This window comes from Anticarsia gemmatalis, chromosome 6, assembly GCF_050436995.1.
Source record: "Anticarsia gemmatalis isolate Benzon Research Colony breed Stoneville strain chromosome 6, ilAntGemm2 primary, whole genome shotgun sequence".
Classification (NCBI taxonomy): domain Eukaryota; kingdom Metazoa; phylum Arthropoda; class Insecta; order Lepidoptera; family Erebidae; genus Anticarsia; species Anticarsia gemmatalis.
The window spans coordinates 701,802-773,890 of record NC_134750.1 but is presented as its reverse complement, the minus strand read 5'-3'; the positions used below and the strand labels follow the sequence as shown (position 1 = coordinate 773,890).

The 72,089-nt window shown below is 35.0% G+C and overlaps 4 protein-coding genes and 1 long non-coding RNA gene across 5 annotated transcripts; 2 read left to right on the top strand and 3 right to left on the bottom strand.

Annotated features, from left to right (window-relative positions):
* Positions 1–5,880: 5,880 nt before the first annotated feature.
* LOC142973843 (uncharacterized) lies at positions 5,881–7,491 on the bottom strand. Its single transcript, XM_076115863.1, has 3 exons — positions 7,113–7,491; positions 6,341–6,460; positions 5,881–6,089 (listed from the first exon to the last, which is right to left on the bottom strand). The coding sequence occupies exons 1-3, from the start codon at positions 7,302–7,304 to the stop codon at positions 5,913–5,915; spliced, it is 489 nt and encodes a 162-aa protein (XP_075971978.1). The 5' UTR covers positions 7,305–7,491; the 3' UTR covers positions 5,881–5,912.
* An 8,205-nt stretch (positions 7,492–15,696) lies between these two features.
* Positions 15,697–21,778, top strand: LOC142973813 (sodium channel protein Nach-like). Its single transcript, XM_076115837.1, has 10 exons — positions 15,697–15,918; positions 16,273–16,476; positions 17,439–17,705; positions 18,092–18,206; positions 18,483–18,607; positions 18,978–19,129; positions 20,569–20,622; positions 20,695–20,789; positions 21,216–21,321; positions 21,657–21,778. Exons 1-10 carry the CDS (start codon positions 15,716–15,718, stop codon positions 21,776–21,778), a joined length of 1,443 nt encoding a protein of 480 aa, XP_075971952.1. The 5' UTR covers positions 15,697–15,715.
* On the bottom strand, positions 19,461–20,010 carry LOC142973625 (uncharacterized). The gene has a single exon (XM_076115528.1). The coding sequence runs from the start codon at positions 20,008–20,010 to the stop codon at positions 19,468–19,470; it is 543 nt and encodes a 180-aa protein (XP_075971643.1). The 3' UTR covers positions 19,461–19,467.
* Positions 21,779–37,439: 15,661 nt separating the features above from the next.
* LOC142973841 (uncharacterized) lies at positions 37,440–39,103 on the top strand. The gene is made up of 2 exons (XR_012959527.1): positions 37,440–37,877; positions 38,996–39,103. It is a non-coding gene; the product is annotated as an uncharacterized LOC142973841 (long non-coding RNA).
* Positions 39,104–61,101: 21,998 nt separating this feature from the next.
* LOC142973840 (flexible cuticle protein 12-like) lies at positions 61,102–62,090 on the bottom strand. Its single transcript, XM_076115862.1, has 3 exons — positions 61,963–62,090; positions 61,650–61,768; positions 61,102–61,497 (listed from the first exon to the last, which is right to left on the bottom strand). Exons 1-3 carry the CDS (start codon positions 61,969–61,971, stop codon positions 61,305–61,307), a joined length of 321 nt encoding a protein of 106 aa, XP_075971977.1. The 5' UTR covers positions 61,972–62,090; the 3' UTR covers positions 61,102–61,304.
* Between the last annotated feature and the right edge of the window lie 9,999 nt (positions 62,091–72,089).

Genomic DNA, 72,089 nt, shown 5'->3' with positions numbered 1-72,089 from the left:
ATATTGGTTATGACTGCCATCAAATTCAATAACAAACGTTTTAAAAAAATGACGTTCGGCTCAAAGACACAATATTGCTGCTGAAAAAAAACAAAATTACCACAATTTTTTTTTCAAGCCAATCAACTTGCTTCCAAATATTTTTATCCAAACGTTGGTTCTAGTGTTGGCTCAACGTTGGCTCCAACGTTGGTTGTCGTAATAACTTTTATGCCGTAACATAACGGGATGCGAAGGGGCGAAGACGCAGGTAACTTGACGGAAAATCTAATTTACCAAATTGAATTACATTGTCCAACGGCCGCGGGGTATTTTGGACAATATCTGGCTTTTACTTGCACGTTGGGTATGAGATGAGATGAATGTGTTTTGTTGTTTAAAGGAATTTAATCTACCTACCGTACACGAGCAAGTTTTAAGGGTAAGAGTAAGTTTAAGAAGTATAAATTCTCCCTTCTATCTCAAACAACGTTTTGTTTTTCTACATGACACGCATTCAAGGTTTTTACGATCATCAGAAAACTTGAGACTTAAGATGCCTGTGCACTCCAGTAAATTTTTAGACCACTCGTTTACTGTGCAAGCTGTGCGGTTATGGAATGCGCTGCCGCTATCCATTAGGCAAGTGCAAAGCTTGCCAATTTTCAAAAATCGGGTTAAGGAGCACTATCTATCACTGCAAAACACCTTGCCTTGACTATCTCTTTACTCTCACTCTTCTAACTTTTTTCTTTTCCAATGACTGTCTAAACTCCTCTTGCTATCTCTGTATGAATATAAATATATATTATGTCTATTTTATTATATTATATATTTATTATTTTATATATATATGTATTTATTTATATATTATGTCTATTTTATTTATACAATTTCTATAAATTCTTTATTTATGTAATAATCAGTGTGTGTTATTATGACCTGCCTTTATTTATGTTACTCATGTATTTAGTTTATGTTACTTGTACACAATTCTACCCTTTTCTACATCTACACTTCTCTCTCCATCCCATGGTTGCCTGGAAGAGATTGCCTTGTGCGATAAGGCCGCCGATTGTTCATTAGTATCTTATTTATATTTAAGGTTTCTCTATTTTTATTTAATGTATTTTTATTGTGGACAATAAAGAGTTTTATATATATATATATATATATATAAATTCAAGTTTAGGTGTAGGTGTTAATAATTTATCGATTTATAATGGGTTTTGGTTGCTTTTGTAGTCGTTCTAGTTACTTTAAAAGACAGGATTCGTGGAAATTCTTGATAAATAACAAAATATTCGTAAGTCAACATGACTTATAAATATTGATGGCAATACAAAAGTCATATTTTCGTTTGAAATGGTTATTGTATTAGAGTTCCGTATGGAAAAGGGTAAAACGGGAGTTCTATTAATAAGATTTCGATGTCTGTCTGTCTCCAGGCTGTACATTAACTCACACTTGGACGGTTTTTTTGTTATTAGTAATAAACATCGTATTAAAAAAAAGTTCACGGCAGCTGTATAGTTTTAAAAGGTTCTTAATTGTAAAAAAAACAATCCTCTGGTCTCTGCCTAACCCTATGGGAAGAAATCGTGATTTTATGTCCCTATGTATGTAAAACGGTTAAAAACAAACGTGACTTTTCTATCACCTGTAAATTGTTTGCGAAGTTATGATTCCTTAGAGAAAAACATGGCATAATAAAATGTTACCTACAGAAATGAAACAGTGTTTGAATGCAGGGGTGCAAAACATTTAAAAGTGGAGAGCACGTGAGTTAAGTGCAATTTATATGTAAATACAAAGCGACGCTGAGGTGTATTCGCAATGAGCTCTTGTTCTATGTTTAGAGTACTATAAAAGAATTTGGTGCTATGAATTGCGAAGTGTAATTTTTTTGATATTTTGATAACAAATCTTGTGGCCTTGAATCGTGTGCCTTTAAATAGATTAAATGCCCTTGTGACACAGCCATAGTGTATTCAACTGTTGATCATGAGGTCTTGAGTTAGATTTTCGGGTCGTTCAGAAGACTAGGGATCTTTTTTAAACTATATTATACTGTTTCTTAATAGTAGCCCAGTAGTTTGGTGAGATGCCCGGTGTATAGCAACAGGCTCGCCACTAATTACTTAGGACTAAAATCGTAGCTAAATATGGGTGTATTTCATACACCCCTGCCTACGCTTTCGAGTATAACATAAGTATCGATATTCGATCTATAACTTCATTAAACACTAACCTGACGTCCATTTTACTAAAATTTTACAGACAATTGACCATCAATATATGTATATATAAAATAAAACACTTAAATGGTCTTTAAACACCTTCTAAAACCACTTTCCTTTTTCCCCGTCTACGTCTCCAGTATTTTGTATAAAAGCCACAATTCCCCGCCACGTAGAAGTCTCGTGAGACAGGTCTAATTGCATTTGGCTGAGGTGAGCCTTGAGCACGGAACACTGCCGGTTTTTACTGCAACGGAAGATAATGATATCGTCTGTCTACTGAATAGGTTCGTTTGTTTTTTAAATATATTGTATTTGTTCAAAGATATGTTAAAAGTTCGTGGCTTAGTAAGTAACAGCTGCACGGATCGATCTCTTAGGTTAAGGTATGCTTACCGAGGCATGGCTGACATTGATACCGAGTTTATCCGTGTTTCGAAAGGCACGTTAAATTCTGGGTCTCGGATAGCATTTTCAAAGATTTTTGACAGTTTTTACCAGATGTCAGAATTTTGAAAGTTTGACAATCAGACTTACCAATGGATATCGACACAGGTAACTGGTTTGTGGAGATCTGATAGGCGGTTACTACATGTAAAAAACTGATATACAGCTGCATCCTGAGTAAGACTGAAAGCTGACTGAAGACATAGTTGGAAGAAAGGCAAGGCTATTGTTTACTAATGACATATATTATATCATTATCATAATCGATTTAAATTATTGAAATTTTTGCTCAAACTAAAATCTACTGTCAAAATCTTTCAGACAAGACAGTAAAATGAATGAAAATGTACACAAAAAGCAGAATACCTTTATCAATGTTTAGTGGACCTTCATCAAGGGCATCATAATAGTTACTCGGATCAACCGGACGACACATGTCCGGGCGAATAATCCCCGGATCAAAACTGTGTCGGGCTTACGATAGTTTTTGTGCTATCTATCTGTTTACTAGTTAGAACATGAGATTACTAAATTGTTTTGAATGCTATTGCAGGATAAGGCATTTTTAAATGAAATTATGCTAGTCCAGAAAGTTATATTTTAAAATTATCAATTTTAAACTCTCGTGACTTCTACACATAATATAATAATGTAGTTACATTATCACAACCCCAATCTTTGCCAACTTTTTCCTATAAGATTGTCTTCTTTAGACGCTTGTTGCTATGTTCAGATACACAAAGTAGAGAGACACTTAAAAGTAAACGGGTTTTTTCAGTGTTAACAATTTGCTTTCTTAAAACAGACTGGCTTTCAATTAGTACACGAGCTATTAAATGATACGACTAGTATTTTATACAGACCGCTAATAAGCAAATGTGAGATAATTATAGTCACTTTAGTACGTACAACGAGGAAAATATATAAAAGTGCAGCAGGAAAATCCATTATTTGATAGAGGTATTACGAATGATGTACAAATGGATATTATGGTTTCACATTAAACTTAACCCTTGAGAGAAAAAATACTTAGTATAACTGTAATAAGGCCTAAACCCGTTCTAGTTCGGGAAAAAACCTTGGTCTAGTGGACCAGTCATGCCAAACACAGATATTGGTTTAAAAATTATCTTTGTATCATTTTGTTTACGAGAATATAACAATACTTAGCTGTAATAACTCATTTTAGCATACTGGTTCTCTCGATTTTTTTATTCTTTTTTCAAAGATAAATGCATAGCACCTCAAATTATTAAGAAAAGAAAGAACCTTATTTTATTTGAAGTACTTTATTTCTACCATATTTCATCTTTAATTATGCATAAGTAGTCAAACTTTCCTTGCTTTATACACATCCATACATAGTGTTACACAGGACCAATGGTTACAAGTACGCATCTGAACTTTTTGCTACACATCACTTTCAATCTTTAATCAATATAATTTAATCATCATATACACTCTTCCAATTCGGTCCATGGACTGTAACACCAGATATGCTTGAAGCCATACCCTCAGTTTTCTTCGTGTATGGAGTGATCGTGAACTGGTATGGCACTTCCAGTTTGATCCCTGTCATGCTTATCCTCGGGTTGTCCGCTGGCGCTTCTAGTATCGTTAGTTTTCCTTCCGGAATTATGTTTGTACCGTTTCTGCGTTTTGCTCTCTGCAACAGATAAATTGTATGTTAGAATGCCTGTGTGGCGCGGTTTGTAGTGTATCCTACTGCTGATCATGAGGTCTCGAGTTCGATTCCCTGGTCTAGCAATTTATTAGTATTTTCTATTTTATTCAAATATTTCTTAATAGCTCGGAAGTTTGGTATCGTGTTATTTTTAATGGCGATACGTAAGAGTATTTTACACATCTCTGCCTAAACCCTCTGGTAGAACAGGTGTGAGATTATGTATGTATTTATAAACTTACCGGATATTCTTCAACTGTCACGAATTCTGATGTACCATTGCTGTGTTCTATGATCTTGTTCTTTTTGATTTTCTTTACCTCCCATATGTGGACCTGAAATAAACAAAACAGGATTCTCCAAGAACCTTTTACAAAGCTGCATACATATACAAATAAAAAAATTGATATTGCTACAAATTCGAAGCAGTAAAATCGATGACCTTGCACTAAACTTTTCTTTATTCGCCAAATTATTTCCATTCCCAAACCATATATTTATGTACCGCTTATATAACACATAAAACGATCTACAAAAACTTACTTTATACCCAATAACAGGATCTTCATCACCAACACTGTTCACCTGAGTCCAAGTGAGATTGAAAGACGGCGGGTCATTGCTCACTTCAACACCGAACCAATCTGGTGTCTTCCATCTTGTATTACTCTCTGATAACCCTTCACACATTACCACAAATAAAACGATATACAAACAATTCATAATTGACACAGAAGAAAAAAAAATAATTTTTGTAAATATTTGTGACTATATCTTTTGAACTACACAATTTATAATTTTTTTTTTATGTATGGTTAATTTATTATGTGTAAATACACATAATAATGTCGCAAATGAGCACTCAGATTGACTGTTAGAGAGTTCCTATAATAACTTATTTATATTATTATGAAGTCTATGCTATATTAAACTAGCTTGCGCCCGCGACCTCGTCCGCGTGTAAAGATTCCCCGTTGTATAAACTATTCTATGTGTAATTCTTATGGTCATAAACTATCTGTGTACAACATTTTATGAAAATCTGTTAAATACATCCATACATACATCCTCACAAACTTTCGCATTTATACCATTAGTAGGATTATGTCAGTTGGAAATTCGTACCTATTAAATAATGTTTCTTACTTTATAATTGACGTTTTGCACTGAATAAGGAAAAATTCTTCGTAATTGTTGTGGTCAAACCAGTTTCATTATACGCTCTGTATGAATCTTTTTTTCTAGTTTTATTTATTAACTAGCAGTCTGTCCCTGCATTGTTCGGGTGGCTAGTTTTTTCTTGCAGTTAAAATAGCTTGCTTGAATTGCTGTTGTGTCGCGGTGACTTTCACAAACATATAAACAACGGACACACAGTACAACTAGACCCGAAACAACCATTTATGGATCGTAGAAATATATGTTTCGCGTGGGAATCTAACCTTCCGACCCCCTGGTAGTGGTGTGGCAACCTTAACCACTGCACCACGAAGAGCGTTAAATGAAAAGTATTTTTTTGTAAATATTTTTTATTAATATTCATCATTCGTCGTCATCATCATTCAATTAATTATTTTTACAAATCCATGGTGTGACAATGGTCCCTGGTCTTTCTTCGTATAAGCAAGCGCTGACAATTCGTACCATACTCCAGGTATTATTTTGTCGAATGTCACTTTGCAGCAGCTGGTAGCAGGAACATCTAATATAAAGGGCTCTTCTAAGGGATTGGCTGGAACCTGAAAAAACAGTAATATGTTGTAAATTCGGTCTTATACAAGCTTTCGATTCAAACCCAAGGTAATTGACCATAAATTTTACAAAGCTATTTCTATTACGAATGATCTCTCCTTATTTTTTTTTAGTTTTTAATATTTACGGTATATTAGATACTGCCTGTAGACAGGCAGACACACAGCGGAGGCTTAGTAATAGAGTAACGTTTTACCCTTTGGGTAGGGAACCCTAAAAACTAAGTTAAAGTACTCACATCATCAGTTTTATTTGTTTTTGAATCCTCAATAGACGGCGCAGGTGTAGGGTCATCTGAAGGTATTGCTTCAGTGAAAACATTTGTCTCAACAACTCCCTTCTTTTCCCAAATAACTATCTGAAACAGAAATAATTATTTTTAACTAGCTGACCCGCGCAACTTCGATTGCGTCCAATAAGAGAGAATGTGTGAAATTTTTCCCCGTTTTTGTAACATTTTTTACTGATACTCTGCTCCTTTTGGTCATAGCAATATATTGCCTATGTCCTTTCTCGGGTATCAAAATATCTCCCTACCAAATTTCATGCAAATTGGTTCAGTAGTTAAGGCGTGATTGAGTAACAGACAGACAGACCAGACAGACAGAGTTACTTTCTTTTTTCTAATATTAGTATGGATTTAGAGGCTATTTTCAAAGGACATATTGCACTGTGATTAATCTATCTATCTATCGTATGGGTAGTAGTCAACCTAGAGTCAAAGTTGTTCAAGCCGCTCGAAGGCCTTTGACGCGGCTTAACGACTCACCCATCTATGGAATGACCGCGCCAAGATTTGCTTAACCTAAGGACCGTTTACCGTCCGGAGAGCGCAACTGGCTATGGGCGCCTACGATTAATTGGTTATTATTATGCCTTGGAAACTTAAAAAAACAGGTTCGGTAAAAGTCCTCGCGACACAAGAGAAATTCTTAGAGCGGGAGTTATCTTAGAAAAAAAATGTGCCACAAAGATATTATGTAAGTAATAAGTAAATACCTTCTATTTACCTTATAACCAATAATAGGATCATACTTATCCCAATCCATGACACGTCTCCACCAAATCTTCAGCACAGGAGGTTTGTCTTCGAAAAACATTCCCCTGGATTTTAAATCAGGAGATTTTGGAAAATGAAACTCATACGGTTCACTTTCTACCAAATAAAGGCACACAAAGACAAACAAACAAACGCACTTCATGTTTTAATTATCGTATTATTAATAATGCAACTGCGAAATTCGTTCAAGAATGGATGTATGTTGGTCACTACGTCACACAAAAACTACTTGATAAATTTATATGAAATTTTCCACACAGGTAGTTTACAGAAATAGTACACTAAGTCGCGAGAAAAAGCTAGTTAATAAAACACGTGCTTTCTGTTATTACGTTGGATAAAGAATGTTTTCTTGACTAAAGGAAGTCTTAAGGATAAAATCTTAACATCTTGTGGGTTAAACCCGAGAACAACAGGTTTTATCTGATGTCGCGTATCATCTACGCTAATATTATAAAGCTGAAGAGTTTGTTTGTTTGAACACGCTAATCTCAGGAACTACTGGTCCGATTAGAAAAAATCTTGTGCAGTGTTAGATAGCCCATTTATCGAGGAAGGCTGTATATCATCACGCTACGACCAATAGGAGCAGAGTACCAGTAAAAAATGTTACAAAAATGGGGAAAATTATGACCTCATATGTGACGCAAGCGAAGTTGCGCGGGTCAGTTAGTGTTGTATGTAAATTAAAAGTAAGGTGTGAGTATGTACGTCTTTAGGTAATGAGGTATAGTGTCAGATGAGTGTAATTTTTATTTGACTGCCTCCGTGGCGCAGTGGTTTAGGTCACCACGCCGCTACCATTGCGTTGAGGTCGTGGGCTCGATTCCCATACGGAAAAATTATTTGTGCCATCCACAAATAGTTGTTTCGAGTCTGGTTGTACTTTGTGTCCGTTGTTTGTATGTTTGTAAAAGTTCCCGCGACATAAGAGCAATTCTTAGTGCGTAAGTTGTATTTTTAAAGGAAAAAGATAAGGAAAAAAAAATATTTGTAGTGTAGTCTGTAGTGTATGCGAATGTCACGCAGAGCTCTCAGATTCGGTCCTGGTTCGAGTTCATATCTTTACTCATTTAAGTCATAACTCCGTAACTAACTAACTACTACCTACTACTAGCTTATTGTGAAAGTAACATTTTAATTAATTGATTGCCAGTTCTAAAGGTAGAACCAATGACAAAATACGAAAAACTTCCAAAACTATGTATTAAGCAATTTAATCATTCAACAAAATCTGAGTCAAGCCTTAAAACGTCTCAATACAAAACAAAAAGACCGTGATCATCAAAACAAAGGCGAACTTAAATAAATCACCCGATCCTCGTTGCAAATTAAACATTATTCTTGAACGGAATTCCCGTTCGAGTCCGGGCCACTTTTATTGGAATTTTTGCCAATAGATACGTGGCAATACATACGTTAAACGATTGTAGCATTCACAGTATTCACACCCCACGGCATTTAGCTTCTTTATGTCAATCGGGACGCACACATATACACACACGCACACATGCACACGACATGCAAATCGCAAAGACGGAACAGGGAATTCTACGTGTATTCTATTTACTGTTGCTGTAGCACGGAATTGTGTTGGTTGATACTTGGAGCGTGAGAAAGATTGCGATTTTTTTAAGGATCTGGTATTAACATATCATTTTGAGATTAACCAAAAGATTTTCGTTGTTTGTGGTGGGTAATAAAAGACACAACAGAGAAAGTGGTATTAGGGTATTATTAAAAGAAAAAACAATGCATTAATCTATACTGCCTATATTTTAGAAATAGTGTACCTTTCGACATATTATTATGACGTCAAAAATTATATTTCATAATACTCAGAATCTTGGTGCAATAAAAAGCGAATTTACTTTTTATACTTTAAATGTACATACGAGTAACTAATTACTAAAATAATAATGTCACAAAACTTCGGTTCCTGTAAAAATATTTAAAAACGCCAGTTTCATCGGTTATCTAATGCAGCATTAAACCACAAGTGGTTTAAACAAAAGTGTGTTGAAATGAGCAAGTATCAAGACCACTCGTATCTACTAAAGCCCCACTATATCCCGTATTGTCCCTTTAACACGAAACAGAGGCGTATAACAAAATAAAATACGATACAAAAAGCGTTAAACGTGAACGTATTGATTTGGTGGAATTTTTATTAGGACTACCTCGGAGGGTAGCGCGTTTTATCTACCGGCCCGACTTATTGCTGACTTTTAATTTTGTTTATATGGAAATACGTGTGTCGTAGTTTCTTTAGATCTGGAATGTTCTTGCTTTACTTTGTAACGGTTTGGATGCGTTTAAATTGGGCGTTGCTGTCGGAAAGGTAAATATATAGTGGTGTTTTTTTTACTTTCTTCTTGAGTTGTCCATATTTTATAATATTTGATTTCCGCTAAGTATTGAAATTGCATGCATGCATGTATCGTTCGTTAAGTCTTTTTTATACGGTGATTAGATAGAAAGGCCAGGAGTTTCTTGCAAGCTCTTCTCATTGGCCCCACCTTTCAAACTGGCGGTAAATTCACTCTTTGTATCATCGACTATCATAAGTGTCAGGATTTGGCGAAAATGAATACAGGAAAATGAATAGGCGACAGAATCATGAATTGTTAACTCAGATAATTTTACAATTAATGGGAGAAAAGCATTTTTTTCAAGCTTGTAATTAAGTTTAAAAAAAGCCTCTCTTGGCCAATTTCAGGAGTATGCTTTTTGGAAACCAAGTATTTATAAAAAAAATGCTTTGACCTACAAGCCGTTTACTAATCACTTTATTTATAACTAGCTGACCCGCGCAACTTTGCTTGCGTTACCGAAAAGAGTATGATTATTTTCCCCGTTTTTGTAACATTTTTCGTTGCTACTCCGCTCCTAATTTCCGTAGCGTGATAATATATAGCCTATAGCCTTCCTCGATGAATGGACTATCTAACACTGTTTTTTTCAAATCGGACCAGTAGTTCTTGAGATTAGCGCGTTCAAACAAACAAACAAACAAACTCTTCAGCTTTATTATATTAAGTGTAGATATATATTTTATGCAATTAAAGCAAATAAGCATCTCTTAACATTTAGTAGGGGTCTTGAATTCCATAAAAATCAGGGATCGATTACAGCAAACAATAAATCAATACACAATCATACAAAATCATCTATCCTGCAAAAAAACATATGAAAACCCACCCCTATCCCATCCAATACACATACACCATAGAACGATCTGTCTGTCTGAACCGTTTTGTTGTTTCACCTCACTCATTTGACCACCTTTATTGGTCCATTCGCCGTCGTCAACACGTCGACACGTCACACCGTAGTGTACTTTTTATAGGACGTTTATTGTTTCAGAATGTACGTGTGTTTGTTTCGTTATTGATGCTCGGTTTGACTTTTAGGTTCGGTGTGATAGGGTGATTTTGGTTTTGTTGATGTGTTTTTTTGAAATGAAAAGTTACTTTGTCGTTTCGTTCGTATTATTTGAGTCCAGCTTTACTTGTTATTGTGTGTTCCTGAGGGACAATTAATGTAAGTTTAATCGCAGGATTCTACGATAGGTTGATCATTTGGCTTATTTTCTACAGATTTTGAGAATTTCAAGCCTGTATATAATACATATATGTTTGTGTAAAGAAAACGGTGACAAACTATGATATGTAAGGTTTATTTGTATATTGAAACTAACAATAAGTCGTTATGTAAAACTCTAGACAACATTATGAGAATGAAAACTTAAAGTTATCTTCATCAATTACAAATTGTACTTTTGCATAAACAATGCTCATTTCCATTACTTCTTTCAAAAACTATGACTAGCTGTCATTTTAACCTATAACTTCATCATCATCATCATCATATCGACTTGTAGACGTCCACTGCTAGACATAGGCTTCTCACAACGATGTCCACAACTGACCACAACGTCCAGTCTAGCGCCACCGGCTTCCATCGACTCCTCGCGACTTTTACTATAACTTAATTAACATTCATCCCAAATTCTTTCTGATTTATAATTACACCACAAAACGTAATGAATAAACCTCACCATCCAACAAAACGAGCCAACAAATTTAAGTAGAAATTTAAATGTAAGTAACGAAATGGGAAATGAGATTGTAAGGCGTGTATACACGAGTGGAGGGTATTCGGCACGGTAAGGCCGTGTTTACACTGTACGGCAAACGGCGCAAAAGGTACGGATTTGTTAGAATGTAAATCAAACTGGATGTTTTATTAAACACTTCAGTGCTGTATATTCAAATTAAGCGGCGGTGTCGATGGTAATATTATGTGGAAGAGGGTTTTCAATTATTTATGGGATATTTTTTTCTAAAGGTTTTTCATCCATTTGCTTTTTTAAACGGTTAATTTTCATAACCTTTTTATGGATAATTAGCTACGGCCCGCAACTTCGTCATTGTGATGAAATTTCTTGTTGTAGCAAATAACTTATGTGGTAATCCAGGTTATAAGCTATCAGTGTGCAAAGTTTTATAAAAAATTGTCTTTTACTTTTTACGTGAAAGTGTAACAAACAGATATACAATTTGTAGAGTTTTATTTTGTGAAGGACCAAGCTTCTACTGAAAATTGTATCATGTAATTTAAATGAATACAAATAAACACTGTCTATTAGAAAACTTTTAACTAGTATTTAGTACTCATGGCTGTTTCATCGTTGTGCAAGGGCCTCCCAAACAAGCGAGAGGTTAGGCCTTGATTTTATAATTCTTTATTATTTCAAAGGTCCTCTCCACATTTTCAAGCCTCGCAAGATTTCCACCTCAGCGTTCCCGTTGGCAATATTTACCCGTTACTTTCAGTAAACACCAGAACATCTCCGATATAACTCGTACAAGAAAATTAAGCTTGTTTAATTATCTAACTTCGCCCGCCTTTTGTTGTACGTGTAAGATTCTGTATTAAATTGGGTGAATCTTTAATTACTCCACCTTTTCAAATGTCTTTTTGTATTTTGTATGACTTTATCGAAATGCTAAATGAGTATGCTAAGTACTTACCTACTTCAAGTAAGATGTATATTTTTATGTTGTTAGACTAAAATAAAGAAAATAAAATTTTGTTAAGTCACTATAATTGTCTAGATCAGCTTAATTGAAATTTGAGTGAAAGATAGAGTCCTGAAAATAAACTTTTTTAAAGTAGTGAGATCAAATCCACTAAATACAGTAATATAAATAATTAGTTTGTAGAGATCGTAGCAAATAGATGCATTTGGTGTTTGCCCAGTGAAAAAACGAGGCCGTGTGTATTTTTTAAATGTTAAATACTCAGATGATAAGGTAAAAATTCATAGGTAAAACAAAATTGTTAACGAATAAGGATAAAACCAAAAACTAATTTAAGAATCGTAAAAACAATGATTATTTAACGTTTTCCCTCTGCCATTAAAAAAATATTTTCGATAAGCAAAACACAGATTTTCCTGAACATTATTCACGGTCATTAATAAGAAGTACCAGGGTAGCAGAACTCTAAAGGAACGAACTTCGTATCTGCTTCCGCTAACTACTAAAAGATGGTAATGAAGCGTACTCACCTTTATATACCTGTCTCTCTCGCACTCGTTGGGTTCGTATTTTTTTATCTTTGTCTAAGCTGCTGTCAGAGCCACAACGGCGATCCAGACGGTGACAAGAAATTAATTAGGGGAAGCTCGGGGAAAATAATGGTGTGCCGTGATTTTTAAATGAAATTTATTTTCTTCACTTCATTTATTTCTGGGCGACATGACACTTCGGAAATTATTAGACTTTAGAAGGCTTCCGGTTCCGTAGGTAAGGTTTCAACTTGTTTACCTTGTGACGTGCCATGGGTTTGTAATGGGAATTTTTTGTTCTGACATTTTAAATTGGTTTTCAAATTATTTTTTGGAGGTGTTAAATATTTTGATTTGAATTGGTTCTTTATGTCTGCACAGGGTGTGCAAATACGTGCTTATACAGAGTGTTTTTAAATTAACATCTAGAAGAATCTGCAAATGTAACAAAGAGGGATTTAAAACATCGTAAGTAACAATTGATTTCATGAAATTTTCAATACTGTTAAAGCATTCAGTCTCTATTCCGTCGAAAATTAGATAAACAAATCTGTAAAGACCTTACAGATTTGTTATATTGTTGCGCGTTTATCTAATTTTCGACGGAATAGAGACTGAATGCTTTAACAGTATTGAAAATTTCATGAAAGTCTGTTAACCCATTCTTGTATTGAAGCAATTGACTAAAACGGTCGAACGACACACAATACCTCAACATTAACCCTTTAACAGTCACTTTACTTAACCCTTAAATATCACTAAATAAAGGTGACCCGATATATCCCTAACCCTGTCCGCAACAGTAGGTGTTATTGTTAAATTGGCCCCACAGACCCGAGGGTCTCACAGACCTATCTTAATTATTAGCAAGGTGTTTAAGGGTTGAATTTACGATGTGTTAATACGAACCGATGTGCGTCGCCTGCAATTACGTTAAACCCTAAATTAAATTTACCTGGGGTCTATTCGACCCGTACTTAGTTACAAATTGGTGTAGTTTTGGGTGTTTAGTAATGTTAGTAGTGAAACAATTCAATTTGAGGTAGCTTTTATTGTTTAAGTAAAAGCCTTGTTGCTATTTGTGGTGATAAATTAAATTAATAAATACATTTGTCCAAATTTCAAGGTATTTTGTTTTGGGTTCGATTCGCGGGCAATGTGTTATTTGCTTATTTTATAGAAATAATAAGATTATTGACGGCGTGGTGACCTAAACCTCCATTTAGGTCGCCACGCCGCTACCATTACGTCGTGGGTTCGCACTAGCTAGATACACTAAAGTAAATATTAGTGCGGGAGTTGTGTTTAAGAAAGTATTTATTTATTGGAGTATATATAAACAAACATAAATTTGCGATCGATTACTACTATTGAACGCGTTTTCAAGTTTTAAAATATAAAACGCGCCATTCAAAGCGCTCTTATCCTTGCTTTTTTACTATCAAAGGTTCACGAAACTAGAAATAAGTTTTATTCAAAGCCCATAAAAATTAAATTTCAAACACACTTTATAATATTAATAGTTTTTCATGGCAGTGTCCATCAATCTATCCTCAACATTTTTAACACAAGCAAACATACAAACAAGTGCTAGCAAAACTATACCTTACTGATATGCAATTTAAGTATACATTCGTTTGAAACAATGACTTTAGGGGAATATTAGAAAAATTGCCTTGCATCAGGTTAGTGACTGTAAGTCAACATTTTCTCAAAGATAATTCAGAGAGGTAAATATTTGTTTTGAAAGTTTAAGACGAATTATCAGTGAAAAAATGTTTGATAAAATTAAATATTTTGACTGCCTCCGTGGCGCAGTGGTTTAGGTCGCCACGCCGATACCACTGCGTCGGGACGTCGTGGGTTCGATTCCCACACGGAACAATTATTTGTGCGATCCACTAATAATTGTTTCGGGTCTGGTTGTACTTTGTTTCCGTTGTTTGTATGTTTGTAAAAGTCCCCGCGACACAAGAGAAATTCTTAGTGCGGGAGTTGTCTAAAAAGAGAAAGAGAAAGAATATCAAAATTGCAATTCTAACATCAGTGAAACCTATCAAGAGATCTCGGGAACTATTCTCGAAAATCTATTAAAATCTTCAAATTGTACACGAGCTGCTCGAAATAAGATTACATATTTAGCTTATAGCAATTGGCTCATATTTAATTATTTTAAACTAAGTATATCGTTAAAGTATTTAATTCGGCATAAAAGCTGCAGTAGTTTGAGCTATTTAAGTTTTTTATACTTAGTCATAGTTTTTGATCCATACAAATAATACTACTAATTTATTAATATAAATGTTTCAAGTACCATAACACACGAACAAAACCACTTTAATACAAATTAAATCATTACGAAATAACGACATAAAATCACGAATAATATTAATATCAGTATTATAATCTCTTAATTGTTGTGTACCGTGGCTATTTGTATTAGCGATTAATAATATATTCATAGATAATTGTTAAAGTTGGCTTTTGATTTCATTAGATATGTATCTGGCTTGTATTGTTGCATGAGCTTTCATATTACACGTTTATTTCGTAAGAGCTTGACATTTCAACACGGCTAATTTCAAGTTCACATAAAATAATAATCAGTGTCTGTGTATAGGTTTTAAATAGTATTTTGGGAGGTAAGGCCCCAAATTAGGTGTCCCTGTGGAACACCTGGGAACGTTGGTGATTTGAAAATTTTCTTGACATTGTTTGGTCGAGTAGAGTCAAAATTGTGTAGTACTTTATAATGTATTAATTAAAAGGTTATAAATAGGTAGCTTAGTGTAATAATTGCTATAAAATGTTGATTTCAGCTTTCCGACTGCTTGTTTTATAGGGTCTATAAATGCATGTATTTGTAGCAATAGAGGCTGTAACTATCCTAATAAAATTTTAAATAAAAAAATATTGCAGACCGAAGAACCTATAAGGACTAAAAAAAATAATCAAAATATTGACCAGAAAATAAAAAGATGTTTTCTGAGCGTTCATATCAAGCTCAAATAATCCAAGAAGATCTTCACCGTTCTCCCAAACATGACTTGAAGCCAAAGAGGAAGAAATCTTACGAATCGTTGAAAGATAAGGCTAAGGCTTATTTGAAGCTGTTTCTGGAGACATCGTCTATCCATGGACTGAACCATTTGGTGGCTAGTCGAAGACAATTCTTTGAAATGTGAGTATTTGATTTTTATTAGTTTCCATAATTATATAAAATGATCATGCCCTTTTTCTAAAAGAAGTAGGCAAATTTATTTATAAAATAAATGTTCTTTGCACATTTAAACATGCCTGGTCCATTTTACTGGACCCTAGATGTGTATCAGTAATTTCAACTGGGATTGGATTGTTACATAATTATTAATATTACCTATTTTTTTTTTAACATCAGATATCTTTTCCTCATCACATGTTTTTTTTTTTCGTAAAGGCAAATACATCATGTTCTTGAATCTATTCCAGGATTGACCAAAGCAGTTAAAGTTATCCATGTTTAGCCACGATTTTATAAATATTTTATTTGTTCTAGATTTCTCTGGCTATCCATCATATTCATGTCAGCATTCGGCTCCCTGTACTTGTCGAATATGACCTGGAGTCGTTACCAGTCCTCTCCTACCGTGGTCTCCATGGACCGAGACATGTTCGCGTGGAACACCACCTTCCCTTGCGTCACCATCTGTCCTAATGGCATCAGGAATATTGATAAGAAGAAACTTGAAATTTACCTCAGGTTAGTAAACTTGGCATACATACTTAAGTTAATGGAAATGAAGTAAAAATAAAGTTCTCTTCCGGAATATTATATTAGGTTCCAGAATATTATAATTTTAGAAGGATAATTAGTTTCATACTAGACCTCTTTCTGGTAGATTATACACGCTAGTAGTTGGTAAGATATAGTCAGTGGCAATGGGATTATCGGTAACATCTCAACACCTTCTTAAAAGGATGGTACAACCAGAGAACGAGGTGGTTAGAAGTACCGTAGAAATTCTTGCTCAGCTGTGGAGCACTGTTAATAGGTTTAATAATAAAAATAAGAACACTACCGCAGAAAAGGGTATATTCCCGGTGTCCACCCCCTGCTTGTCCACCCCGGGTGGACAGAGACACAAATCTTTTAAAAAGTTCTCGGTGTCCACCCCTGGGGGACAGTGAGAATTAATTTTAAATTATTCCCGCTGGCCACCCCGGGTGGACAAAGACCTGAGTTTCATATTACTACTCTCGATGTTCACCGCCGGTGGACAAAGCCACTGCTTAAATAAACATTCTCAATGTCCACGCTTGCTGGAATTGGGTGTAAATAATTATAACAAAATACATTAAGTTAAAGTTAAATTTAAACTATATACCTACTTAATTAATTTTGTTATATTGTGTGTCCACCGGGGTGGCCAGCGGGAATAATTTAAAATTAATTCTCACTGTCCCCCAGGGGTGGACACCGAGAACTTTTTAAAAGATTTGTGTCTCTGTCCACCCGGGGTGGACAAGCAGGGGGTGGACACCGGGAATATACCCAGAAAAGGGTAACACGCATGATGCCAAAGGAATAACCATAACGGTAGCGGTGGTAAAAACGAAATAGTCCAAGATCAGCGATGTGTCCTAACTGTTATAATTAGATTATAAAATAAGAAACGTTAGGTATTTTAAATTTTTAAGATAACCTGTATTTATTACTTTCAGAAACTCCCCTGAAGAAAACAAAACAAAATTAGAAAACTTCATCATAGGCCTTGCCAACGCTACTTACAAGAGCTTCGAGTACGTACCAGAGTATTCTGACATATCGCCGGACAAGTACATAGATTTGTTGCTCAACTTGTCGTTAGCTTTCAAGCCTACGTTGACGATCGGAGTGTCGAATGTTATGTTGACGATAGTTCCTACTATTACTGAGATGGGACTCTGTTATGCTGTCAATTCGAGGATTGCTGAGTATAATTCGCCGGAGTAAGTATCCTGTTTCATAATAGCGACGATTTTCTTCTAAATTATATCAGACCTGCTTTTCAAGGGGGCTGTATGGACTGATTTGATTAACAATTTGTATCTTGCTTTTTTACTTCCATACCGGCGGTTATTGTTAAAATGCAGTGATACGTCTTATTAATCAAAATATTACAATTTTGACTCTCGACATTAAAAAAGGGGTTTAACTTTGTAATTTTAGTACTACTCAAGGCCGTCCTCAATTCTGGAAGGAGACTTTTGCCCAGCAGTGGGTCAGTTATATGTCGTTTTCTTTATTTAGTACATTTTACCCCAAAAAATAGTGTAAATTTCGGTACATCCGTAAAATATATAAATAAAATACACATTATTAAGCTTGATTATAGGTACAGAGCAGCCAATCGGTGGGATATTATAACAAACGGCAAGAAATCGCTATTCATCCATCCTCTTGATGGAGAAGTGTTTGCTCAGGTCATGAACATGTCTTCACCTTATAGTGTAAGTTATTATGAGTCAAACCGAAAACTATTACCTGGTTTTAAAAACTAATATCACTCCATCTGCCACTTTATCCATTGGATAGAATAGCCAATACTTGTCTATAAGTTGGGAACCAAGTCCTTAACTTTGTTCAGCTCTTCTTTTAATAGAAGTGATTTTAATCAAAAGAGTTGTTAATTAGTATTTTAATGTAATATTTTATTAATATAAATTTGATTAATGAACTTAATGCATGCAGTTATCTTCTTGTCTTTTTTCCTTTATATATTTTAGGTGTTCATTCATGGTCCTCAAGAGATACCAGACATAACTTCAAAGTACCAGTATTCAGCGGAAGGCTACTATATGAAGTTATACGTCACGGCTCTTACTGTGTACACCTCGGAAGAAGCTTCCAAGTAAGATATCCTGTAAACATTTACTTGTTTCACTAACAAAGATGTAATGAAAAAACATAATATTATTATTATTTTAAAAAGTTTGTTTTGCCTATTTAAATATTAAACTAAGATTTTCCTTTATTTATTTCATGGATAAATTCGACGTTATAACGTTTAGTTAAATATTGGAAAATGATCTGAATGATGATGAAATTATATTTTTTTAATGATATTGTAATACTATTATTGTTTTAAATACACAATTTATTTCAAAAAAAAGTTACACGAGCGCAAGAGTACACGCTTTAGGTTTGAACTTAGCAATGACCCCAAAATGCCTAAACAATCGCTTTAAATAATTTCGCAAATAATATAAAGCTGTTTCCAGGTTGAGTGTAAGCCAGCGTCGCTGTCGCTTCCCTCACGAGAACAACTTGAAGCACAACTCAATATACACATACACTATGTGTAGGATGGAATGTCGCATCAAACTGTGTCTCAAGCACTGTCAGTGTATACCACACTTTTATAGGAGGATTGGTAAGAATATAACTAATATTATGAGTAAGAAATAAGCATTGAGACCGTAGAAATGTCGAGGGAAAGCAAAGGGTACCATAGTTCTTCAAAAGTATCACAATCAAAGAACATCGGGCATTTTTGTATGGGACACTTACCTACCGCGAACAAAAATAAAATTAGGTACGGTGGATAGGCAATTAAATCTAGTTTACAATGGTATAGTTCCCATATCTGTGGGTCGTGGCAATAAGGAGAAAATGGACATTTAAAAAATATTTATAAAGATTTTTGGGCAATAATTGAAGAGGAAAAAAGGATTCAAAAATAATTAAAACAACATATTTTTCTCTTAACTTTTATTCTGCTGCATCTAAATCTAAAATAGTTTCGTCTAAAAACGCCGCAGGTGTGTGAAATTCGTCTTGATATACAGCCCAAGATAAAAAGTATACCACACTGGCGATGTGCGCGCAACTCCCAACAGTGCGGCGGCCGTGTATACAGGAACAGTAATAGCCCTCGAGGCTTTGTCTTCCCTGCAATGCCGGATTTATTAGTAGATATGTATAATAGCGTTTTGCTCTTATGTGACGGGACTGTATTCTGCCTCGTATTAATATTTTATTTTCTACCAATTCTCTGCGATGGTATAATTCCATTATATACACTCCGTTTGGCCGCATGTGTTCGTGGCAATAAGATTTGGCCAGTTTCAAATGGTATATTCCCAAGGTAAATAAAAGTAGCTCGTCGTAAGTCAATTGTGGGAAATCTCTTAATTCGGGATTGTTTGCATCTAGCGGCATGAATGCGACTCTTTGTCTGTTTAAATTGTTTCGAATCACGTTATCAGCCAATTCGTTTTCTCTATTTATGTTCTCATTTATTATATTTTTCATTTTACTAATTATTTCCATTTTCCCATTATTGTGAATCAAAATAACTACACAATATTAAATATGATTGCAAACACTGTCATTTAAAAAGGTTTTGGTTTATGTTCGCGACTTTTAAAAAATCGGGTAAAAAACGCCCGATGTTCTTTTATGACTGGGTTTAGAAAATAGGATCAAACTTTTGGAGCTGACTGTACCTAGTGGACCCGTGCTAATGTAAGTAAGGTCAATTTGTATTGCAATATATTAGGTCGGGGAAAAAGTCTTTTCGCATTATATGTAGTATGTATGAACTTGTAATAATATATTTTCTCTACACAATAAAGCTCTATATTTGGGTACCTCACGAGCTCACTGAAAGAAACCTAATGAACCGTGTATTTATTTGTGATTCTTGAATCCAAAGAGATTGTATTACAAGTTCATACATACTATAATGCGAAAAGACTTTTCCCCGACCTAATACAACTTTTTTCTAAAATTGGTATTGGTGGTCTTATATGTTTTTGTTTATGATTGTACCCTATTAAATAACAACTGTAACTGCTTATTATTTTATAGGTGATGAAAAAATCTGCGGTGTCGAAGGCATGCACTGTTTATCAAAATACAAAGGTAAGCCAATAACAGGTTGAGCAGCATACTCTCTCATTTTGCTGTCATACTTAAATATGTCTTCTTCTTCAGATGAGTTGTACACTCTACAAGATAAAACTGGGAAGAGAATCAACTGTGGTTGCTTTCCTTTATGCGATGATGTTAATTACGTCACTCAATCTAATGTAAGTAACCCATTCTTTAACCACAACTAAAAACATGCTAATAGTCTTTCAGTGATCCAAGTTGCACAGCAAGTAATTAATATCAGGATTTTAGTGTTGGCTGTGGTCTCGGATTCAACTCTCGATTAGGGTAAATGATGGCACCCTAACAATTTTTTTTTAATAGGGGCATATATTAATTAATGATTGATTGATTGTTTTGTAGCTAAAGGTTTGTCATGCTTTTGCCACAAAATACGATACAAAAGTCCATTATACTAATAAGACATTTCTTCAGAAATTGAAACAATCTTACCTACACATACACTAGTTATTCCGAGAAATGAAATGAAGACCAAGTGATGAGCAGTTGCGTATTCCTAACTCTTCAACCATCGAGACGCTCTTGCTATACAAGTATTATTATTATTTATATTTTGTCTGCAGGCTCTTCAAGAATGGTTCTTGGGTACCAACTTACAATGGGGTATGGTCACATACCCTCGTATGAGATACCGGCGAGATATTATCTTCGGTTTCACTGATGTATTAGGTAAGTAACTCTATTTTAAAATAATCTCAATTTTCCTTCATTCGCATTAAGTCTGATTAAGAACAAAGTCTAAAACTTGTCGGAACGTTACTTAGAAAAAATGATGTTTTGGTGGTTGTTATAGTGAAAAATAACTTTATCTCAGCTCAATTTCCAAACCTCCGGGTAAATATTAGTTAACTTATCAAGTAGTATATATCCAAACATTTTCATAAATTTGTTGTTATTTATCTATCAGATAGGTTAAATGTCGTTTTCCCATAAGCCGTGAAACAGGCCCTTATCGTTATTTACTGTCTAGCATTTGCTTGATTAAATAATTTTCTATTTCCCAGTGGCTGTGGGCGGCATGGCTGGCTTGTTCCTCGGCTGTAGTGTACTTAGCTTCATGGAGATTGTCTATTTCATCACACTCAGACTTATGTGTTATACCTATGGACATAGTGCAAAGAAATAAAACTTCTTTGCCTTCATTATAAATGCTTAACTCCTTTTTCAGCTGCTCCAATTATAGATTATAGATGCGTGTACGGTAAAATAATTTCCTATTGGTACATTGTACTACGTCAAATAGAAATCATTTACATGCTTTAAACACGAAATAAAGCTCTAAAAATAAAAAGCGTTTATTTTTTAATGCCAAAAAATATTAAATGCTATTTATATGCCGTGAGTTTCTTGCCATTTCTTCTCACGAGTAACAGCTTTTCCGTAACGGTGATAGTTAAAAAATAATATGACGATTTCAAATACTTGTTAAAAGTTTATGGAATAAAACATATTTAACGTAGAGTTTGACTTGACTTATTATATAAAAGAAACTACTTCAGAAAAATTTCAAAAAATAATGTCTATTTTTTTCAAAAAGTCATCAAAATAAAAGCCAATATCTTATAACCGTTACAAGTATTGCAAAACGAATGTAATATTATTTTGTCACCCCTCAAATGATAGAATTTAGTGTCGCCGCCACCCTCCGATATTTATTACCTACGATACATTTATAATATTGATGCACGTGACCGATTGTTAGATAAAGTAAGTAGTTTACGTCATATATGACACAAAAAAGTACATTATATATCCGGCTATTACTTACTAAATGTATTTTAGCGTTGCAAAAAATCGCATGTAGTTATTGGAGTTAAGAGTATAATATGCACCAATGATGTTAAATGTTAACTTCAGGGTTTCCTTGATACTTTGATTATATACAGTAAATAAATATCATAATAAATATCATTGGACAACTCACACACGGTCATTTGAACCCAAACTAAGCAGAGCTTGTACAATGGTAACCAAATAACTGATAAACTTACTTATATACTTCTAAATACATACTTAAATAGATAAATTGAAATGCAGGCTCAGAACAAATACTCGTGTTCATTACACAAAGATTTGTCCCGGGCGGGATTCGAACCCACCACGGGCGGCGCTACGGTTGTTGCGGCGAGGTGACAGCTTAAACCACTACGCCAAACGTGCAGTGTATATAAAGTATCAACGAAAGCCTTTGCTTGATGAAACCAACTGTCGATAGTATATTTTCTTAAACTCTTAGCCACAGTTCAGAGTTCAGTAATGTAGACTACAAAATAAATGGCAATAGACCAACATACTGGGTACAATAAAATATACTATGCGCTGTAAAAAAAAAGAAATACGAGAAAAGTAACTAACTTGTACGACACAGATAACTGAAACGCCTGACTAATTTATTAGTCGTATAGAGTCGAACTACAGGTTGCTCTTAAAATATCCTCATATCAAACAATGTATTGTTCCTCTCACACACACAACCCATCATATTAATCATAAAATCTCATACACACAGAGTTGCCACCATCAAATCAAGTACCCCTGACCTATCGTTATTTACCCCACCTTTAAGATTGCCAGATAAAAAAATACTCCCTGATTTATGGGAGTTTTTTCTCCGATAAATAGTTGTCTTAAGGGCCGGTAGGGCGTTTTCCACTCATTTTTCCGAAGGTGGATATTGCCTTTTTTGCTGATAAAGATATGACGAATGAGGTAGGTGTGAGATAGTTTATGTGCCTTCAGATTTATAACATGGGTTTTTATTTTACGATCACTTTATCATAGGTGAGTGGTTATTTTTTTGCTTTATTTTCTTGTTGAAATTCGGGATGTTTATCGCTGTTTTGGGATCTATAATGAATAGATATGGGGTGATAGTTTTGATGGTGCAGTAAATAAAACATTTACCTAACTTAATTCGAAAAGTTTCATACGATATGCAATAATAGTAGGCAAAAAATGCAACAAAATTGTGTGTTGTGTCTTATTGAATTGGTTTAGAGATAAGTAACTAAGCATTATTACTTTGTATTATTCATACTCGGCGCAAATGAATTCGATAACTCACGATCCTAAGTCGCAATAGATGCGACCGGATTACATCCATAATCACTATTTTCTTATTTTCAAACCCTTTAGTGTTATAAATACATAAGTAATTAAAGTAGTTTAATTTACATTAACACATTCTAAGTCAAAATCATTTCGAAATAATCAAAATAACCAATTCACCGCAACTCATGCTCATCTCATAGAACAATAGGCCCCACTTCCTTCGCGTTTGATGTCGCCGCTGACAGGGGGTGAGGGGGAGGTAAGAGGGGGGTTGACAAGAGGATCACCGCGAACAAAGATTTAACTAAGAGACAAAACACGCTTGCTTAGGCTTGTTACCTATTTTGTGTACAGGGTGTTTGAGATTGAAGCCGAAGAATAAATTAAAGTTTTGTATTTAATAAACATAATTGTCTACGAATTGAACTACAGGTAGAACTAGTAATTGCTTACGTGGAAACATTTTATATGACTGTAAAATCAGACGTTGACACTTTTCATTTATATTGCACACGCTGAAGGCACGCAGAAAAATAGTAGAAACAAAGTTAAGGTACTTTCAATACTATAGACAACAAGATAACAATTTCAAGGCGTAATATCCTATGTTTTACACCTCACTTTTTCATTTTTAAACATCTAGAAAACGTGCCAGTTTAATAAAGCAAGTGCCACCAACAAATATCACAGATAAAAAAGAAAATAAACGCAAAATAGTATTATTCTTATCTACGTACACCCTGTATAGCGTCTCTCACCTCGCGTCATTGTGGCAGTCTGTGGCAGGCGTCTCAGCCGCGTAACTTTTTAACGAGGGCTCCACATCATCTGCAGTTCGTTAAGTCACCTACACAATTACATACACCTTCATTGTTGTGTGTATGGAAATACTTACAGACCTTGTAAGACATTGAACACAGTCTTAATTTCGCGATAATGGTTTTTATTGAATGTGAATGCGACACATTCGAAACTTAATACAGTTTAAAAAATATCGATTACATCTTCTTAAAAAATAGTGATAAAATCTTATATGCTCAAATTACTTTAAAACAGTTCATAAACTTATGCTTCCAAAACCGCACTTGGCTGGCGTGGTGGACTCAAGGTCCAAACCTCTCCTTCATTCTGGGACCCTTGTGAATTGAATTGAATTGACCGTAATAAAATGACTACCAATTTCTTGTTCCTAGTTGCAAGTAGCCGACATTATCACCGAGTTTATATATTAGCGCCTGATTAAATTATCTTAGCAAAACACTATGACAACTTGCAAACCAGAAAATAACAAAACTATAAGAAATGCCTACCCAAGCACCAATCTTTCACATTTTTTTTTTCATTATGATAAAGTAGAATTATAATAAAGTAAAGCTGACCTATATACCGTGGAAATTTTTATTAGTTATTAACCTAGAAACCTGAGCTGATAAAGTGCAGTTGGTAACAATATTATGTATCGCTCTTTAATAAATTGGATCCGGCAATAAAAACAATTAGGCGTTTATAATGTGTACTTACCTATTCTTCATTGTATTTATTTATCTATATTACACGACTTATGACGAAATGATAACAAATGCTCTTTATTTACTTACTAGCTGACCCGCGCAAATTCTGCATTTTTTACTGGTGCTCTGCTCCTATTGGTCGTAGCGTGATGATATATAGCCTATAGCCTTCCTCGATAAATGGGCTATCTAACATTGAAAGAATTTCTCAAATCGGAACAGTAGTTCCTGAGATTAGCGCGTTCAAACAAACAAACAAACAAACAAACTCTTCAGCATTATAATATTAGTATAAACACATACCTAACAATCAAGCAACAGTAAAATAATACAAAACAGATACATTTTTAAACAATTTATTTGAACACACACAAAAACAAAAAAGCAACAAAGTAGGATCTCGAGGATCCTATTGATTAGTGTGAGGACGGCAGAAGCACTCTTGTTGGAGGCAGGCAGCAGTTGCCTGTGTACACGCCTGGCAGTAGACGTTGCAGTCAGAATCTTGGCTGCATCGTACTGTAAAATAATGCTTAGATAATAATAATGTCTTTTCAGGCCATATAGCGGGAAGGAATAGGAGAAAGGTAATAAGTATAAGGTGATAAGGAGAAAGGCACAGGAATTTGTTTATAGTGTCGAAATTTGTGCATAACATATAGGTACACTTTCTACTTCTTCACATCCAAAGCCCGGTGCAGCGAATAAAATATACGACCAGTGACAGGTCAGGACTGAGGGCTTTACCCGCTTTCCAAAGCACGGAGGTCAACGAACTCAATTTTTTTGCTGTGGAAAATTATTGAGAACTTCTTGTAAAAGAAAAACTCAGAAACTTTGACCCGAACTAGGATTCGAACCCGAGATCTCTGCGTTGTACTCTAAAGTTAAGGCCGCAGACATTCGAAATTGATTTATGTTGATTGGATTAAGATTATTTAATATTACTCACTCTACTCCAACCTATTTCCTTAAACTAAATTTGAAACTTTACTTATTTTTACCAGAATGTGGTTTTTTACTTATTTCACAGGAGAATTATGCAAAGATAATTCAAGTAAGACCTCTCTCAGACCAAATATAGGAGTGGGAATAAGATGTCATGGATACTCACAGCTTTGTCTCGAGTCGACTCGAGCCTCGGCGCCGGCAATCATCACAGTGGCTGTGATGCACAACAGTAGAATAATAGCGAACTTCATTATTGCTTTCAAACAAACAACTGATGAATAAAACAACAGTTTTTCAGTATTTATACCAAAATTCTTAATTATTGTTGATATTGTAGAACACTTTGATAGGCATTAAGTCAGGTCAGTCACGAATCGATTTCGATATCCTATTGTTATAATGGTAATTTATTTCTATAGATAAGGGACTGATTTGTTACGAATTATATTTGACCTTGATTGGTAAAAAGACCTGACCTAAGGTATCGTTTTTTTCTAGGAGAATGATAATACATAATACAGCCTAACAATTTAGTAGAAAGCCTTCTCACGGATGATGTATCTAGATTACATTTGACTATTCTATTTACGTCCAAAATTAAGGAACTGTATCAAACAGTAAGCAGCATAAGACTTAGAGTCACTAATGTTCAAATTCAAAACTTTTTACAAAGTATTTGAAACAGTCAGTATATTGTATTTTTTGTTTTTGTCCGTTTCGAGAAAGCTGGTTGCTCGTGAGAAGAAACGGCAAGAAACTCACGGCTTGCTCTTTTAAAATGTCAATACAATTATTACAATTTTTTTATTGATTATTTACTTTGTGCAGTTAATAAAACAGTCACATATCTTAAAACAAAACTAGTCGTAATAATAAAAAAAAGTAAAGGGGAAACTTATAGGTAGGACAGAGTAAAACATCGTACATTAGAGTATTATAACAGTTTTGAGACAGACTTGGTAGAAGCAGCACAGTCCCAAGCTTTATTATCGTCCAAATAATCTTTAACAGTATAATAGCCTTTTAGTCATAAAGGAGAATGCTCAAAAAAAACCCAGGCTGTACACAAAAGTTATGTAACTCAAAAAATTAGTTATACTGTGTAATTGAATTCCCAATGTTTACCTCTATCAAATTCGATGGCTGAACATACTATTTTGCTATAACTTTTCAGTAGGGGTTTTCAATATATTTTTATATTTTTTAAATAAGTTACCTATATAAATGTTTAATCTTTTTGAGTCACACATTTTTAATATAGGTATGTAACTGAGTTACAAATTAAAAATATTAAAAAAATATTTTTGAAAAAATGAGTCATCATCAGCAGGTCATATATAACCCCACCGAGGGGCACGAGCCTCCCCTCTTAACAAAGAGGGGGATCAGGCCTTAGTCCACCACACCGGTCTAATGCGGGTTGGCAGACAATTGGAGGGCTATTATAAGGTAGAAAAGTGTTGTCATGGTGGTAGATGGCTAGCCTATAGCCTATGAAGCACCAAACCCTTCCATCCCTCTACTGACTTTTGCAGTATGCACGGGAAAAAATGCAGCTGGCACCTTCTATGTTTCTTTTCGCTCTCAATCCAGCATGGGAGCAATGGGAGAAATGAGTGTGTATACTGTGTTATTTTAATTCCAGATATTTACCTCTATCAAATTCAATGGCTAAACATATTATATTGCTATTACTTTTCAGTAGGGGTTTTTAATATATTTTCAATATTTTTTATCATGAATATAAAAAAGACATACCCGCCCACACTACTAGCTGGCGCCCGTAGTGCGGTTTCGATACAATTATATTATTCAAAAAATAATCATTGTGATGAATGTTTGAAAAATATTAATTTTTTAAATTCACCTTTTAAATAGTAGATAATAGCAAAAAATAGTATTTAGCCATCGAATTTGATAGAGGCGAATATCTGGAATTGAATCACTCAGTATCACTAAAATTCTGAGTTACACACCGTTTGTGTACGGCGTGTGTTTTTGTCCCATACATTTTGAGCATTCTCCTTTCGTTTAATCACTAATTTAAATTTATTGAAACTTAAATTTTGAATTTCGCTAGGGATTTTATTGTAGAAACGCACACATTGACCTCTAAAGGATTTGTTTATTTCTTTAAGCCTAGTGGTTGGAATAACGAGTTTATTTTTGTTTCGTGTATTAATGTTGTGTATATCGCTATGCTTGTTGAAAAGTGCGATATTTTTGTGTACATAAATTAGGTTTTCATAAATATATTGACCTGCCACCGTCAATATATTAATTTCCTTAAATTTTTCCCTTACTGAATGTCTACTGCCTAATTCATAAATTGCACGAATAGCCCTCTTCTGCAGCACAAAGATTGTTTGGATGTCGGCAGCGTTACCCCAGAGCAAAATTCCATAGGACATGACACTATGGAAGAAACTGAAGTAAACTAACCTAGCTGTTTCAATGTCAGTGAGTTGGCGAATTTTTCTAACCGCAAAGGCTGCAGAACTAAGTCTATTCGACAATTGTGACATATGTGGACAAATGTAATACATTTAGTTTTTTGCTCGTTTAAAAGCCGATTGTTAACGTCAAACCAATGTACCACTTTAAAGATAGCACTATTCACATTGTCAAAATTGATTTGTTGGCGTTTTAGTTTGAATAAGAGTGAAGTATCGTCTGCGAATAGTAGTATCTCGTGGCTATTTTTAACTAGATGAGGCAGATCATTTTAATGTAAATTAAAAATAAAAAAGGACCAAGTATTGAACCTTGTGGCATCCCCATTTTGACTACCGACCCCGCCGATCGTTTGCCATTCACTTCGACTTTCTGAATCCTATTATCTAAATAGGAGATAAGAAGATTCAGAGCCGTATTTTTTACACTATAATGACGTAGTTTCCTGATTAATGTTTCATGCGGGACAAAATCAAACGCTTTGGATAAATCACAGAATATGCCTAGAGCATCGTGCGAGTTTTCCCAGGCATTAAAGATATGGTTTACAAGCTCAACACCGGCATCAATAGTGGAGCGACCCCTAGTAAAACCAAATTGTTTGCTGTGTAATAACTTGTGTTTACTGAAGAAATAAAGCAACTGACCAATCCTAAAAATAGCGTTACAGGGATTAACATTTTCTTTTAGTATTGATTCAGCAACAGTAGGTCTAAATTATTAATTATGTATACGTCCACCAGAAGTGAACCCTGCAGGCCTCCCTACTATGTCGTTGAACTAAGTCTAAGCAATCGGTTCAGTTGTTAAACTTGGGTAAAGAATGTATTTCACTTTCACTTTAGCATTGAGTCCATCCATCAGCCTAGCCTTTTTTCCGACTATGTGGGAGTTGTTTCCAGTCCCACCAATACCAGTATTTTAAATGGAACGACTGCCTATCGGACCTCCACAACCCAGTTACTTGATCATCAAATTTTATTAAGTCTAGGCTTCAGTTCATAAAAATATCCATATCCATGGCCTCTAATGTTGAGACCTTCAAACAAAATGAAGGCTGAAGAAGTTCATGTAATAAAAAAACAAAGTGTTTCAGGAAGTTCTAGCTTTATTGATAGTGTTAGTTCACTTGTTATACCGTTCGATCGTTTACCGACCGGTGACCTGGCTATAGTCTTATCATACATGACAATATACAACAACTATCATATCAAACACATACCTAACTATCAAGCAACAGTAAAATGAAACAAAACAGATACATTTTTAAATAATTTATTTGAAAACACACAAAAACAAAAAACAACAAAGTAGGATCTCGAGGATCCTATTGATCAGTGTAAGGACGGCAGAAGCACTCTTGTTGGAGACAGGCGGCAGTTGCCTTGATACACGCCTTGCAGTAGACGTTGCAGTCTGAATCTTGGCTGCATAGCACTGTAAAAAAGAATGCTTAGGTAATAATAATGTCTTTTCGGGCCATATTATAGCGCCCATTTTCATTGAAACCGACCAACGGCGCAGAAATTTGTTTATAGTGTCGAAGTTTGTGCATAATATACAGGTACACTTTCTACTTCTTCACATCCAAAGCCCGGTGGAGCGATTAAATATACGACCAGTGACGGGTCAGGACTGAGGGCTTTACCCGCTTTCCAAAGCACGGAGGTCAACGAACTCAATATTTTTGCTGTGGGAAATTACTGAGAACTTCTTGTAAAAGAAAAACTCAGAAACTTTGACCCGAACTAGGTTTCGAACCCGAGATCTCTGCGTTGTACTTTAAAGTTAAGGTCGCAGACTTTCGAAATTGATTTATGTTGATTGGATTAAGATTATTTAATATTACTCACTCTACTCCAACCTATTTCCTTAATCTAAATTTGAAACTTTACTTATTTTCACCCGAATGTGGTTTTTTACTTCTTTTACAGGAGAATTATGCAAACATAATTCAAGTAAGACCTCTCTCAGACCAAATATAGGAGTGGGAATAAGATGTCATGGATACTCACAGCTTTGTCTCGAGTCGACTCGAGCCTCGGCGCCTGCAGTCATCACAGTGGCTGTGATGCACAACAGTAGAATAATAGCGAACTTCATTATTGCTTTCAAACAAACAACTGATGATTAAAACAACAGTTTTTCAGTATTTATACTAAAACTCTTAATTACTGTTGATATTGTAGAACACTTTGATAGGCATTAAGTCAGGTCAGTCACGAATCGATTTCGATATCCTATTGTTATAATGGTAATTTATTTCTATAGATAAGGGACTGATTTGTTACGAATTATATTTGACCTTGATTTGTAAAAAAACCTGACCTAAGATATCGTTTTTTCAGGAGAATGTGAGTACATAATACAGCCTAACAATTTAGTAGAAAGCCTTCTCACAAATGATTTATTTAGATTATATTTGACTATTTTATTTATGTCCAAAATTAAGGAGCTGTATCAAACAGTCAGCAGCATAACACTTAGAGTCATTAATGTTCTAAATTATTAATTACTAGCTGACCCGTACGGCTCTGCTCGCGTGAATTTCGTACTGTTGCTTATTCGTTTGAGCACGCGAAATGCGAAGCACTCGATACACCTTCACATAAAAATGCTAACAACTCTTTTGTCATCTAATGGTTATTTACGAAAGGGACCCGAAGAGCACTCAATGTGACACAGGCTCAGGCAGGCCTTATTTCCTGTGGTTACCTTCTTTTCCGCTCTCGTCTGTATCCGTACCAGTTTACAGTGTAAAATATAATACCTTATTATAGACTGACCATTGCTTACCCGTCTGGATTCAGAATATTATTATAGGTACAGACAAACCTATCTGTGCCGGAGCTCTTAACACGCGTAATAATGTAGGTATACTTGCGATGATACGTCCGAAACCGCGTAACCCGTAATTATTTTTTATATATCATCCGTGTTTTATTTTTTAAAACTCACCACATAGTCTGTTTCATAGCTATCCAATTTATTTCCTTAATGCAACCAATTAATTTGGTTACGTGCTACGAACTACAACGCCATCTGTTAGTTGCGGCGAACAACGACAACAAACGAAATTACTCGGTTTGCCATCTAGGATCTAGGATATGGTTTGCAATCAAAAAAAATAATTAGGAAAAGCCAATAGATGGCGTTATAGTCCGCAACACAGCATGTGTTGCGGACTATAACGCCATTATGACCTGTTGTTCGCACCAACCAATAGGTTGGTGCGAACAACAGGTAACGATACGGCCGGCACCGCGTTAACTATATGCGAATGTTCTGAAATGGATTGCAACGCCATCTATGGTCTCTTTAGGGAAACGCAGGTTTAAACGATTTCTAGGTATTTATTTAAATTTTCTAAAAATATATGAAATTGTATGCGATAAAAAAGTATCCTATAAGTTGCTCCACTACTTATTCTATGCGTATACCAATTTTCAGTGCATTATATCCAGGATTTTTTACCTGATAGCGTAACATACAGATGGAGGACAGACAGACAGACAGACAGACAGACAGACAGAAAAGAAAATTATAAATTGCAGATATCCGTTACTAAACATCCCCTATTGGTTTTTTTTAAATATATTCAATGTACAGAATTGACCTCTCTACAGATTTATTATAAGTATAGATGTATACGTCCACCAGAAGTGAACCTTGCAGACCTCCCTGCTATGTCGTTGAACTAAGTCTAAGCAATCGGTTCAGTTGTTAAACTTGGGTAAAGAATGTATTTCACTTTCACTTTAGCATTGAGTCCATCCATCAGCCTAGCCTTTTTTTCGACTATGTGGGAGTTGTTTCCAGTCCCACCAATACCAGTATTTTAAATGGAACGACTGCCTATCGGGCCTCCACAACCCAGTTACTTGATCATCAAATTTTATTAAATCTAGGCTTCAGTTCATAAAAATATCCACATCCATGGCCTCTAATGTTGAGACCTTCAAACGAAATGAAGACTGAAGAAGTTCATGTAAAAAAAAAAACAAAGTGTTTCAGAAAGTTCTAGCTTTATTGATAGTGTTAGTTCACTTGTTATACAGGGCCAATCAGAGCCTTGCAATAGCATACGCTTTTATAGCACATTGCTTTTATTGTACGCAAGCACTTAAAGCATACGTGATTACAATCCCGATCGCTTCTACATTCTGTTACAAAGAACATACCTACAACACTATGCAACAAATTTGAAAAAAAAAATTCACGTGGCTCACTCTGGAGGCTCCAACAGTAGTCTGCAAGCATGGCTGGTTCCCATTTACCCTGATAACGCTTCTCATACTCTGCAATTTCTGGATAAAATCTTTCTCCATATGTTCATCACTCACTGAATCCATGCCATTAATGAGTAATCTGAACGTTTGATGACTTGTGTACCCAGAAAAGATACATTTTTATGACTATCCACAAAAAAGTGAAGCAGACAGTAAACAAATCAAGATTCTTCTTATCTCTCTTTTGTGACGTGATATATAAATATAAATGTGCTTTCTGTATTACACTAAGTATGCTTAATACGAATTACCATTCGGGATCCCAGAGAAATTTTTTGGTGTTGCATAGTGTAATTAAAATTACGACACATGAGGTCCAGTCCCACATTCATAACTTGATCACATATAACTTAAGTATTAAATACATACGTACTATTATATTAGGTCGGGGAAAAAGTCTTTTCGCATTATAGTTTGTATGAACTTGTAATATAATATTTTCTCTACACAAAAAAACTCCATATTAGGGTACGTCACGAGCTCACTGAAGAAACCTAATGAACCGTGTACTCATTTGTGATTCTTGAAGCCAAAGAGATTTTAATACAAGTTCATACATACTATAATGCAAAAATACTTTTTCCCCGACCTAATATTACTGGCAGTAAATACTCAATTTTCACTGATATAATCCAATTGTCAAGATTTCACATGGATAACCTTAGATATGGATAGATAGGACTTTGCCATGACTTAACGACTGTTATCTTAATAGACAACGCCGGGACCGACTTTATACGTACCCTCTGAAGCACAGACACGCCCAGCTCAAATACCACTACGCGGTCGCCCATCCATGGAATGACCGCGCCAAGGGTTGCTTAACCCACTGATCGTTTACCGACCGGTGAGCTGGCTATAGCCTTGTCATACATACAACAACTATCATATCAAACACATACCTAACAATGAAACAACAGTAAAATAAAACAAAACAGATACATTTTTAAACAATTTATTTGAACACACAAAAAAAACAACAAAGTAGGATCTCGGGGATCCTATTGATCAGTGTAAGGACGGCAGAAGCACTCTTGTTGGAGGCAGGCGGCAGTTGCTTTGATACACGCCTTGCAGTAGACGTTGCAGTCTGAATCTTGGCTGCATAGCACTGTAAAAAAGAATGCCTAGATAATAATAATGTCTTTTCGGGCCATATTATAGCGTCCATTTTCATTGAAACCGACCAACGGCGCAGAAATTTGTTAATAGTGCCGAAGTTTGTGCATTATATACAGGTACACTTTCTATATACTTCTTCACATCCAAAGCCCGGTGGAGCGAATAAAATATACGACCAGTGACAGGTCAGGACTGAGGGCTTTACCCGTTTTCCAAAGCACGGAGGTCAACGAACTCAATTTTTTTGCTGTGGGTAATCGCTGAGAACTTCTTGTAAAAGAAAAACTCAGAAACTTGGACCCGAACTAGGATTCGAACCCGAGATCTCTGTGTTGTACTTTAAAGTTAAGGTCGCAGACTTTCGAAATTGATTTATGTTGATTGGATTAAGATTATTTAATATTACTCACTCTACCTACTCCAACTTATTTCCTAACTCTCAATTTGAAACTTTACTTATTTTCATCCGAATGTGGTTTTTTACTTCTTTTACAGGAGAATTATGCAAAGATAATTCCAGTAAGACCTCTCTCAGACCAAATATAGGAGTGGGAACAAGATTTCATGGATACTCACAGCTTTGTCTCGAGTCGACTCGAGCCTCGGCGCCTGCAGTCATCACAGTGGCGGTGATGCACAACAGAAGAATAATAGCGAACTTCATTATTGCTTTCAAACAAACAACTGACAAATAAAACAACAGGTTTTCAGTATTTATACCAAAATTCTTAATTACTGTTGATATTGTAGAACACTTTGATAGGCATTAAGTCAGGTCAGTCACGAATCGATTTCGATGTCCTATTGTTATAATGGTAATTTATTTCTATAGATAAGGAGTCCCTTATCTATAGAAACATATATCGTACAAATCAGTCGATTTGTTACGAATTATATTTGACCTTGATTGGTAAAAAAACCTGACCTAAGGTATCGTTTTTTTCCACATAATACAGCCTAACAATCTAGTAGAAAGCCTTCTCACGCATGATTTATTTAGATTATATTTGACTATTCTATTTATGTCCAAAATTAAGGAGCTGTATCAAACAGTCAGCAGCATAAGACTTAGAGTCACTAATGTTCTAAATTATTAATTTTGTATACGCCCACCAGAAGTGAACCTTGCAGGCCTCCCTGCTATGTCGTTGAACTAAGTCTAAGCAATCGGTTCAGTTGTTAAACTTGCGTAAAGAATGTATTTCACTCTCACTTTAGCATTGAGTCCACTCATCACACTCATCAGCCTAGCCTTTCTTCCGAATTTGTGGGTGTTGTTTCCAGTCCCACCAATACCAGTATTTTAAATGGAACGACTGCCTATCGGGCCTCCACAACCCAGTTACTTGATCATCAAATTTTATTAAATCTAGGCTTTAGTTCATAAAAATATCCACATCCATGGCCTCTAATATTGAAACCATCAAACAGAATGAAGGCTGAAGAAGTTCATGTAATAAAAAAACAAAGTGTTTCAGAAAGCTCTAGCTTTATTGAAAATGTTGGTTCACTTGTTATTCAGGGTCATTTCCGGCCTTGCAATAGCATATGCCTTGAACACACATTGCTTGACTTGCACGCAAGCACCTATTGCATGACTGATTACAATCCCAATTGCTTACACATCCTGTAACAAAGAACAAATGATAATTTACAAATGAAAATCCATTCATGTCCCACTGCTGGGCAAGGCTCTCCTCCCGCAATGAGGTAGACTTATAGGCCTTTAGTCCACCAAGTTCGTAAAGATTGCATCAAGATGTTTCCCTTCACCGTTGGAACAAGTAATTATTATTTTATGCACACATAACTTCGAAGAGTAATTGGTGTGTTGTCACGGGTTTGAACCGTCAACCACTTGCGCAGGAGGTACAAACTTAAACCACTCGGCTATCACTGCTCTGATGATGAAAATTAAAAAGAAAATTCACCTTTTGCACGAACAAATTCATATGAGTCGTAGGCGTAAGCAGCACCCAATACGCAAAGAACAGCCAAGAATAATATAGCTAACTTCATTGTCACTTGATATTCAATCAGTAATACATTCTTGAAACCAATATCCCTATTTATACATACACTGCTAACGAGCGTAAAATCCCAAAATCTGGTCTTTGAAATCAATTGAGAGCAATTGAAATCGTTAGTCACGATTTGTAGAAAATTTTTCGTATAAATATCTGCTGTAAAGATTGGTTGATATCATTCTTTGGAGTGGAAATATTACAATGAAGTTTGTGGTACTCGCTGTAGCGTTCCTAGTCGGTGCTGTGGTGGCTCAGGTCGACTATTATGATCTAGTTGACCCTAATGCAGGGATAGTAGGACCACGTGACAGGCCTCTGCGTAAGTAGTAGGAGCTCCTATAAGTCTTTTCACTTTGTAAAACGTGTGCTATCTTAAGCTGCTACAAACTCATTCAGTACCAGCTTCGAATTTTGGATTGGATCAAAATGTCAGCTCTGAGATTTTCTGTTGAGAAATTTTATGCGGCCCAGAATGTGTCCCTTGGAGAACACGTAAAATACATATATGCCTGACCTCTTGCAGGTCGTGATAGAAAAGTTGCAATAAAACAGGGTAATAATTATTGCATAGAATAACCGATTATTGGCAAAGAGGCCTTTATATCGTTACATTCTTGTAAGGAAGCTCCAAGTCCTGGAATCAACTACCAGCGTTTTATTTATGAAGATTAATAATATGATTGTATTTCTGTTTTTCAGAGAAGTGCACGAAGGACTGGCACTGCAACGTTCGTTGTCAGGTGGCGTGTTTCGCTTCGAAACCTTTATGTTACGAAAACGAGTGCTGGTGTCACCCAACTCTTTGGTAAACGAGAATAAACCGACTCTGTTCTGACCAATATTTGTTTGATTTGTCACCAGATCTTAAACATGTCCATTGTCCCAGAATCACAACATTTCTAATTTATAATAGAATATTTCTCAATCCTGGAGTTAATTTGGAATCAGACGACCGTATGTGAGATGTCCAAAAATATTACTTAAGCGGAGCTTGTTAACTTGTTATGGTAACCAGATAACTGATAAATAGACTTCAAAATACTTGTAATGATACATTTAAAACCAGGTTCGGGACAGATATTCGTGCACATTTCACAAATATTTGCCCTGGGTTTCGTTGACTACTGTGCCGAACATACAGTTATGTAAAGTATGTATTATTATAATGTATTAGAATTAAATAATTGACCGAAACCGATAAGGTATGTTTAGTTACGGAGAGTTTGATATCGTTTACATTGTTTGTTTATACTGAAGAAATGTTTTATCGATTTGTTCCATGAAATAACTAGCTGTTACTATGTCCAATTCGTATTTATTGAACCTTGAGGAAAATGATGGAATTTGTAATGTCGAAGTTGTTCAAGCCGCCCGTATGCCTACGGGCGGCTTGAACAACTTCGACACTAGGTTGACCACTAACCATACGACAAGAAGAAGACTTCTACGAGTTTGGCAACTAAGTGTAACCCAATACTGACATGCGTTAAGGATCCAGTGTATTCTTCTATCAAAGAGGATTTAGGACCGAATAAAATAATTACACATTGAAAAGAAAAGCTATTGTGCTGTGGCCATTGCATTTCCAACACCTAGATTTATAAAGCGAAACAAATCGTTTGCCCTATTCCCAATACGTAATCATATTGACCTGAAAGTTATGCCTTAGAGATTATAGCTTTCGTTTAAATAGCAGCGATTGTTCCCTACAGTTAGAAGTTAAGGTCTGACTGCGAGAAGAACCACTAAGATGAAGATTATATTTGTATTGCTCTGCTTCCTCGCTATGGTTTTCGGTGAAGGGATAACCCTTGACCCATGTAAGTTCTCTATCTATACTTAATATTATAAAGCTGAAGAGTTTGTTTGTTTGTCTGTATGTTTGTTTGTTTGTTTGTTTGTTTGAACGCGCTAATCTCAGGAACTACTGGTCCGATTTGAAAAATTCTTTCAGTGTTAGATAGCCCATTTATCGAGGAAGGTTATAGGCTATATATCATCACGCTACGATTTATAGGAACAGAGTACCAGTAAAAAATGTTACAAAACGGTGACAAAATTGACCCATTCTCTCTTATGTGACGCAAGCGAAGTTGCGCAGGTCAGCTGGTTTAATATATCTAACTTATATTGATTCATATTAGACTGTCTCTGTAACGCAGTGGTTTAGGTCGCCACGCCGCTACCATCGCGTCGGGACGTTGTGGGTTCGATTCCCACACGGAACAATTATTTTTGCGATCCACAAATAATTGTTTCGGGTCTGGACGTACTTTGTGCCCGTTGTTTGTATGTTTGTAAAAGGCCCCGCGAGACAAGAGCAATTCTTAGTGCGGGAGTTGTCTTTTAAAAAAAAAAAAAGAAAAAGAATATGTATTTTGGGTGGTGGGTTCGAATCCCACCCGGGACAAATATTTGTGAGACGAGCGCGTGTATCTGTTCTAAACCTGGTTGCCAATTTATCTGTATAAGTATATATTTAATAAATTAATCATTTATTCAAATAACTTAACTTTATACAATTTTAATTACATTACGTCTACAAACTACTTGATGGCAATGGTTGTAGGTGCTTGAACTAGGTAAATCTGTATTTCAGGCGGGAAAGACTATTTAGATTACATAACAAACGAATTAGTTTAGTTAAAATATTTGAAATACAATAACGATAATACCCATTTATAAAAGTCATTTAAAAGTATATTAGTATGTTTATCAGGATTTGATCAATTCTACCCCCAACAAGATAAAATAGGGGATGAAAATTTGTATGAAAATTCTGTCCTAACTCACAAACCACGCTGATGAAGATGCGGGCAAAACTAGTCTTCTAATAAATAAGTAACTAATAAATAACCAAGTATGCATTTTACGATTTGATATCATTTTGATGACGAAATATTCATAAGATTTCAAAAAAATAATTTCTGTGTTATAGATGCCAAGGATTCAGCGGCTGATCAAGTTGCTGCAAAAGCACCAGGTGCCGTCAAGATGTTTCGTACACCTTATTCTTAGAAAGAAGGAATAAAACACCAACTATTCACACTGTTTTTTTTTATTTCTAGCCACCTTTTACTTTTAGTTTAAAAATTAATCGGCAAATTAGTTGATAAGCGAGAGCAGCTGAATCGACTTTACAAATTATTTCTATATTTCTTGAAGTAAGAATATGATTGTTACCGAGAGAAAAAATATTGTTTTTTAGCCCATTACTGTCCCACTGCTGGGAAAGGGTTTAAAAAAGGGATTAAATTAATTTATATAAAAATAAACATTTTAAAAATAGACCGTTAATAAACATTTTAAAAATAGACTGTTAGGCGGTACAAAGTTTGCCGGGTCAGCTAGTTCTTAATATTTTTTTTATATGTCTAACTATATTTTCTTCTTCTTCAGAAGATTCATCTTGTACAGGTATTTTGTCTTCGTAATTCTGGGCTATTAGGTGCGGTTGGTGCCAGCCAGGTCGACACCAGCACTTGCCTTCAATGCACGCCTCATCTAAAGCGTTAATTTCAAACTCTTCACAAAATCTGCTGCATTCTTCGTCAGAGTCACATTCCACATCATCATCATTTTCTGAAAGAAAAAGAAAATTGTTACTTTTCTCTGATAACCTTCGTTCCTCAGTATACAATTTATTACCACGCAATTTTTAGCTCAAATCAGTGACGCCGTTTTTCGTGAAACAGGAATTAAACATCAAACACATTTACATACATATATTAATTTATACATACATAAAATTATGGATGTGAATGAGGCAAGGGAAGTTTGTAAGGATCGTATCAAGTGGTCTCTGCCAACTTGTATGGAATAAAAGCGTGATATTATGTAGATACATAAATTCACGCCTGAAAGTTGGAAGCCTGACAACCAGTCTTACCGAGTGGTACCTTTTCATAACCTAACTGGGTTGTGGAGGTCCGATAGGCAGTCGCTCCATGTAAACTACTGGTATTCAGGTGCATCCTAAGAGCCATCTCTAACATAGTTGGAAGAAAGTTTGATGATTACTTAAGTAAATGAAATAATGAAAATGAGGTGCTCGTGGCTAGTTGCACTCACCGGTCGGTAAACAATCAGTGGGTTAAGCAACCTTGGCGCGGTCATTCCATAGATGGGTGGCCGCATAGTGGTATTGGAACTGAGCGTCTCCGTACTTCGGAGGGTACGTGAAAAGTCAGTCCCGGTTGTTATCAATAAGATAACAGTCGTTCAACCATGTCAAAGGCCTTCAGGCGGCTTGAACAACTTTGACATTAGGTTGACCACAGACCATACGACAAATGAATGACTCAAGTAAATAATGATGCCATCAAAAACATTCTGTAAAAAACCTCAAGTCTCGCCGTAAAAAGGTGTGAGATCTATATAATACCAAGTCGATTAATCTATTTAGTCTCTACTTAAAGGACCTTCTGTCTTAAGTTATTACGTATGTTATTATCATGCCAATTTAAAAAAAAATACCTTTAAAACAAATAGACCGACCTGGCCATCGCATGATTTGATTATTAGTTTGTATCACACTACACAGCACGACGAGAAGTTAATGCTCCTGAAATGTTAATGGCGAATTTGTGTTTTCTTGCGATGACCAAGTCGATCTATTTGTTTTAAAGGTATTTTTTTTTAAATTGGCATGATAATAACATACGTAATAACTTAAGACAGAAGGTCCTTTAAGTAGAGACTAAATAGATTAATCGACTTGGTATTATACAGGGTGTCCCAAAACTCAACGATAATCTGAGACCGGATGAAAGGCCAAGTTATACCAGTTCTGGGAAAAATAAAAAAAAAATTCCATATCATATAGTTCAGCAATAATAGACATTTTTCAAAAAAGTTGAAATTCGACACCCTTGGTCGCATTTTCAAGTCCTGTGATCACCAATGTCACAATTTCACTGTGTTTTTTTTAATTTCGTGATCTTCAATAAATATGCTATTAATCGTAAAACAAATTTATACACAAAACATTGTTAATTTAATAAAAAAAGGTAAGTTTTAGTGAGTCATGGTTTTCAAAAATATCGTTAGTTGACTTTGACGCTTCGTATTGAAAAAAAAATGTACTACACTACCATTGGCAAGTTATATCAAAAGTTGGCGCATTTAATCAAGATTTCAAAATGGTGCAACACTTGCCACTTTTCTTTCCATTAAACATGTTATTTTTATTTGAACGAAGAGTATCCTCGCATATGGATCGAACGCAGTAGTTCAATCGTATGACTTTCTCGTTCCCCCGATCAAAATCCAGTAGATATTTTTGACTGGGAACGCATAAAAGAAAAAGTCTATTCAAAATCAATACAAATCTATCAGAACTTCGCCAAAAAATTGACACAGCGTCAGAAGAAATAAATGCAAGAAATTTTGCACGATTGGCGAAAAGATCTTTTGTACGCCGTTGCAGAGCCTGTATTTGTGCCAGAGGAAAGCAATTATTTTTAGTAAAGAAGTAATTGAGTCAGTCCATAACCAATATTTAATGTAATAAACATAATAGGTAATAATCATTAAAAAATAACAATGAACGAACCATCGTTCTTATTTTATTATTTTCCTTAAACTAAAGTAATTGCGAATTGTTTTCCTCTGGCATTCTGCATACAGGCTCTGCAACGCCTTACAAAAGACCTTTTCACCATTCAAGTAAAATTTCTTGCATTTATTCCTTCTGACGCTGTGTCAATTTTCTGGCGAAGTTCTGATAGATTTGTATTGATTTTGAATAGACTTTTTCTTTTATGCGTTCCCAGGCAAAAATATCTACTGGATTTTGATCGGGGGAACGAGAAAGTCATAAGATTAAACTACTGCGTTCGATCCATCTGCGAGGATACTCTTCGTTCAAATAAAAATAACATTTTTAATGGAAAGAAAAGTGGCAAGTGTTGCACCATTTTGAAATCTTGATTAAATGCGCCAACTTTTGATATAACTTGCCAATGGTAGTGTAGTACATTTTTTTTTCAATATGAAGCGTCAAAGTTAACTAACGATATTTTTGAAAACCATGACTCACTAAAACTTACCTTTTTTTATTAAATTAACAATGTTTTGTGTATAAATTTGTTTTACGATTAATAGCATATTTATTGAAGATCAAGAAATTAAAAAAAACACAGTGAAATTGTGACATTGGTGATCACAGGACTTGAAAATGCGACCAAGGGTGTCGAATTTCAACTTTTTTGAAAAATGTCTATTATTGCTGAACTATATGATATGGAATTTTTTTTTTATTTTTCCCAGAACTGGTATAACTTGGCCTTTCATCCGGTCTCAGATTATCGTTGAGTTTTGGGACACCCTGTATAGATCTCACACCTTTTTACGGCGAGACTTGAGGTTTTTTACAGAATGTTTTTGATGGCATCTCACTTCTTTTTGTAGAGCGAACATAAGTCCAATTTGTATGGAAAGACGTTTTTTTTCATAATTCAACATATTTTCCTATGGGAATGTTGTCCAGTTTCATGGGCTAAACACCCTTACCCACCCTATACCCCCTCCCGTTATGCCTCATATAGTAGGTACCTATTTTCACCTATTTATTTATTTTATTTTCTACAGTAATAATAATTCATTAACTGCAAATGTAACCTTGTAATCTTATACATTTATATGGGGTTACAAAGTTATTGTTGCAGTTGGTGTATTTAGAAAACTGGACCGAAATTAGAAAATATTAAATTTTTCCCATGATTAAGACACTAAACCCTATTTGTATTCTAAATTTTAAGCTTCTAAGTCTGCTAGAAGTACCTTAGACTTTTGATGATCGGTGAGTCAGTGAGTCAGTGAATCAGTGAGTGACAAAATTCAAAATTTTAACAAGTTGTCATTCTTAAACTACTGGTTCAAATTGACTGAAATTTTAAATATACCGTGTTTATACAATGACTGATTAGTTGCTGAAAATCCAGGCTTCTTGTTTTATCCACAACGAAATTATAGGGGTGTCAAAAATAGCCCGAATTGCTTCGAGAAAAGGATGTTACGGCCGTGCCGCTTTTTTTTTGCTCGACTTGCGGGGGCACTTCCGTGCCCCCAGATTCTGTTACCTGACGCATCATATTCACGTATGTATGGTGGTTGTGTTCTAGGTAATGGCTCCTCATCATATGTTATTGTCATTTCCACATCTTTTACAATGAATACAATTATTTGAAACAATTGGCAACATATCAACCTATTCATTGTTAAGTTTAAAATCTATTTTGGTTCAATCGTTTATCATTAAACCTGAGTTGAAGTTAACCACTATGATACAAATTTTATTGGTTTTAGGCCATATACACGCTCGTGACAAATATTAACTCTTAAATAAGTTGTTTTTTGTATAACCATCGACAAACTTCAACTATTTGTGTTGTTAGAAAATATTCTTATGGTCCAACAACTTAGTAGAGAGTCTTGTATGCAAGGTTTGCGGCTATCGAAGGTAAATAACATTCAGAATTTAGAACATCAGTGACCCGCAAGCTGATGGCAGTCTGTTTCATAAATCCGCGTTACCTTGAAAACGAACAGAATTCTTAAAAAATCTCTGGTATCTGCCTACCTCTGTGGGAAAAAGGCGTCATATTATGTATTTGGGTGTAGATTTCCTACTTCCATTCTAGATGAATCACAAGCTAAGGCTTTTTACCAAGTTGTCGGAATATAATATTGTTTCGTGTTATCAGTTGATTGAAAATTTTATACTTTTTACGTATAACGTAATTTTTTTGTATTTTATACCTAGACTAGCTGACCCGCGCAACTTCGCTTGCGTCACATAAGAGAGAATCATAATTTTCCCCGTTTTTGTAACATTTTTCGTTGCTACTCCGCTCCTAATGGTCGTAGCGTGATGTTATATACCCTAAAGCCTTCCTTAATATATGGGCTATCTAACACTGAAAGAATTTTTCAAATCGGACCCGTAGTTCCTGAGATTAGCGCGTTCAAACAAACAAACAAACAAACAAACTCTTCAGCTTTATAATATTAGTATAGATTAGTATAGATTATTTGTTATTGGCCTTCAAGTATTAATTTTGTATATTATGTTTACTTGCTTAAATTGATTGGCTGGCTCATTTTTCTAGCAACTGGGTGCCTGGGGATGCTCATTGTAGACGCAGGAGACCCAAACAAAGGTGGTTGGGTGAAGGACACATTTCAGAATGTCGTCGGTCGGAGCTAACTGCCGATAGAGTAGGTAATTTGGATGGAATTGGGGAGAATTTCGCTTTTTCTAAGATTTGTGTTCTTTTTTATTTATTAATAAACAGCAAGCATTTTGTTACTTATTTGAATACTGCAAAGTGATTGCACAAAATTGAATCGATTTTAGAATTCCGATTCTTTTGATAAATATAATATATTAGTATTTATTACTTTTGCTACATATAAAATCACCAAAATGTACACAACAAGGGTGCACACATTTCATTAACCTTTACAGTTTAATCCGCAATCCATCGGATTCATTCGTTTTTTCGATAGTCCTTCCCAACGAATATCGTTCTGGCAAAGCGGCTGATCAAATCAACCGTTTATTTGTGCGGAGGCACTCGTCCGTGGCGGATACCGCGGATATTCCCGCGGATACTCGGATATTTGCGGTGTGCATTCACAATTTAAATAGCGCGCTCGTATACGATGTTGTGTGCCCACTAATTTGCACTGTCCTGTTCATGTAGTGACGTTTGGACGCATTAGCTCAAATGTTCTGTTTGTGTGTGGTACACGGTTTAGCGGTAATTCATTGAAATTCTATGGTTGTTGAGTTTAGTCCAATGGCTAGTCGTTAGATTTGAAATCACTTGATTCATTTTTATACCTATTATTAAAAAATGTATAATTTATTCAGCTACCTTTGTACCTCTAAGCCCTAAGCCATGGATAAAATTTATAAACAGATAAAATTACAATAAAATAGTCCACCATTTGTACAGAAAGTATACACGTTATAAAAAATCATATCAACGAAACAAAAGCGTTTTGCCTATGTAAACAAGCAATCGACGACAGATTTACCACTACAAGCTTCCCAACGATAATACCAATTAATCCTAAATTAAAACACCTCCGAACAAAATGAACTGCAATCAAATTAACACGGAACTACCCTCGAAAATGCGCAACCGATTTGTATGAACCAAATGTTTCGTATTGACGGGAGATTGCAACACGAAATTAACCGAATTTACACGAATAGTGGCGAGCAATCAGCGGGATGAGTCGGATATGGACGTTTTAATACTTTATGTTAGTGGCTGATTTCCAATCCAATATGTTTGTATGAATTTGATTTGGGGTTTTAGAGGCATATTGTTATGCATTTTGGATCAGGTATAAGGTCCGATTTGACGATCATAGCTAAGATTACAGATGTCATGATGATAAAGGTGTCTCAGGTTTGTTTCGGTGATGCATGGTTAAGGTGGTCATCACTGTAAATGAATATTCAATACTATTTTTGTCTTGCCCTTATCCCACGTTAAGAAGAATCGGCACGACATCATTTCGTTTCCTAGACTATGCAGTAAAGAGATTTGGATGATTTTTACGACCGGCCGCCTGGCCGATGTCAATATTTGTAATCTACAATAGGGAATATGCGTAAGATTCAAATAACGCTCAAATATTTTTTTTCCTAAAGTTTATTGCCTAAGAATTGCGTACACGTTAATATTTTTTAATATAATTACGTTTTGAATTAGAAATTATGAAATAAAAAGTGCAAAAAATACGAGAAAAATTCAAATGAGCTGAAACGCAACGCTATTGGTCGGAACGAGTTGTGACGTCAAAGTCTATTAATAACAAATAATACTGTTCTCAGTTCTGTGCTGTTAACGATTTAATTCCGTTTTATTGTGATTTGAAGTAAATATTGAAGTTATATTACATTTTTTTCGTAAAAATAATGTCAAAAGACTTACAGAAAAATGACAGATATTGGTTTCGTCAAAGCATAATCGGACAATCTCCCGAAAATTGATGTGTTTATGATGACCACGTTTTTTGCATCAAACCTGGATTTTACGTCTACTGAAATAAAAGGGGTGAAAGCAGCAAGGTAATTACATAATAAATATTATGTTTATTCGATTCGCCACGCATTATTTAGATAATATTCTTTTAATTTGAGCTATTTTTAAAGGAGATGTTGATACTTCTTTACTAGGAATAGGAAATGGAGATACCGCTGTATTTTTTGTCTTGGCACACAAATTTATATTAACACCTTTACTCCTGTAATAGATTTTACTATTCACTTGAACAGCTTTGTCAACATACATCTTCTCAGTAGATAATGAAGTGCTGCAACCAGCTTCACAGAGGTTTTTCATTTCTATATCTTCTATGTTCACCTGAGATGAAGATGCACTTGTACTTGCTTCCATCTGATCAATTTGTGACAAATCAGTTAGCTTTGTAGTGCTAACACTTTGTTTAGCGGGTGGTGCGGATAAAGCTTCTTCAATTATTTCTTTATGTTTTCTCTTTTTGTAAGCTTTTCTCTCCAACGATGGCTGGGTTTCAGTATCCTTTTGACATTGGAATTTGTGAGGGAGGATACCTTTCTTCAATCTTAAAACAGTTTTGTGTTTTTCTTGCAAATTCATTATTTTGTACTCAATATAATTAGCTGTATCCTCTTCTAACTGAAAAACAAAAAATAAAACATGAAATTAAATGTGAAACGGATAAATAGTGCATATAAGAGTTTTTAAAATAATATTAGTTGGCAATAGGCATTTTTGTGCACAAATATATTGAAATTCTAGAATTCTGTTCAGTGTCACTGGGTTTCAGTCAGTAAAGTGGTCGTAATTGTACCAAACCTTTGAACATAGGGCCTTTTTCAAGCAAGGTTGTAATGCAAGAGGTTATAATGTGGGCACTAGCAAAGTTTAGCAGATAAATAAACAATTTGTACATAAAATGGAATGAATACTTACGTCGAAATAGTCTTCACAACAATATAAACAAGTTGATGGAGATATCATGTCTCTTTTCATGATTCTACACCATTTTTTCCTTACTGCAGCACCTCTTGGTACAAGAAAAAACACTTTATTTGGTGCATTTTTATTTGTATTTTTACATAAGGCCACGATACAGTACTTGAAAGTTGGTTTACTGCACTCCTGCATTGTGTAATTGAAATAAAACAAAATAATTTCATAAAATAGAGGCCGAAACACGTTTGTAGCTATTCACTAGTTCATTGCTATTATAGACTTTGACGTCACGTCAAGCGCGCCAAAATGGCGGTCATTTAAAATGATGAAATCAGCCTACTATTTTAAAACTATTTATTTCGAGCTAAATTTCGTTTTTTTTTAGCTGTTTCTTTTTTTACGTTCATAATAATGATGTAAATTATCATTTAAAAAAATAAAAAAAATACACGCATATTCCCTATTACCTGTTTTGGGTCTGATACCTTTACTTTCGATATCTTATGTCAATTGTACCTAATACATCAAGAGTCCCTGTGACATAAATAACTTCTTAGTGCGGTAGCTGTTAAGACAAACTAACTTTGTAAAGGTGAACAACTCTTACACAGTCAAGATCACAATTTGTTATTTCTAAGTGTTTAAAGCAGATGACCAGAGACGATTCATTCTTCGACAATCGTCATATTAATAGGGAACAGTCGCTTCAAGGATTCCTATATGATTACAAAGCGTATTCATGACACGTACTCAAATGAGACCTTACCTTCGGGATTAATGAAGGACAGTCTTTTGTATACCAATAACCGGTTTCCATTAGCTCCCGTCTCTCATAATTTAAAATAACCATCACGGTTGCACTCAATTTACTACATTCAAACTGCAACAGCAAAATTCCTTCTCACAATTAAAATAAACCATGTCAATTTCAACGGCCATTTTGAAAATTTGAACAAAATTGCGACGTCATGTCACCTCATAAGAGTAATACAAGTAATTGTTTACGAGAGTGCGTAGGTGTGGGGCCATAAAAACAGAGAGTTATGGACGTCGCTCACGTTATTTATGTACCTGAGTTACGGAGGAAGGATGTTAAGTGGTTTGTACATTGTGTGGATACTGTTTGAGCTGGAAGTAAATAAATGAGGTACGAAAGTGGAGATTTGGTCTTACCCTTTTGTTGCTATTGATCAATTACTGTTATAGATTAAACTGAACCTCTTCCAGTTATGTATTTTTTATCAAGGATTTGTATTTTGCTGTTTGCTTTCACTCATAAAAAATTAATATCAAAGATAAAAAAAAACTCTTTCGATTTTTATATGATTTTCTCCTGTCTCCTGTTTAATTCTATTGGACTTCTAGTTTAAATTCTCAGACAATTTCCGCTGAGCTTATTTGTGTTATAGTATCTAAAAATACTACTTCCCGTCAAATATGTATATCACTTAACAAAAATAATAATCGGTTCGAATGTTTTGTCACAACAGTTACTTGACGCGCGTAATTGGCGTCGCTGTACATTCTCGTTACACGCGCACGTCGCGAGTGACGGGAGCGGTAATGATCCGCTTATTTTGTGGCCCCACGACATCTTTATGTTTTCCTTTGAAAAGTTGCATTTTTTCGAATAATTTCTGTTGTGAAAGAAATTCGTGTTTTGCAGTCGTTAGTTTTATTTTAATAGTTGTTATGAAATTGTTATAATTATTTTGGTATTTTTATTGTTTGTTTTGTTTTTTCGGACATTCTTTTTTGTTTCATCTTTAAGTCGTTTACGTAAATTGTGATCTCATAGAATCTTTAAACTAAAAAACTACTTGTGACAAATATTTGCCTGTTAGCTTTGCATTTCTCAAAGTCTCTTTGTCTTTAAAACTATAAGTCCTACATCAGATTACAATTTTCTCATAGCTTTCTTTTCAAACTTTAAATACCCACAACCTAAAAACACCCTAAAACGAAATGACTTATTATAATTATTAATTAAAGAGTAATTCATGTCTATGTCTACAAAACTATCTCTCAGAACCTTAAAAAAAGGTAACAATTTTCTTAAGACAGACTCAAGCTATAAATACCCGCAAAATAAAAAAGAACTTCAAACAAATGACCTATAAATCGTTCTACAATCGTTATAAAGAGGCGTACACACGGCACAGCGTGAGTCTAATGGCGATCTGAGTGGTTTCACGTGTACACACCTTAAGCGCAATCGCCGAGGGCGGGCGGGGGCGGGCGGTTAATCCCCTACTTTTAGTTTTTTAACTTTGAGCGCAAAGTGCACTATGTATTGCTCTCTCATAAGAGGATTTTGTGAGGTTCATTCTGTTATGGGGTATTTGAGATGGGGTTTTTGTGATTAAGAATTCTAATGTTGGGTTTTAGAAAGATAATTTTGATTTGGGTATGTTATATGTCTCATGATAAAAAATTTGACTCTCGTGGAATGACTTTAATTTTCCAATTTTTGATTTAATTATGATTTTTCAGCTTTTTGAATGAGGAGAGAGTTTGACTCTTGTAAAATTACCTAGCTTCACTGAGAACACATTTTTCACTCAGCAATCTTTTGGTAACAAGAAATGATAAAATAATGCCCTGATTTTGGGAACCTACATTTAAACAATAATAGTATTTTTATTCCACAAAATATTAATATTCGAAACATAGACTAGACTGTAACTATAAGAATAATCTAAACATTTCTTCTTGACCGTATTAAAATACCATACAACGTTAATTCATAGTAAGTACCTATAGATATTCTTATCAACATATTACATACTGAGTCAATTTTCAAGTTGATATCCAACAATAAAACTAACCACGAATATTTTCTTTATTTTTTATTTCACCTAATAAAAGTGTTTTATACTTCATTTAACTGCTTATCTCATAGGTATATAGTCTGACAACTTAGTACGAAGTGGTTCATGATTTATTTAGAATATAATCAAACATTTGTATGTTTCTTAAATTACGTACTTGTATCAAACAGTCCTCTGTCAGCTGCCAACTTTGCGTAACCTACAAGGCTTTTTACAGAGTAATAAAATTCATTAGGCTAGTCTTTCTTTCATCTATGTTGGAGTCGGCTTTCAGCCTCACCGGAAGCATCTGAAAACCAATTTAACCCATTAAAGTTCCATTGCTGAGCAAGGGTCTCCCCGCGGAATGAGTAAGGCCCTGAGTCCACTACGTGAGGGTTGGGGACTTCGAAACCCTTTAAGACAAACCTTTAATACACTTATACACATAACTTCAAAAAGTCATTGTTGTAATGCCTTGGGCACGACCACTTGACCACTGGCATGGGAGGCGTTACATAAACCACCCGGCTATCACCGCTGTAAACAATATTTTATATAAAATTTTTGTGTTGTTAGACTATAGTAATAAAATATAAAAACGCTTTAGTTTGGCACGTAGTAACATAATAAAAATGTGTTTTTCTATAGACGTATGATGGGAAGTAGTAAAATAATGTTTTCGCACGTTTCTTAATTGGTAACTGAGAGACATCGACTGTTCGTTTATAGCAGTGATGTAGTTAGTTAGCTGGGTTATGTAGAGAAACGATTTTAAAACGATAATAGTAAAAAATATAGTTGCATTTTTTATTTGTGATTGGATATAGCGCAGAAATACAAAGTTATATTATTTATTGTTTTAATGACAGTGATACTTGGAATTACATGCGATTTGTTTTATTAACCATTAAAATATTAATATAGACATATCTTTATGGGTTGGTTTTCATGCGATATTTATTTACCTAAAATATTTTTCAATTAGGTGTAACAATTATAATCTTATATGTATTACAAATTACTCGAACTAACCTAAAGATATTCTAAGATTAGATCGTTCTTAGAATATCTGATATTTAAGCACCAAATACAATACGTGCAGTGACTAAAAATGACGTTTCCAAAATCTAAACACAACTTACGTAACGTTATCATAACGTTTTCATATCGTTTCTACATCGTTCTCCTAATAACCACTACCAATATATCTGTCGCGGTACAATAAATGGGCCGGCCAGTTTCCCTGCCTATCCCAATTATGCCACAGCCGAGATGAAAGCACATATAAACATTTAATTGCCGTGAAATGACGGATCTTTACCGTTGTATTTATATACGCGAATAAACGTTCACTGTTTTTTATAATACTAAGTTTAACTCGCGGTTTTACTTGCAAAATGATTGGAAATTAGTTACTCATGTACTAAACTATGTTATTGTAATAGACACCCATTTTTTTCAGTGTTCCACCATCAATCGTAAGCCACAAACTTTATAAAATTCAATGTAACGTAATGTGTATATAAAATATTTTTCAAAATGAAAATAATCATCGCTAACATTTGCAATAACACCAATACCACTAAGACCATACGTACAATAGAACAAGGTAGACCAATATAACAGTAATTACATTCACCGATTCTGCCAATTGCACCCTGTAGAGTTTATCACTTGCGAAGAAAATGCCATACAGACAGACAGACGGACTGACACAGTTATTAATGCGTTTATATTTGTGCGTATTAAGATCTATGTGTCGAATTTTATACAGCTTTTTGTTCTGAATTCTTAAAATTTCATTGTTTTATGAGTATTTGTATAACTGATTATAATAAGAGTTGAGTCGGTGGTCTCTTTATTGAAGTTTATTTCTATTGTCGGTTTCAAAGTATGTGATTGTCGGTAATGATGGTTTGTGCGTGAGCTTTACTTTTTGAATTATTTCCTTTATTATCTTGGGCTTTTTTAATGTAGCTATTTTTTGTATGAACGTCAGTCAACATTTTAATGTTAGGTTATTTTTTTGGCTATTTGGCAATTGAATTCGCGATTATTTTTTCATTGTAGTGATTTTTTTATATTCTTTTGACAAACCTCAGTCAACACGTTGATTATCAGGTTATTTTTGACGCTACTCATTATTCAGGGTAATCGAGGCAATATATTATACAAAAAAAAATTTCGTACTGTTAGATTATCAAGATCTTTTAACTAGTCTGTATCTGTGCCCTACTGCTGAGCAGAGGTTGTTTGGATTACAGTCCGCTCGCAAGATATTTTATTAAAATAAAAGCTGCATACTTGTTTCAAGTCAAACGAGAATAAAACAATGTAGAATATTATCACTTAATTCTATTCTAGACGCTGTAAACGTTAAGCAATAACTAGAAACGAAAATAAGTTTCAAAATGAAACAGTCAAAAAGGGCATTTTAAAGTAACCTGTTTTCCACCCTTTTCGTTCTTGGCATCACCTCAAGGCCGAAGCGTCCAGTTAAATCAAAGAATTGGCAACACACAAAACAAATAGGCCATATTAAGCCATGTTTCTACGATCTTAAGCGGCCCATAAATTATGAAGCCCATAAAATATGCATATAAATTATGTATTATAAAATGTACAGTGCAGTTGCTCTATGATGTATAGGTGCGGGCCGAACCGAAGTCATTTACTAGTTTAATTTATGATTTTCTGTACCTAGTGCTTTTACTGGGTTTGAGAAATATGGACTTGTAAGGTGAAGTTCATACGCTTGGTTGGATGGTTTGAAGTATGCGGCGATTTTCAGTAGTTTCGTTATAATATTTTGTGTTTAAAATTTTAAACAGTGTTTAATTGGTCTTAGTTAATATCAAATCGTATTTTACAATTTTTTCCGTTACGCTAACTGCGATATTATAATAATTACTTTAACATTTAACTTAGACGCGACGGTAAATGGATATAAAATTAAACTCCTTCTGTTAATTCAATGTTGGAACATTCGCTATGTGCCGCAGTGATTTCTAACTTATATATTATCACGCCTGCTGTACCCAAAGGCAGAGGTGTTAGTATGATATGTATAATTATAAAGGTAGATAGGACTTCTTCCGACTTGGAAATCGAAACCAGAACCTCAAGGTTCAATGCCAGAAACATACCTGACTGCGCCACGGAGACAGTCTTACAGAGTAAAGCTAGAAATATAAGACAAAATTGGCTTCCAACGCCACCTTTACCACGCAAAATCAAAATAATACACGAACACGCTAATCCCCGTGTCATATCTCCTAAAATAATTCTAAAGACAGACATTTCCATAAATTACATCCAATCGCATTCTTGTTCACTTAACCAGTAAAAAGCATAGCCATAAAGCGGCGCACACACTGTCGACTGAACGTTTGCGATTCCACTGCGACAAACAGCTCAATTAGAGCCGGCGCACATTAGCAACATAGTATCTTCTTAATGAACTTCCTAGGTGTTGAGAGCTAAATATAATCGCTTTTCGTTGTCGCTTGCTGGTGCGTTTAGTGTGTTATAGTGTGGAGGAGGACTATTATTATTGTTTATCTGATATAGATTTTTGCTGTATTTTAGTTGCGAAAAGTGAAAATACAAGAGACGGGACCAAGTGGCGTCCTCTGGTCAAGAGACCACTCAGTCACACTTTTTTTTCATAGGACTTGGTCTTCCAAGTCCTATGAAAAAAAGTGTGACTTTATGGATGTATGTACGGAATTAATTAATGTTTGAGAAGCAATAACGATCGAAAACTATTGTAAGGTAGTAAGGGAAGATTGCTAGAACGCATTTTTGTGTAAGTACTAGTAAATCTGACATATAAAATTACTTAATTAAGAAATTAGTTCCTACAAATGTACAAAAGGCGCTGATAATTTTTTTATGCAAGTCCAAAATACTATTGGCTAGATAAATATATAAGTAGCTTGATCGTATATGTGATAGGTAAAAGAAAATTGGAAATGACCACGTCCATACCGGGGAACAAAAGAACTAGAGGAAGTGAGTGTATTTTAATGTAAGGAAAGTCCTGAATAAGTTTCTTTCTCGTTGTAAGCATTAAATAAATTAAGCAATACAGAGTCGATCTCCATAGTAACAAATGAGCGACATTCAATGCGCACACAAGTCGTACGCGCCAACAACAACACGGAAGTACCTTTGTGTACAACTTTGTGGATCGAGTTTCTTATATTTTGTGCAGGTATTTCAGCCTGCACTGAAATTTCCTTCAAATAATTGTTCTCGTATCAAAGCTGCAACAATTTGAACTTGCCTAAAAGATTGTCGTAATGATAAAAAGGATCAACTATTTATTTTACTTATGATTTTATTTTAAAAAACAATTGCTTTAAGACGACACTAACCATAAAATAACACCTAAAAGCTTCAGAGCTTCACAAATTTTAAAAAATATTTAAAAATTGTTTACCTGAGTTTTGATTCTCGATGATATAAATGAATAAATAAATTTTATTAAAATTTTCAGGGCCGTCATTATCTTCATATTTGTACTCAATACAGATTTAGACTTACTTAAAGAAATATTCACTATGTAAATACATTCCCTTGATGAAATAATCAAAGATCACCACCTCATATTTCAGTAATAACTCCTTAAATTAAACGCAACAGCTTGAACCGAATCCAGAACACATCCTGAATGAAAATTGGCCCACCTCTACACAAATTAGCACGTTAACACTTTATCTGTGTCTCTAGTGAAAAACGGTATAAGTCTGATTTTGTCGATAATTAGTTAAGTATACCAAAATGTTTAGAAAAAAATGCTGAAAACAGATATTGTTTATTCTTAAAAATGAGAAAGAAGCAATGTGCAAAAGTAATTAACTTATACAAAAATATTGCAAAGATGTAATCTTTTTTATCTTTTCTTTTTTTTTTAAAACAACTCGCGTTGTGGTGACTTTTACACACATACAAACAACGGACACAAAGTACAACCAGACCCGATAGAATTATTTGTGGATCGCACAAATATTGTTTGTATGGAAATCGAACCTACAACCTCCCGGCGTAATGGACGCGGCGTAGCGAGCTAAATCATCGGCCACGGAGGCAGTCTAAATTCTGAACTCATTTTCGACAAAATCGGAATTTAATTTTTCTCTAAAAGCTATCCATGTGCAAAGGGGGTTAACTTACACAAAAATGTTGCACAGGTGAGACATAAATGCATAACATTTCGTAAAAAATATAGACAAAATCGGCCTTATAGCGTTTTCCACTAGCGGCACAGATAAAGCTTTTAACGGTGCACCTCTAAATAGCAGCTAAACGATCAGGTGCTACCGACACTCGTATAGCAGGAATAGCAGCAGCAGACAGATACAATAACGTTAGTTAATGTTAATGTTAGCTGCATTACCGACAACTGTTCGTAATAGCACATATTTATGATGTAAAGGTGGGGCGCGTTTGAATTTGGTAGGCGAGTTACTGGAAGATAGTGACTTGATGAGGACTTTTGAAGATTGTAGGTATGTTATGATGATTTAACACTGTTGTGCTTGCAGATTTTTAAGTTATTAGTTAGTTTGTGTTGTAATAATGAAATGATTGCTAAAAATTGGTTTGTTACTCACATGCTAACTATAAGAATTCATGTGAATCATATTTCTGGAATTTTTACAGGAAATATCTTTATGACAGAGGTGTATAATCTAAAGTGCCCTTTTGCCAGAGTTTTTATTAAGCAATTTTAATTATCTACAATGGACATTACTATGTCTTACGGTATTTTTTTTTGCCAATCAACCAATCATAAACATTCATTTGCTTCAACTTCACTTCATTCAACCTATCTACATTTCCCAAACTAAAATCATAATTTAAGTTGATTTTTTAAATCTTTTGCCAAGATTACGAAAAATATTAAACACACACTCTAAACTTGCATTCTAGTACAATGCCAGTGTACTCTCTCGTTCAAACAGTCCACCAATAAACGCCAGGTATTTACGAGAACCGTGCGTGCGTATTACATTCAACTGTTTAACCTACACTACAAATATTAGCGTTATGTTATTGTGCCTGCCGTTTGTGCCGTTTGTGCCGTTTGCGCCGGTTATAACGGCATGAGGTGTACGGCTTTATACGTGACTTGGCATAGGTGAGTGAGTTCATTAATACGACTGTTTGTTAAGTGTTATCTAAGAGTCTGTTATTCGTAATACGTATTTTAGGAGCGGTTTCACTGTTTACAAATAGGTTTCAGATAGTTGCTAGTTACAGTAACAGTAAATTTCTGAAAAGAACTGTAAAATTTCTAACGTGTGGTTTGCTTAAGGTTTTTTGTGACTAATCAAGTAATTGGTTGTCTAGTAAGTGATGATTGAAATTGAAAAAAATATATGAGACGAGCCAGAGCCTTGGTAGGACGTCGACTTGATCATTTTTACCTTGAATGAGACAAATATCTCTGCCTCTGTCTTCGAGACTTACTTACTGGATATTTTATATTACACGTTTTTCATAGAAAACGGTTATAGTTGTAACTATTAACGTGGTAAGTAATGTACACAGTAAGAGTCAAAAACATGTAAACACTGGCACATTTTCAAACCCATTTTAATTAACGAAAATAGTGAAATGACTACTATATATTAACTTGAAAGTAATTTGACTATTACTACGCATTTTTTACTGACCAATAGCAATAATTAAAATATATTTGTATAACAAAAATAATGTGTTACAGTGTAGACATATTATTTCTGCCGCTTCCTTTACACCTTAGTAATTAATTTAATGTCAAGCGGTTGAAATGGGACGACGATTGTTAACGATGCTTTTAGATCAATAAATACCTACGCCAAATCAATTATATTGCTTCCCAATCAACACCAAAATATCCTCACTCGTACTGTCTACAAAGTAACTATCTAAAGCACCTTTAAGCCGGCTTTTCACTATTGGATATATTACGGCTGCCAATTTTATTGAAACCGCCTTACGATGCAAGACTTTGTTTATAGTGTCCAAGTGTGTGTACAATACACAGATACACCCTCCATTCCCTCAATATGCGTGATTGAGGGAATGTAATCGGTCCGTGGAAACTTTGAAAAAAAAAATAGTAACACTCAGAGTATGTTTTAGTTCTTAGCCAGGGTTAAAACAGGCCGTCGCAGCCGCATATGCTACCGTGTTTCAGAAGGCACGTTAAAATATTGGTCCGGTCTTTCCTTTTCAAAGATTTTTGATGGTGGTTACCAGCATGCAGAAACTTGAAAGTCTGACAACCAGTCTTACCAAAGTATTATAACCTCCAGTCGCTCCATGTAAAATACTGGTACTCAGTTGCATCTGGTGAGACTGGAAGCCGACTCCAACATAATTGGAAGAAACGCTTTCTTGATAATAATATAGTCGCCTACACCACCAATCGCACTACATAGGCAGTCAGTGACTTTATACATTAGTGTAAATAGTCCCATAGTGAAAAGCCGGCTTTAAATCAGAGCAACAAAACATGAACATGTATAACAAATAACTAACAAACACCTGCTTATGCCTTGACTGTAACTAATGCGTGACAACCCTAAGCCGCTATAGTGCGTCGATGTACTATTAGTAACTATTAGGGCTGAGCCGCTTTGAGCCGCGGTAATGAAGACTAATCGACAATTAAATCAACAGGTTAGCAAGTTAACGCGGATTTGCTGTGGATTTAATTCTGTTTAGATATTTATGGATTGCTTAACTAGTTAGTAGTCGATGTAAGTATATGTGAAATTTACACTCACGACTTTCTTCGTGTTGATTGCTTAAATATTTCGACTACTATTCGCCCATGGCCAGTTGCGCTCACCGGTCGGTAAACGATCTGTGTGTTAAGCAGCCGTTGGCGCGGTCATTCCATAGATGGGTGACCGCATAGTGGTATTTGAACAGGGCGTCTCCGTGCTTCGGATGATACGTAAAAAGTCGGTCCCGGTTGTTGTCGATTAAGATAACAGTCGTTAAGCCACGTCAAAGGCCTTCGGGCGGCTTGAACAACTTTGACACTAGGTTGACCACTAACCATACGACAAGAAGAAGATTCTATATAACTGTAGCTCGCTGCTCACGTGTTAATTTCTGCCTTTCAATATAAATTGCTATGGTCACACATTCTTGTTTATTAAATACGGAAATTTGGATGGATATTTCTTGTTCTTTTACATAAAAGCTACTAATTTTAACGCCTGTAAATTGTGCGCGTTTAAATGTATCGAACTCACAAATACCAGACGTGGCAGCCTAGCTACCTCTACCATAGTTCCGAAGATGGCTGGTCAACCAAAATATAATAATAATTGCTGCCTGTCGTTGCTTTGTTCGGGTGTACTGAAATAACCTTAACAAACTGTTCCCAGCATTTCTATGTATTTTTTAAAAAATCGCATGAAAATCCCTGCAGTAAGTTTTGACTTTATCGCAAACAAACAGACGCGTCTGGAGACTCTGTCCAATAATCGCTAGTAATAATAATAAATCTATGTTTGAATCAAACAAATCTCATCAAACTCCCATACATCATAGCAACTGAGACCATTAATCCATACATACACGTTCCATACATCCATAACTCAATGTTACCTGACATTTTGTATGAACGTCTGGACGTCTTCATACAAAGTAGATCTCATACATTATCTCCTTAATAGAGCGTAGTATTTAAACGCTTGATAGACTGATGTATGGGTCTATTTGAAGTTCAGGACTTTTTGTCAACTATGGTCAGATATTAATGTTCCTTTACTTTTACTAGCGAACTGTAACTGTTGCTATTTGAGAAAGTTATAAGAAAACTAGGCTCGTGTAGTCGTTTCGAGTAGATTCGTGAACCATGCTCTTACGGCCGTTTTCAAAATTATATCTACTATTTACTAACTACTGACAAGCACTGTATATATCACTAGCTGACCCGCGCAACTTCGCTTGCGTCACATAAAAGCGAATGGGTCATAATATTCCCCGTTTTTGTAAAAAAATTTACTGGGTCTCTGCTGCTATTAGTTGTAGCGTGATAATATATAGCCTATAGCCTATCTGGATAAATGGGCTATCTAACACTGAAAGAATTTTTCAAATCGGACCCGCAGTTTTTGACATTAGCGCGTTCAAACGCACGACCTCCCGACGCAATAGTAGCGGCATGGCGACCTTAACCACTGCGCCAAGGAGTTGCAAATAGAAACAAGAAAGACAAATCGTTCATAACGAACAGTATACACATATTTATGCTCACGCCTCTACCATACAGTACCAAAATACCAAATCTTAGGAAATCAATCACCGCAAGCATATATGAAGAGAAACCAGTTCCTAAATACTTTCACCGCGTGCACCCACAGTTGCAACATAAGCCTTAAGAAACATTCATTCAAATAGCGAAACAACACACCGACACACACTTGAACATCAATAAAACCTTATAAGATATACATTATGTTAAAAGAATTTAGGAAGCCAAGGATTATAATATAAATTTATAATGAGATGATGATTGACCTAATGTTCTAGGTTTTGCTCTCGGCTTTACTCGATTTTTGTTTTATTATCCCATTTACTCGAATCTGTTCTCATGGCGAATCTAAGAAAGTGGCCTATTTAATATATAATAGGATACGAGAATTAATGCGAACTAGCATTTTAAGGTAAAATGCGTGTTCGCATTAATTCTCGTATTCTATTATACAATTAAACACGCAACGCGATAGTTTAAAAGTGGCCTATGCCTAGTAATGGGGATGTAGACTAATAAAAATAAATATACATTCATATTTCTGGTCATCGGTTTCCTCTAGAAAAAAAAAGAAATTAGGCCTTTAAGTTTACTTAACCAAGTGCAGATAGGAATCTTTGCGTTCCTACCAGAATTGTTAAATGAAATTATATTAGGTAACTAGTGACAACAATATGATTTATAATACACACGTATCTTCTAAAAGTCATGCATGTGGCCTTGAGTTTGAACTTTTGACCACTTGAGTGGGAGGCGCTTTTATACGACTCAGCCAATTCACTAAAGAAAGTAAATAAAAAAATATTCGTCATCGTCATTGGCAAGTACTACTAGTGCAAAAAAAGTACAACTTAGGAAGAAATGTCCCTTCAATAAAGTTACCTAAAAAGGTCGAGCATTTTAATATAAGTGGTTATTTAGTAATGTATTTATTTGTGCGTAACTGACGGACAGATTTACTATCTATCTTTTAATCTGAGAATGTATATGGATGTAGACGGAGCATCTTCGTTCGGAAGGTCGTGCTCATAAATTAACATAATCATATATTTTTTATCTGTGTTTTGTAATATGCATGTATTTATAGCGATTAGGTTTGGTGGCATTAAGCTTAAAGTCAATGATTAATTTTGATCGTAGATTTTTTGAACCCTTTTTATGAGTCAAAATTTGCTTAGGTTGACTTAATTTTGAAATTATTTAAATACTAGCTGACCCGCCCAGCTCCGCTTTCGCTTATTCTCTCTCACCATAAATTATTAATAATTTTCCCGTGTTTTTAAATACAATAATTTTCATCGATTTAGCCTTAAAACTGACCGAGTTACAAAAAAACTTACCCCCCTTTTTCATCCCCGTAAAGACCGAATTTGCAAAAAAAGATAGTCTGTATGTTAGCAAGGACTAATAGGTATATAACCAAAAAAGTTTCATCAAAATCCGTCCCATAGTTATTGCGTGAAAAGCGGACATTAGTATAGTATCAGATTTTTGGCTCCAATTGGTTGTCATTTTAGTTTTTCTTTAATATCTATGTATAATGTACAGACATGAGTTTGTTGTAATATAATTATATGTATAAATATAGATAATTTCTGTTTTGATCCCTGATTGCCGTTTCATTTAAAATCAAAATCAAATCATTAATTCATTTAGGTCAAATGCTGACACTTATGATAGCCAATGATGCAGAGAGTGAATTTACCGCCAGATCGGCAGATAGGACCAATGAGAAGAGCTGGCAAGTAGCTCCTGGCCACTCTTTCTAATCGCCAAATGGTTTTAACAATATTTCTATCCTATTTGATTGCTTCCTGGTGTTTTGGTTACGTGCCCAATATATTGTAGTAGCTGGGAATCTATGTATGTATGTATTATAATCTTATACTTACAGGTCTTATTGTATTGGTATAAGCTCCAACTAAATCAGTCAGTTAAGGATAGGATCAACCAGCTTTCATTATAATGGTTACAAAAATACAAAGGATACAAAAACAACAATTGTAATTCAACAATTTAACATAAAAATAATTTATTATCAGAATACTTTTTGTAAATGATCGTAATTAAAAGTATTCGATTATTACACGGTGATATTTGTTCGACCTTGAACTGTCATATTCTAAGAAGTTGGTCGTAGAGTTAGGATTGAGTATTTTTGGACTAGATATTGGAGTGCGTGATGTTAACTTAGGGAGCGACGGGGAGGTGAGCGCCCTGGGGCTGGAAGCCGTTCTCGTCAGCGACGTAGGTGACGGAGTAGACCTGGCCGTCAGGACCGGTGTAAGAGAACTGACCGCGGACGGCGATGGCTTCGTTCTCAGATCCAGCGTTCTGCACCTGTCCCTGCTCATTGTGGCTGATGCCGTTGGAGGTCTCGTAACTGTCCATGAAAATAAAAATTGTTATCGTTTTATTGATGATACCAGCGGCAACGTTTTCAAACATAACTTTAACTAAGAATTAGACTGCGATCTATTGGTTAATATTTATAATTGAATACTGAAGAAGTAATATGTTTGTTTGTATTCTTACCCATAGCTGAATCCACCAACTCCGATGTTGTCGCTCTCGTAGCGGAGGACTTGAGCGTCAGCGTCGGGGCCAGCGGGGGCGGCGACGGCGGCGGCGACGAACAGAGCGACTACGATGAACTGTCGAAGGAATTACATGATTAGGACGACTCCCTCCAAGTACATTTGAAGAGTTATGAACGTCTTCCAATATAATAGAACGACAATAAGTTGACAACAGTTGAGAGTGAATGGTATCCATAATGCGCGCAGTTTAGTTACAATGAGCCACTAGGTGTTAGATGACACTGGATTGTAGTTCACTTCAAACGTACCGATTTCATTTTGGATGAGTTTTTGTTTGTCCTGGGACTGTGTTACTGAGAGGCAATCGAGCGACTGATGCCTTTGGTTCGTCTGGCGCGCCATTTATACTGGTAAGCGCTTCGTTGCACGACAAGGACGCGACTTGACATTTGAACTTAGGTGCTTCTTTTCATCATTCATTTTTGGAACTATTCTTATTTTGGATATAGGCTTTTTAATTATTAAAACACACGCATACATAATGAATAATATCACGCACTGTTCCCATGGGTATAGGTCATTCAATGTACATTATGGCTAATCAAAGATTCAAGAACAATTTCTTAAGAATCAGATTAATAATTCAGCGATATGTGTAGGAAGACATTTTATTAAACAAGTGATCTTTAAAGCAATAAAATTGACGACATTTTTCCGATGATCTTACGTTAATTTATTCCACCTAAGTGCATATCATCACTACGAATATCTACATATCTATACTAATACTAGCGGACCCGACAGACGTTGTCCTGTCTAATAAATTAAAAATTAATAAAAAAAAACATTGTCCAGCGGACAAAATTGTGAATCTAAACCATTCTCAGATTCCCTTGAACACACACAAAAAATTTCATCAAATTCGGTCCAGTCGTTTAAGAGAAGTTCAGTGACATACACACTTGCGAGTTTCCTTTGTATACTCCAAGTTTAATCTGTTAGTCAAATTCTATAAAACAACTGTCAGTAAATGAGCTAATGCTCAATGCTGGAAAGTGTATCAAAGAAGTACAATCACGTGCAAAAATATGTATACATCATTGTGTTCACCATATCCCAGGTTACGTAAGGTCAATACAGCATGTATCACTTGTAAAACCATGCTGTAAGGGATTTCTATCCGACTTTTTTGGTATAAAAATACCCTTTTAATAATGTTTGATAGTAAACATAAATACACAATAATTGTTTCACTATTTTTATGTTATAAAATAGTGGTAATATTTCTACTTCTCCTTAAAATAATGCTGTTGAAAATATGTACTCGTATTTTGCTATTGATCGTACAATCATGCGTACTTACAAACTTTCATCCATTTATCTATCCAGGTACAAAATCACACCAAATGTCTTTTCTTTGCTAGAATCGCACCGCAATATGTGACCATATTGTCCATTGCGCCACACATGTCATCAATTCACAGATTATCCTTGAATGTTGACCTTAAACTTGCCTCCTAGTAGGCGCTCAGTTTCTTAAGAATTACACACGAATTAGCGAAAGGTCGCAAAGCGTCTCCTTACGTAATTCTCAAATATAGGAAACCACAAGTGATGATGGCGAAATTTTTGACCACAAAGAGTTTGAGGTGCAGTTATTTAAAATCTAAGTAATTTCGCGCATCAAGATGGGTAAGATTGGAATCACTGTTGCCTCGTAATTTACTTACCTATGCCTTTAGTTTCTGAGGACATTCAGTAGTTTATCTATTAAATAGCGTTGAAACTCATATAAATTACCACTATAGGTACCTAAGAAACCTAGGGTTAGTAATTTCTCGCATCAGGTTGAGATTCGAATCTCGCGTTGGTTACAATAATTCATAATTTTGTTGGCTTTTCTTTAAAGAAACTATAGTTGTTCAGATTTTTTCTATAATTTGATTAAATCGGGTTAACATTCTTTATTGAACTTGGCTCGTTCTGATCTTCGGCAATCGAACCTAGTAAAGTCAACTCCAAAAGTAGCTGAATATATTCAATATTCCAAAACCCAGTACTATTTGGCATGCTTATAATTCCACCGAAAAACATTTGAGATTGATTGAAATGTTTAATTTCAACTAATCCTTATTAAATTTTGTGATGAAGAAGTATGAAAAATAACAAGTTGCTAAGCGACTTTTGTAGCCAACTGTATCAAGCGATCGGTAGTTATAAATACTATCACTTTATTCACTCAGTGAGAGTTCCCATAAGTAATAATCTCAAACATAAAATTCTCAGGTAATTTCCAACCAAACTTCCGCTGTTTTCAACCAAAACACAAATCCCAAAACCAAGTCAAAATCTTCGAAAATTATACGTACAATGTCGTTAACCAGTATTAACAAAATATTTGAAGCGAAATAATAAACCTCGGTATGTCACCTCAAGATAAAATGGATTAACGCACTTTGAGAAGCAGGTTGTCTTAACTTTACCAAGACACATCTCCATCTTACAGCCAATAACAACTTTATTTTTAAAGAAACAAGGTTGAATATCCCGTGGTTGGATGCCCGCGTTATGTTTGCAGGAAATAATCAGTATGTTATTGCAAGTGTAGGTGAATCTTTGTATAATTTCATTTCGCGACAACCCTAATGTGTTTGTAGGGATGTGGTTGTTTGACATCGATATTTTTATTAACGTTTTTAAACTCTCGCGACTAGTACACAATGACATAATATTATTATGCAACAGGTCTTTTACGCGATTGAAAATTTAATTATTAGGATACCTTATTTGCTGCCCGACGTTTCGATTTTAAAGAAAAATGAAGAATGGGCTGGAATAGGTTATTATTTTATTTGTTTGTTATTTGAAAGTTCTTTATCAGTTTAAATTTAAAAGTAACGTATAGTTTTGCGAGATAACTGAGCAAATTTCGTGTTCGCGTTTAAACCAGTATGATATAAGACAAAAAACGTGAAAGATTAACATTTGTCTGTGACAGAATCCGTGGCGCAGTGATTAAGGAGGTTGCCTTGCCACTACCACTGAGTCAAAACAACTCTAAGTTCGATTAACACGCGAAGCAATTATATGTGCGATCCACAGATAGTTTGCACATTGTATCAGTTGTTTGTAAAAGTTTCCGCGAGCAAGCTATCTTTAGTGCAGAAATTATTTTTCTTATGCTTAACCCACGATAAAAGAGGTTGGCACAGTATATTTTCTTTCTCAAAAGCATGCTCTCAAGGGATTTCACTTATCTATACTAATCTATACTTCTATACTAATATTATAAAGCTGATTAGTTTATTTGTTTGAACACGCTAATCTCAGGAACTACTGGTCCGATTTGAAAAATTCTTTCAATGGTAGATAGCCCACTTATCGAGGAAGGCTATAGGCTATACAGCATTACGCTACGACCAATTGGAGCAGAGTACCAGTAAAAAATGTTACAAAAACGGGGAAAATTTTGACCCATTCTCTCATAAGTGACGCAAGCGAAGATGCGCGAGTCAGCTAGTTTTTTATATCGAGCTACCTGCTTGCTTGCAAAAACAGTTATATCGACAAATCTTAAGTCACACATTCCCATCCCTACCTCATGTTCATCAACAGTTAATAATAAGGGGTTTAACTGCGAATTTTAAGTGGTTCGCATTTGAACCAAGCTCCCCCAAGATACGCTACCAACACGAGTAGATACGGGCGACGCCAGGTGAACTTGTTGTATGATAACGAGCTTTGTTATGATACCTTTTGTTAATCGTAATGGCAGCTTTTGTTATTTCTTAAAGTGAGGATATGCTTATCTTTATATATATAATTCTTCTGTAAGTGTGTATGTCACTGAACTTCTCTTAAACGACTGGACCGATTTTGATGAAATTTTTTGTGTGTGTTCAAGGGGATCTGAGAATGGTTTAGATTCACAATTTTGTTCGCTGGACAATGTTTTTTTGACGTGTAGACAGGACAACGACTGTCGGGTCCGCTAGTGTTTTATATGTATGTGTTTATAGATAGGTATATATTTCTCGAGGGCTTGCAAAGTCCCCAACCCTCACTTAACCTTAGTGGTAGACTGAAGGTCTAGCCTCCCCCTCGATAATTTAGTAGCCTATTGAAAGATTTGGTAACAGAATAGTAGAGAAGAGATAACTTATTTTGGATTTAGATCACATTCTTTGTAATACTGATCTAAGAGTTCTTTTGCACATTTCCAGAAGGGATGCAAATCTCAAGCCCGCATTTAGCCAGCGTTGTGGATTAAAGGTCTTAAGCCTTCCTCATTCCGTGAGGAGACCCTTAATAATTATGCTGACCACTGCGCTTTCATAGTCAATGTAGAAAACAAGAAAAATTTTCAGAATCTACTAAAATAAAGATGGGTAATGCCAGCAAAACAAAGAATAAAGTTATAAAATCGAATAGTTGCGATATGTATCGCAGTTTCGCAACGAAAATTTTATATTACAGCAATATCTGGTTTAACATGCTCGTATAAAAACCAGGAATCTAAATCCATAATGAAAACACCTCAGCATCGGAAAACAAACAAACTGATCGACCCACATAAAAATATGTACAGTGTAATAAAAGTGTATGTGAAACGCGTTAATTTTAAAATAGCGTATATAAAAATACACGTGTGCCAGGTAATGGTGATTGCGTCGGAATTGCGGCGCGCGCGCACACGACGACCAACACATGGCCCGAACGTTTACGTGGACTACTATGATACAAGCTTCTTGATCGTTTTACAGGAACATCAGTTTATTCGTAGATATATGGTTGGCTAGAGGCCGCCGTGTAAATCGATCCCTCGGGAACTCCGAGATAAAAAGTAGCCTACGTGTTATTCTGCGTCTTCAGCTACCTAATTTTTAAATTTCATCGTAATCGGTTAAGTAGTATTTGTGTGAAAGAGTAACAAACATCCATACTTTCTCATTTATAATATTAGTACGATACGATTTCTCAAATTTATATTGAACTAGCTTTTGCCAGAGACTTCGTCCACGTGGTTTGTGACTTATGACATAATTTTTATATAAATATTCATCCAATATTTATCCCCTTGGGAATAGCATTGATGGATGTCCTATATTAGTGGATGTCTTCATCATCTACATGGATGCCAAATTTCAGCCCTATCCGTCCAGTGGTTTGGGCTGTGCGTTGATAGATCACTATGCCAGTTAGTCAGTCAGTTACCTTTGAGTTATATTTTTGTAGATTTGTAGAATATTTCTCAATAGTTGTCCAGAATTTGGTAATAGTCTCGCCCCGTATTACAAGAGACTAACATTGTTAATGGTGAAATACGGTGTATTAATAATAGTAATGTTGAAGTTCAAAACGAATTTGAAAATAAAGTTGCAATATTTAAAACTAAACTTGTAGGTAAAAAATACTTTATAAACAAAAAATACGAATTATAAAATTAATTCAAATTTATGTTTTGATCCCAATTCCTAAGCATGCAAAGTTGATGCCATTTTAAAACAAGTTTTCTGAATATTACTAGAAAATTGCAATATGCTGATAAAAATTCTAATAATACGGAATATTATTATGCATTTTAATAATAACAATAGTTGTAAGCGACACGTGCATCGACACACAATCTAATTTATAAACGAAATACTACATTCAGTCCATTGGAAAAGGCAAAGATGAAAGGTGGTCCATTTGTTCGCAAAACAAACAGTTTTCTTTATTCTAACTTAAGCTAGTCGAATGTTTATTTTTTAATCCCTTTCTTATATTATTTTTGGAGCCAAATATAGTTAAGAGAACTGATAGTTGAATGGTATAAGTATGCACTTTCCGTGACACTTTCAATGACTTTCCAAAATTCTGTGAGAATTAAAAACAATTATTTCTTGTGATGGAAAACATCGTGATGTAATTTTGCATGCCTGAGAGTTCTTTTTGAATTAATGCCAAGTCCCTAACCCGCAATTAGCTAGGGTAGTGTAACCTAGACTTACCTCCTCCCCCATTCCGAGAGGAGACCCTTGGACCCTTACAGAGCAGTAAGGAGTTATATATTTTTTTAAATACGATCAAGATACGCTACTCACAGTACGCATGTCGATCAAACGCAAACGCATCAAGCATTTCAGTGAAACCAACAGGTAATTTACAGCTGCTCGCCGATACCGCTGTTTATTTTAGTTCATACTATTTATTTTATTTATCTCAGCCTCCGGTCTAACGATGATTAGCTTTTATTATTACTACCATCACGTTTAATGGGATTCGCCACCTGTTTTTGGGATGTTTTTCTTTTGAAAATATTAGGTTTATAATTGTATATCGATTTTTAGTGTAAACCTAAAACCTATGTAACTACGAAGAGCAGCGTATTTTCTTCATAATAGATTCTATTGTATTTGGTTAGTCCTACATTTCTACCTCTTGAGGTATAAATGTCAGAAAATGAAACAGCATGGACACGAGTGTCTGCTCTGAGCCTGGTTGTATATGTATCTATACGAGTATGCATTTAGAAGTATATGTATGTACAAGTATGTTTATCAGTTATTTGGTCACCATAGTACAAACTCTGCTTAGTTTGGGATCAAATTACCGTGTGTGAGTTGTTATTTTGTCTAAGCCTGTTTATTTTAAAATAACATTTCATTCAGTAGTCAATATATAGAATGTCCGTATATCAAACAGTGATACAATGCATTGTTGATGGCCTAATTAGTCCACAAATTGGTTCAGATCAATCTGAATAAGACAGACACGTATCATTCGCACCTAGAACAAAGTATCGTACACAATTCAAAGCACGCAGACATGCCCGTGTTGCTCTGGAACCGCTGTGCATGCGACTAACACGCATTCGGCATGCGAAAAGCACGCATTCAGTATGCGAAAAGCACGCATTCGGTATGCGCAAAGCACGCGATTGGTACGCGGCGGGAACGCGACGACAGCACGAGGTGCTAACGATTTATCGCTGCTAAATTGTTTTGGAAAGGTGAGCGTTAAATTTGTTGGATCTGGATCAAGTTGAATTACGACTGTTTCTGGGTTACTGTTATTGGATTCATTGTGCACTAAAATAGTGTTAGTTAGTTAGATTTATAAGGTAGTTGTTTTATAAAATGACTTAACCCATTACTGTCTCACTGTTGGGCAAGTCAGGCCTTGAGTCCACCACGCTGGCCAAGTGCTGGTTGGGGACTTTGCATACGTTCAAGAACTGTTCTAAAGAAATTTTAGGCATGCAAGATTGCATCACAATGTTTTCCTTCACCGTTGGAGCAAGTGATAATTATTTCTAATACACAAATAACTTCGAAAATTCGTCACGGGTACGAACTTGAACCACTTGCGTGAGAGGTACCAACTTATACTACTCGGCTAGCACTGCTCTAAGAGCTAAGATATTCTTCTAAGATGTTAATATGCCATCAAAATAAATGTACGACTTTAAATTCAATAATGAAATTCCAAGGAAAGTTTTAAGAGAATAAACATCCCAAGATCCGCAGGGCATGTTAATTAAATAAAAAATAGTAATCAATGAGGACTTTAGATGCCTTTAGCTATAACAAATGTTAATTTAGCATTGAATTCCAAATGTCATAACTTTGCTTCCGTAACGCAAGGTTAATATGAGGACATCTTTCACGTCCGTGCCACGTGGTGATGGGTTCATTGCTCATCTCTTGCGCAATGAAATACATGGGTTCGATTCCCATGATGAACATATATTTGTATGTTGACTCTTAGAATGATAGTTGTCTTTCAAAGAAGAGAAAATATTTATATGTTAATTATATTACAACATTATTGGACAACTCACACCTTAGCTCATCACCTAATTGCAAACTACTCGTAAGTAGAACTGGTCCTGCAGTAGCCAGATAACTGTTATACTGATGTAAGTACGGACATACTTATTTTTCTACTCGTCATCACACAAACATTTGTCCTGAGATTCGAACCCAGCACACGCTGTGCTACAGTTATTGCGGCGAGTTAACCACGTTAACTATTGCGCCAAACCTATGTAAATCTAATTCAGAAAATAACACACTGATATGCATAAGAACTTTCTAAATCCATTAGTAGTACCCTTTAAAAGACTTAGGAATAGTCTTATTTGTCTATATTACAAAACACACTACAAAACATACCTTGATAATATAAATTCATAAATATATTGAATGACTTCCAACTATTTAAAACCGCAACATTTGCACGTTCATACAAATTCATACATCTCTATACAGCTGTGGGACATAATTTTAAAATAATATTGTTTACTTGCTAAGGAACGTTTCTCACGTTTGCACGTTTGCATATGCGTGGTTTTAGCATGTGTACCTTTAATATGTTTTGAATTAATAGTTTGAGATTTAAATAGACTTAGGAATTTGTAGTTAAGGTAGGTTTTGGTTTGTAGTAAATATTTAAACAACATTGCATTTCTCGAGTAAGACTTACGAGTAGTTACTCGAACTCTAGAAATGTTTTATTTTTTATGTGTAATATTTTTTCTTATTGTTTTAGCTCTTGAAAACAGGCATAAGATAATGTGATAGCAATCACAAATTACTATTTAAAAACATTATACAATTTAATGAAATGACTTTGCTTATGATGCTGTTACGTTGCTAAAATTTTGTTTTGATTGCTAAATTTGTACAGCAGCCATCAATAGGCTTAACTTTCAATTGTATAATTGTGACAAAATGTAAGGATGTACGTATACATATTTGTTATTTTTTCACGTAAAACTATCATACAGGTGTGAATGGATATCGTACTAAATAGTTTATAAACTGGGTAAAAATATGCAAGTAGTTGTCGTCCTTTGGCGTCTGCCTACTCCTAGGAGAAAGAGCGTGATTTTTGTATCTATGTACATATATGTTTAAAGTATCCTATCAACTTCTTCCAGGTAGGTATTTTTATTTCGCAGTAGTGGTTGGATCAGGGTTTTTTTTTTGGTTCGTCGAAATTGTAAGCTTGTTATTCATATCATTATTCTTCAGACCCCTCTCAATAATTTACATAAATTAATCGAAATAACACACAAATTCGTACCTATAACAGATTTAAAAGTTTGAAGTAAAGATCAGATGAATTCGCGGTGCACGGTGATTAAACTTGTCCGAGATAGCACATTAATACTTGATAACACAATTAATTTGAAACTCCTGGAGGATGAGGTCGCATTGCAAGCGGAAGACGTAAAGATATTAAATGTTTTTGCAAATTATACTACACAAGTTTGCACCAATGGCTTTATCCTCTATGTATATAGCTTCTTTTTTCCTCGATTATTACATGAAAGTCTTTACCCACGTTTTACAAAGTGTAATTTGCGTTTATCCAGGTTTTAAACTATCTGAGTATCAAACTTCAAGATTTACTTATGCTTGGTTTCTGAGGCGCATTTAGCGGTAGTTCATTTGAAACGTTCAACGGTTCTATTCAAAACTGTTTTTTTTATATGAGCTTAAACGCTATTGAATAGATCAACTACCGCTAAATGTACTACAGAAATCGGGGGTTAGTAGTTTTGGCGTGACTGAGTGATAAAAAATAATCTCCTCGTCGAAATATACCTATTTTACGTTTAGGTGTAATCTTATTAGTAAGATGTTTTATAGGTTAAACGGTTTACAGGTAAAAGAATAACAAATAAACAAATACACGTGTATTTTAATAACAGTAGCATGGATAGCAGACAAGTTGCATTTAAAGGTCAGATGTTTTGTACGAAATGCAAGTTATTCACAAATATCAGAGTTGAACAAATCCATTACTATTATCATTTGAAATCGGTAATGCTCAAAATCGAAATTTTATCTTCTAATAAATAAGTAATTTATAAATAACTAAGTATGAATTTGTCGATTGGATATGAGTATGACAGCATCCGTGGCGTAGTGTTTAAAGTGGTCGCCACGCCACTGTCACTGTGACAGATGGTCGTGGGTTCAATTCCCACACGGAACAAATATTTCTGCGATCCACAAATTGTTGTTTCGGGTCTGGTTGTACTTTATGTCCGTTGTTTGTATATTTATTTATTTATTTATTTATATAATATGGAAGGCTTACAGCTAGATGTAACAAAAAATATACATTTAGTATGGCAAACTGTCAGCCATTTACAAGCCCACACTTATAGAGATATCATATATATTACATTGTGAACATTCTCATTACTAATGGCCTTACTACACGTCAACCAGAGAATAAAGATTTAAAATGTTTGATATAGCTATTACAGACATTAGTCTGCATGCATTTATTGCTACATTTCTAAAGAAGTCTAGGCTAAGGCACCTCCTTACTGTGGCTACACTCGTGGTATTTGTAGAAGTCTTCGCGACACTAGAGCAATGCGTAGAGCGGAAGTTGTCTTTTAAAAGAAGAAGAAAGATTACCGCTTCTTCAT

What these genes read in the sequence shown, in the direction of transcription:
- LOC142973813 (XM_076115837.1), top strand. Translation starts at nt 15,716, where the DNA reads ATGTTTTCTGAGCGTTCATATCAAGCTCAAATAATCCAAGAAGATCTT. An exon ending in ACCTCGGAAGAAGCTTCCAA is followed by an intron (nt 18,608 to 18,977) that starts GTAAGATATCCT and finishes AGCTGTTTCCAG; the next exon opens with GTTGAGTGTAAGCCAGCGTC. An exon ending in CGGTTTCACTGATGTATTAG is followed by an intron (nt 21,322 to 21,656) that starts GTAAGTAACTCT and finishes TCTATTTCCCAG; the next exon opens with TGGCTGTGGGCGGCATGGCT.
- LOC142973843 (XM_076115863.1), bottom strand. Translation starts at nt 7,304, where the DNA reads ATGAAGTGCGTTTGTTTGTTTGTCTTTGTGTGCCTTTATTTGGTAGAA. An exon ending in ATCCTATTATTGGTTATAAG is followed by an intron (nt 6,461 to 7,112) that starts GTAAATAGAAGG and finishes TTTCTGTTTCAG; the next exon opens with ATAGTTATTTGGGAAAAGAA. An exon ending in AAACAAATAAAACTGATGAT is followed by an intron (nt 6,090 to 6,340) that starts GTGAGTACTTTA and finishes CTGTTTTTTCAG; the next exon opens with GTTCCAGCCAATCCCTTAGA.
- LOC142973840 (XM_076115862.1), bottom strand. An exon ending in GTTGGTGGATTCAGCTATGG is followed by an intron (nt 61,498 to 61,649) that starts GTAAGAATACAA and finishes TTTCATGGACAG; the next exon opens with TTACGAGACCTCCAACGGCA.
- LOC142973625 (XM_076115528.1), bottom strand. Translation starts at nt 20,010, where the DNA reads ATGAAAAATATAATAAATGAGAACATAAATAGAGAAAACGAATTGGCT.